The sequence below is a fragment of the Dendrobates tinctorius genome, unplaced genomic scaffold (assembly GCF_039654945.1).
Source record: "Dendrobates tinctorius isolate UK_male_01 unplaced genomic scaffold, ASM3965494v1 ptg000485l, whole genome shotgun sequence".
Taxonomy (NCBI): domain Eukaryota; kingdom Metazoa; phylum Chordata; class Amphibia; order Anura; family Dendrobatidae; genus Dendrobates; species Dendrobates tinctorius.
In genome coordinates, this window is record NW_027362146.1 from 1111950 (window position 1) to 1184038 (window position 72089).

The following is a 72089-nucleotide window of genomic DNA, read 5'->3' on the forward strand; positions in this document are numbered from 1 at the left end:
TTTTCCCTGGGATTCAGAGAGCAGAACGATTTTTCTTTTCTGTTTTCTCTGGTGGCAAAGAGGTCTACCTCTGGCCGACCCCATCTGCGGACAATCTGGTGGTAAATATCCCTGTTCAAAACCCATTCTCCTTGCTTTAGAGCCTTGCGGCTTAGAAAGTCTGCCTTTACGTTGTCTTTCCCTCTGATGTGGAGCGCCGTCAAAGATAGAAAACTTCCCTCTGCTATTTGAAGGAGATGTTCTGTTGTCCGCATCAGGGCGTCGGAGCGGGTTCCACCTTGGTGGTTGATATATGCTACCGCTACCTGGTTGTCCGAGAGTATCCTCACGTGATGGCCCTGTAGGTACATAATGAGTTTTTTGACTGCCTGCTCTATCGCCAATAGCTCTCTTTGGTTGGATGAGATCTCCGCATCCGAATCCCACTGTCCCTGTACCACTATGTCCCCCATATGGGCCCCCCAACCGAAGGGACTAGCGTCTGTGGTTATAACACGGGTTATCTGCGTTATCCAGGGCACCCCTGAGGCTAGGTTCTCATCATCGAGCCACCATCTAAGCGATGTGACAGTCGAGGGGCTTAGCAACAGTTGACCTTGTAAGGAGTGTCTTAAGGCCCTGCTATTAAATAGGACATCCTTCTGAAGGGCTCTAGTATGGAATTGTGCCCACCTAACTGCTGGGATGCATGAGGTTAGAGATCCCAACAGGGACATGGCCTGTCTGAGGGTCATAGAAGGATTATCAACCGCCCGAAGAACCTGCTGCTGTATCTTTTGCATTTTATCCAATGGCAACAGACACTGCTGAGTTTCTGAATTTAATAGTAAGCCTAGAAACTTTTGTATTTTTGAGGGCTGGAGTCGGGATTTCTCGTAGTTTAATATCCATCCGAGGTTTTCTAACCTGGACTTAGCTCTTTCTATCTGGGATGTACAATGGCCCCCTGATTTTCCTACAATTAAAAAATCATCCAAATATGGAACAATCAGGATGTCCACCTCCCGTAAATGCGCCATCACTTCGGCCACTATCTTTGTAAATACCCGGGGCGCTGCTGAGAGACCAAAGGGAAGGGCTCTATATTGATAATGACGGACTGTGCCGTCTATTGAAACCGCCACCCTCAGGAACTGCTGGAAGTCTGCATGGATAGGTACATGATAGTACGCATCTTTCAAATCTATGACTGCCATAAAACACCCTTTAAACAATATTTTTATTGTCGTATTGATGGACTCCATCTTAAAAGTACGGTTCACCAAAAACTTATTAAGGAAACGTAAGTTAATGATCGTTCTAAATGTCTTATCAGGTTTTTGGATCAGGAATAAGGGAGAGTAGAACCCTCTTCCTCTCTCAGCTTCCGGAACCTCTATCAAGACGTTTTTCTGGCATAGGCTCAAGACCTCCGCTTCTAAAGCTGCTTGTTCAAGGGGTGAAGATCTTAAAGGAGTGGATTTAAAGGTATCCCGCGGGACCTGGGTAAACTCCAATCTAAGCCCGGTGGATATTACATTGCGCACCCAGTCACTATTTGTAATCTGTGGCCATGCCGGAAGGAAGGATGATAGTCTACCTCCCACGGGAATTGCTAGTCATTGATTCTGTCTCTTTTGATCTCTAGACGAGCGTTTAAACATGTAGCCCGTACCTCTTCTCCTTCTATCTTCCCATCTGGGACGGTCTCTAATAGGCGAAGAATTGGGCCTTCTCCCCAGACGGAATCTCCTTCTACCAAATGGGCGTTGGTAGGATGTAGGCCAGAGATTTGGGAATTTTTTCTTGTCGTCCCCAGCCTTCTCAAGCAGTTCGTCCAGGACTGCGCCGAACAAATATTCCCCCTCACACGGAATAGTACAAAGCTTCGCCCTGGTCTGAATGTCTCCCTGCCAGCACTTTAGCCACAGGGCTCTACGAGCCGCATTAGAGAGACCTGCTGCTCTGGCTGCCATTCTTACTGCATCCGCCGAGGCATCTGCTAGGAAGGCTGCTCCCTCTTGGATTGTTGGTAGGGCCCCAAGAATTGTTTGTCTTGACGTACCCTGTTTTAATTGTGACTCCAACTGGTCCAACCAGACCATCATGGACCTGGCTGTGCATGTTGACGCCACTGCTGGTCTTAAGGAACCGGCTGCCATCTCCCAAGTATTCTTAAGGAAGGTGTCTGCCTTCCTGTCTAGGGGATCTTTAAGGGATCCCATGTCCTCAAAGGGCAGCGAGGATCTTTTCGATGCCTTTGCAATGGCCGCATCTAATTTGGGGGCCTTGTCCCAAGTATTTACTGCCGGATCGTCGAAGGGATATCTGCGTTTGAGGGCTGGTGGTAGCGACCCTCTTTTATCCGTTTTTTTCCACTCTCTGTGGATTAGATCCTGGATCTTCTGATTTAACGGGAAGACTCTATGCTTCCTCTGCTCCAGCCCCCTGAACATGACATCCTGCATGGATAATTGGGGCTTAGGCTCCTCTACTTCCATTGTCCCTCTGACTGCTTTGACCAGCTTGTCTACCCGGTCAAGAGGCAGACAAAACTGCCCAGAGTCCTCTTCTTCTGAGGAGGACGAGGGAGATGAAGCCTGGGAGTCTCTACTTCTCCTCCATTCTGCCTAGGAATCGGATTCCACCGGGACCCCGCCCTTTATAGTTTCCGGCTGGGACAGCGACTTTAGGGTTTCCTTCATTTCTGCCCTAACAATGTCTCTCAAACTCGCTGCTACCGCGGGCGACTCTTCCGCCACTGTCTGCTGAATACAGGGGGGGCACAATCTTTTGGGGCATGAGTCCGGTAATGGGCATGCACAGAGTGCGCATTCCCTGTGTTTAGTTTTACCTGAAGCCTTCTTCCCCTAGAATAAAGCACAGAAGGGGGGCCCCGTCACTGAGAAGTGAACTTTCACGAAGATCACTTACCAGTGCCACTATCAAGTACCGGAGGATGAGGGGGATTCTTCTCAGACGATGCTCCTGTCTGCTTAGAGGAGCTTTTATGGCTGGACTGGTCATTTCGTCCCGCACGTTCACTGTCACGTGACTCTTTCTTTTTCTGCTTGACCTGCCGAAGGTCATCCAGGGGCGGCAGAGATGTTTGTCGCTGCTGCCGTCGTTGCTGCTGCTGCTGACGCCGCTGCCGCTGCTGCTCCTGCTCGCTCTCCATTACTGCTCGCAATAATGTGGCCAAGGCAAGGCACCCTGCCCGGGTCCTGCCTATATACCCCTCCTCCGGACAGCAGTATGCGTGCCGCGCCCCTCCCCCCCTAATAGGGCTCCCTTCCCCAGCTGGCGCCGCACCGGGCCGGAGAGCCGACGCTCATCGGCGCTTGCGATGGGCGCCGCCATCTTGTTTTTCTCGCGCATGCGCAGTGGCGCCGCCGACCCGGAAGCACCTCCTCCGGCCGCCCCCTGACGTCACCGCGACCCCGCCCGACCGGAAGTCACGCGGGACGCCCGGGAGCTTCGGGATACCGCGTTCCCCGGTCGCAGCGTCCCCCGCAGCGCGCCGGCCACCGCACCAGCGCCGCCGGATCCGGGGGCCCCTGGGGGGAAACATACTCACCGGCGGCGGCCTTTATTCTGGAGTCGGACATCCTCCGGACGCCGCTCCCTGCTGACTACGCCACCGCCGTGCTACCCATCCTGGGCCACCGTGGCGTCTTCCAGGGATCCGCACCAGGCCGAGGTAGGAGACCCCCCCGCTACCTGTATCGGCCGGCCGGCCTGGGATCCTTGTCTTCTGTTGGATCCCGTCCCTTCAGGAACAGGAAACCAACTGATGCGTGGGAGAGGTGCCGCCCTTTTTGTATCTGTAGGTTTCCTGTTCCTAAAGGGCGGATCCCCTCTCTCGTGGTGCTGTCATGGGAGTCCGAATAAAGAGAAGTAAAAGATAAAAACATTAACATGTGTTCAACAAAAAGGGTTTGTTGCCCTAAATTAACCACTTTCATTGTAATAAGTAAAATTACGATTAATACTGTAATACCCATCAGGGAATGCAATAGGTCAAAACATAACAATTTTTCAATTTGTTCCACTTATTAACTTGGTAGTCATTATGGATTAGATTAAAAGATTAATGCATAGAAGGATAGAGGACCAGGGTCTTCCATTCAATCGCTTGAAGATTGCTGCTTTCCTGCTTGTCTTTTCTTGTCTCTCTGCTCTCTAGAACCACCCGCTCTCTTCCAGGGTTCTTGCATTGACAGGTCCGGGATACAGAAATCAGTACGGGCGAAGCGCAGATCGGGCAGCCTGTCGAGTTGAATGTCCAGTTCTGTACATACTTTGGCGATGTCAGAAGATGATTTGACAGTAAATCTTTTGCTGTCCGCTGTGATAAAGAGGCCAAATGGGAAAAACCAACGGAAGGGAAACTGTCTCTGCTTGAGGGCATCCGTAAAAGGTTTCAATAGGTATCTCTTTGACAAGGTTGACAGTACCAGATCCTAGAAAACACGAATGTTAGAGCCTTTGTATTCCAAAGAATTTAGTGCCCTTGTCTTTTTAAGAATTTTCTCTTTCATACGGAAGTCCAGTATTCTGCAAATTATATCCCTCGGGAATTCTGATTGTTTAGGCTTGGGCTTCAGCGCCCTGTGTGCCCTCTCAAGGATTTACATCTTTCTTTCATCTGGGTCCAGCATGGGCAAAAAGAGTTCATGAAGAATGGCTAGTACATCCTCCCGGTCTGCCGCCTCCGGCACCCCCCGGACTCTAAGGTTGTTTCTTCTATTCCTGTTTTCAGCATCCTCCAGTGCTGTATAGAGGGAATTGATATGTTCTTCTTGCTGTTGTAGACCTGATTTTAGTTACCCGGCAAAGGCAGACACCTTTGATTGTGCCTCCTCCAACTCCTCCACTCTGCCCTCTATCTGCTGGATGTCTTTTTTGATTGTAGATAAATCTTTAGCTAGGGGAGCCAAGGCCGAAGACAGGATGTTTTTAACGAAGCTTCTGGAAATAGGCTTATCTGAATCCACAATGTCAGAAGGATCTTCCTGCGACTCATCTAAATCTAGGTCATCACCAGAGTCTTTGTGGTGCGTTGGCACTTGTTTAGGTCCACCTTGTTTTGTGAAAATTTTTTCCATCTTTTTAGTTGTTTGTGTCCCACTATTGACATCTGTGTTATTTCTTCTTCCAATCTTGACCATGTTCAGTTTTTGTTGAAGAAACAAAAAAAAAAACAGGTATTGTAGTGCGATTCAGAGGTCTGGGGTCAGGTATCAGAAATGTAAAATGTGATATCTTGCAGCAGAGTTGGGACAAGAGTGCAAAGAAATTTCTTAGCTAATATATTCCAGAAGTACCACTAGATTGGGATCACGCTCTGTTTTTCTCATAGGCTTTTCTGTGGCCCATGTAGTAGTAAACTTCAGTGCATGAAAAGATAATTATTTACCAGCTACTTGGCATTTTATCCAGCAGATAGCATTATTATGAGAGCATTATTTTATGAGAGTGTAAGCAGCTTCCCCTGACTCATGGGAGCCCCAGTACTCTCATTCTCCATGGAACTTTTTTTTTTCTTTTAATCTTTTAATATATATGCATCCCCTCGGCGGGCATTTTATCCGCTCCTTAAATCATGTCAGGGACGGAGAGAGTGAGCAATTGTTCAGAGAAATATTCTTGATAAAGCGGTGGGAGGTGCCGCGTATAGCGTTGCCTCCAATAGTAATGGAAGATGGTGGTATATACTCAGAATGTCTGAGAGAGTCTACTATATATCTATCCACCCTTTGGGGATGGGGTGAGAGCTTATTGTGGGATGAATAGGCTTTATGCCTATACGATTAGTCCCCAATCTCCAAAATTTTAAGCGTGCCCTGAAAACGCATTTATTCAGACTGGCCTATCGCCTCAACACATTATCCTAATCTATCCCTGGGTGGCACAGCCATAAGCTTTTTACCATAACCAGGTTCCCCGCATCATGTCCCCACATGCTTTATGCATCCATTAGCCCTCTGTGTCTGTACTGTTACACACTTAACATTATGGCTGGTCCATACAATTCAGGGTAACTGTTACCACCCACCTTTCGTGTCTCCCTCTTTCCTCATAGACTGTAAGCTTGCGAGCAGGGCCCTCATTCCTCTTGGTATCTGTTATGATCTATGTGATTATTGTTATGCTGTAATGTCTATTGTCTGTACAAGTCCCCTCTGAAATGTAAAGTGCTGCGGAATATGTCGGCGCTATAAAAATAAAATGTATTATTATTATGCTGTGCTGTATAGGTGTAAGTCGCTTTGAATTTATATCAGGGCCTCCTAGTGGGTCTCAGCAGAGCTTACTTCTTGCCACATTGTTAGGGCAGATTGTCGCTCCCTTATTTCACCTGTCACCCACCTCTTGGAAGCGTTGCTTCTTCAGTCTCTCCAGAGACGAGGGGTTAATGAACCAGTTCAGCTCTTATGCCTGTGAGCTGCGCGTACAGCTGTGGGGGAAGGGGGACGCCAGGCCCTGCGGAGGGGAACTCCAGTCCCGCACCTCCTGCTTCACACCGTCTGCAGCTCGTTTGGACCTCAGTTCTCCGGGGATTCCCCGTTCAGGCATCTGCTTCCACCGCTATCACGATGAGCTTGCTCCACTTCTCTCTCTCCAGCTCTCCTGCAGCATGCGGTCAGCCGTGGGGGGATCCAACCTTCCAGGCCCTGCACCCGCTCCACGCTCTGTTGCTTCTCACGTGTGCCAGATGTAAACTCCTCCGCTGGTGAGCTTTAGACCTAATGAGGCTAGATGGTCTTGGTAGTCCCGGAATCCTTTTGTCGCCGGCTCCGAGGCTGGGTGTGGGGGATTGCTTCAGATGGAGCAGGAGCTCAGTTGAACATGTCCTGCTCCCTCAGCGGCCATCTTGGATCTCCTTATTTAACATCTTTGCCCTGGGACTACAGCCCTACCTGTGGAGGGCTACAACATCTTAGCTGCGCCCAACATCCATCCCAGCGCTGGTCACTTCTGACTAGAATACCACAGGTGACGTCACATATTTCACCATCTATAAACATTATCTTTATTTATTTTCATTTTTTTACCACACAACTTTCCCCTATTTTATTACTGGACGCCTCTGGGCCACGGACCAGGTCGCTGCCTCCGTGACACCGTCCCCCATGGAAGTCGACGGGCTCGGTACCGAGTACCCCCAGGCCCCGCGGGGCGCTCCAACAGCACCAGATGGGAGATATTACTAATATTACCCTGGATGGAGGAAGGAAGATTTACTACAAGACCAATATTTCTAATGATACCTGTTGCCTGCTGGGGTAAGTGACGGAGTCAGCGACTTTGTGCTCCGTCACAACTGGAATCAGTATGGGGGTCTTGAGATCACCAATTCTGATAACAACTTAGCAGACAGGGCAGCCCACAACCAGACAGGCCCTTCTGGCATTTGCCAGAATTGCCAGATAATCAGTCCGGCCCTGAAAAAGGGGATGGGGAACGGGAGAAGTCAGCTCACCATTTGCAGTCTCTTTCTAAGAATGAGTTCCACGCACGGAGCCGCCTCGGCGTGCAAGTTCCAAAGAATGAAGAAAAAAGGTTCTCCAGAGTAGAAAAATATAAAACTTCATCTTTATTAAAAAAAAATTCATGAAAACAGGTACAATGCAGACAACATATAGATCCCAGAGAGCGAGCAACTGACGCGCTTCACCAATCCGGCCTTAATCATGGTTAGTATACGTTGTCAGACTGGAGGCTGAAAAACCTTTCCTGAAGCAAAAGGGTGAGAAAGTCAGAGCGAATTATTAATTAGATCACAAGGTGAGTAGATTTAACTCTTTGTGACAGCACTTCAACAACATGCATGGACCATATGAAATAAAAGCAACACATCATGAAAAGACAATATGCAAACACAAGATAATTACTACCATGGATGAGACGGACTCTTATTACCATGTATAGCCAAACTGATGAGAAATCAGACACGGAAAAGGCAAACGGAGGGGAAACTCTATGCAGACACAAGATAATTACTACCATGGATGAGACGGACTCTTATTACCATGTATAGCCAAACTGATGAGAAATCAGACACGGAAAAGGCAAACGGAGGGAAAACTCTATGCAGACACAAGATAATTACTACCATGGATGAGACAGACTCTTATTACCATGTATAGCCAAACTGATGAGAAATCAGACACTGAAAAGGCAAACGGAGGGGAAACTCTATGCAGACACAAGATAATTACTACCATGGATGAGACGGACTCTTATTACCATGTATAGCCAAACTGATGAGAAATCAGACACGGAAAAGGCAAACGGAGGGGAAACTCTATGCAGACACAGGATAATTACTACCATGGATGAGACAGACTCTTATTACCATGTATAGCCAAACTGATGAGAAATCAGACACTGAAAAGGCAAACGGAGGGGAAACTCTATGCAGACACAAGATAATTACTACCATGGATGAGACGGACTCTTATTACCATGTATAGCCAAACTGATGAGAAATCAGACACGGAAAAGGCAAACGGAGGGGAAACTCTATGCAGACACAAGATAATTACTACCATGGATGAGACAGACTCTTATTACCATGTATAGCCAAACTGATGAGAAATCAGACACTGAAAAGGCAAACGGAGGGGAAACTCTATGCAGACACAAGATAATTACTACCATGGATGAGACAGACTCTTATTACCATGTATAGCCAAACTGATGAGAAATCAGACACGGAAAAGGCAAACGGAGGGGAAACTCTATGCAGACACAGGATAATTACTACCATGGATGAGACAGACTCTTATTACCATGTATAGCCAAACTGATGAGAAATCAGACACGGAAAAGGCAAACGGAGGGGAAACTCTATGCAGACACAAGATAATTACTACCATGGATGAGACAGACTCTTATTACCATGTATAGCCAAACTGATGAGAAATCAGACACGGAAAAGGCAAACGGAGGGGAAACTCTATGCAGACACAAGATAATTACTACCATGGATGAGACGGACTCTTATTACCATGTATAGCCAAACTGATGAGAAATCAGACACTGAAAAGGCAAACGGAGGGGAAACTCTATGCAGACACAAGATAATTACTACCATGGATGAGACAGACTCTTATTACCATGTATAGCCAAACTGATGAGAAATCAGACACTGAAAAGGCAAACGGAGGGGAAACTCTATGCAGACACAAGATAATTACTACCATGGATGAGACAGACTCTTATTACCATGTATAGCCAAACTGATGAGAAATCAGACACGGAAAAGGCAAACGGAGGGGAAACTCTATGCAGACACAAGATAATTACTACCATGGATGAGACAGACTCTTATTACCATGTATAGCCAAACTGATGGGAAATCAGACACTGAAAAGGCAAACGGAGGGGAAACTCTATGCAGACACAAGATAATTACTACCATGGATGAGACAGACTCTTATTACCATGTATAGCCAAACTGATGGGAAATCAGACACGGAAAAGGCAAACGGAGGGGAAACTCTATGCAGACACAAGATAATTACTACCATGGATGAGACAGACTCTTATTACCATGTATAGCCAAACTGATGGGAAATCAGACACGGAAAAGGCAAACGGAGGGGAAACTCTATGCAGACACAAGATAATTACTACCATGGATGAGACAGACTCTTATTACCATGTATAGCCAAACTGATGAGAAATCAGACACGGAAAAGGCAAACGGAGGGGAAACTCTATGCAGACACAGGATAATTACTACCATGGATGAGACAGACTCTTATTACCATATATAGCCAAACTGATGAGAAATCAGACACGGAAAAGGCAAACGGAGGGAAAACTCTATGCAGACACAAGATAATTACTACCATGGATGAGACAGACTCTTATTACCATGTATAGCCAAACTGATGGGAAATCAGACACTGAAAAGGCAAACGGAGGGGAAACTCTATGCAGACACAAGATAATTACTACCATGGATGAGACAGACTCTTATTACCATGTATAGCCAAACTGATGAGAAATCAGACACGGAAAAGGCAAACGGAGGGAAAACTCTATGCAACCACAGGATAATTACTACCATGGATGAGACAGACTCTTATTACCATGTATAGCCAAACTGATGAGAAATCAGACACTGAAAAGGCAAACGGAGGGAAACTCTATGCAGACACAAGATAATTACTACCATGGATGAGACAGACTCTTATTACCATGTATAGCCAAACTGATGGGAAATCAGACACGGAAAAGGCAAACGGAGGGAAACTCTATGCAGACACAAGATAATTACTACCATGGATGAGACAGACTCTTATTACCATGTATAGCCAAACTGATGAGAAATCAGACACGGAAAAGGCAAACGGAGGGGAAACTCTATGCAGACACAAGATAATTACTACCATGGATGAGACGGACTCTTATTACCATGTATAGCCAAACTGATGAGAAATCAGACACGGAAAAGGCAAACGGAGGGGAAACTCTATGCAGACACAGGATAATTACTACCATGGATGAGACAGACTCTTATTACCATGTATAGCCAAACTGATGAGAAATCAGACACGGAAAAGGCAAACGGAGGGGAAACTCTATGCAGACACAGGATAATTACTACCATGGATGAGACAGACTCTTATTACCATGTATAGCCAAACTGATGAGAAATCAGACACTGAAAAGGCAAACGGAGGGAAACTCTATGCAGACACAAGATAATTACTACCATGGATGAGACAGACTCTTATTACCATGTATAGCCAAACTGATGAGAAATCAGACACGGAAAAGGCAAACGGAGGGAAAACTCTATGCAGACACAAGATAATTACTACCATGGATGAGACAGACTCTTATTACCATGTATAGCCAAACTGATGAGAAATCAGACACGGAAAAGGCAAACGGAGGGGAAACTCTATGCAGACACAGGATAATTACTACCATGGATGAGACAGACTCTTATTACCATGTATAGCCAAACTGATGAGAAATCAGACACTGAAAAGGCAAACGGAGGGAAACTCTATGCAGACACAGGATAATTACTACCATGGATGAGACAGACTCTTATTACCATGTATAGCCAAACTGATGAGAAATCAGACACGGAAAAGGCAAACGGAGGGAAAACTCTATGCAGACACAAGATAATTACTACCATGGATGAGACAGACTCTTATTACCATGTATAGCCAAACTGATGAGAAATCAGACACTGAAAAGGCAAACGGAGGGAAACTCTATGCAGACACAGGATAATTACTACCATGGATGAGACAGTATCTTATTACCATGTATAGCCAAACTGATGGGAAATCAGACACGGAAAAGGCAAACGGAGGGGAAACTCTATGCAGACACAAGATAATTACTACCATGGATGAGACAGACTCTTATTACCATGTATAGCCAAACTGATGAGAAATCAGACACGGAAAAGGCAAACGGAGGGGAAACTCTATGCAGACACAAGATAATTACTACCATGGATGAGACAGACTCTTATTACCATGTATAGCCAAACTGATGGGAAATCAGACACGGAAAAGGCAAACGGAGGGGAAACTCTATGCAGACACAAGATAATTACTACCATGGATGAGATAGACTCTTATTACCATGTATAGCCAAACTGATGAGAAATCAGACACGGAAAAGGCAAACGGAGGGGAAACTCTATGCAGACACAAGATAATTACTACCATGGATGAGACAGACTCTTATTACCATGTATAGCCAAACTGATGAGAAATCAGACACGGAAAAGGCAAACGGAGGGGAAACTCTATGCAGACACAAGATAATTACTACCATGGATGAGACAGACTCTTATTACCATGTATAGCCAAACTGATGAGAAATCAGACACGGAAAAGGCAAACGGAGGGGAAACTCTATGCAGACACAGGATAATTACTACCATGGATGAGACAGACTCTTATTACCATGTATAGCCAAACTGATGGGAAATCAGACACGGAAAAGGCAAACGGAGGGAAAACTCTATGCAGACACAAGATAATTACTACCATGGATGAGACAGACTCTTATTACCATGTATAGCCAAACTGATGAGAAATCAGACACGGAAAAGGCAAACGGAGGGAAAACTCTATGCAGACACAGGATAATTACTACCATGGATGAGACAGACTCTTATTACCATGTATAGCCAAACTGATGAGAAATCAGACATGGAAAAGGCAAACGGAGGGAAACTCTATGCAGACACAAGATAATTACTACCATGGATGAGACAGACTCTTATTACCATGTATAGCCAAACTGATGGGAAATCAGACATGGAAAAGGCAAACGGAGGGAAACTCTATGCAGACACAAGATAATTACTACTATGGATGAGACAGACTCTTATTACCATGTATAGCCAAACTGATGGGAAATCAGACACGGAAAAGGCAAACGGAGGGGAAACTCTATGCAGACACAAGATAATTACTACCATGGATGAGACAGACTCTTATTACCATGTATAGCCAAACTGATGAGAAATCAGACACGGAAAAGGCAAACGGAGGGGAAACTCTATGCAGACACAGGATAATTACTACTATGGATGAGACAGACTCTTATTACCATGTATAGCCAAACTGATGAGAAATCAGACACGGAAAAGGCAAACGGAGGGGAAACTCTATGCAGACACAAGATAATTACTACCATGGATGAGACAGTCTCTTATTACCATGTATAGCCAAACTGATGAGAAATCAGACACGGAAAAGGCAAACGGAGGGGAAACTCTATGCAGACACAAGATAATTACTACCATGGATGAGACAGTCTCTTATTACCATGTATAGCCAAACTGATGAGAAATCAGACACGGAAAAGGCAAACGGAGGGGAAACTCTATGCAGACACAAGATAATTACTACCATGGATGAGACAGTCTCTTATTACCATGTATAGCCAAACTGATGAGAAATCAGACATGGAAAAGGCAAACGGAGGGAAACTCTATGCAGACACAAGATAATTACTACCATGGATGAGACAGACTCTTATTACCATGTATAGCCAAACTGATGAGAAATCAGACACGGAAAAGGCAAACGGAGGGGAAACTCTATGCAGACACAGGATAATTACTACTATGGATGAGACAGACTCTTATTACCATGTATAGCCAAACTGATGGGAAATCAGACACGGAAAAGGCAAACGGAGGGGAAACTCTATGCAGACACAAGATAATTACTACCATGGATGAGACAGACTCTTATTACCATGTATAGCCAAACTGATGGGAAATCAGACACGGAAAAGGCAAACGGAGGGGAAACTCTATGCAGACACAAGATAATTACTACCATGGATGAGACAGACTCTTATTACCATGTATAGCCAAACTGATGGGAAATCAGACACGGAAAAGGCAAACGGAGGGGAAACTCTATGCAGACACAAGATAATTACTACCATGGATGAGACAGACTCTTATTACCATGTATAGCCAAACTGATGAGAAATCAGACACTGAAAAGGCAAACGGAGGGGAAACTCTATGCAGACACAAGATAATTACTACTATGGATGAGACAGACTCTTATTACCATGTATAGCCAAACTGATGGGAAATCAGACACGGAAAAGGCAAACGGAGGGGAAACTCTATGCAGACACAAGATAATTACTACCATGGATGAGACAGACTCTTATTACCATGTATAGCCAAACTGATGGGAAATCAGACATGGAAAAGGCAAACGGAGGGAAACTCTATGCAGACACAAGATAATTACTACCATGGATGAGACAGACTCTTATTACCATGTATAGCCAAACTGATGAGAAATCAGACACGGAAAAGGCAAACGGAGGGGAAACTCTATGCAGACACAGGATAATTACTACTATGGATGAGACAGACTCTTATTACCATGTATAGCCAAACTGATGGGAAATCAGACACGGAAAAGGCAAACGGAGGGGAAACTCTATGCAGACACAAGATAATTACTACCATGGATGAGACAGACTCTTATTACCATGTATAGCCAAACTGATGAGAAATCAGACACTGAAAAGGCAAACGGAGGGGAAACTCTATGCAGACACAAGATAATTACTACTATGGATGAGACAGACTCTTATTACCATGTATAGCCAAACTGATGGGAAATCAGACACGGAAAAGGCAAACGGAGGGGAAACTCTATGCAGACACAAGATAATTACTACCATGGATGAGACAGACTCTTATTACCATGTATAGCCAAACTGATGAGAAATCAGACACGGAAAAGGCAAACGGAGGGGAAACTCTATGCAGACACAGGATAATTACTACTATGGATGAGACAGACTCTTATTACCATGTATAGCCAAACTGATGAGAAATCAGACACGGAAAAGGCAAACGGAGGGGAAACTCTATGCAGACACAAGATACTTACTACCATGGATGAGACAGACTCTTATTACCATGTATAGCCAAACTGATGAGAAATCAGACACGGAAAAGGCAAACGGAGGGGAAACTCTATGCAGACACAGGATAATTACTACCATGGATGAGACAGACTCTTATTACCATGTATAGCCAAACTGATGAGAAATCAGACACGGAAAAGGCAAACGGAGGGGAAACTCTATGCAGACACAGGATAATTACTACCATGGATGAGACAGACTCTTATTACCATGTATAGCCAAACTGATGGGAAATCAGACACGGAAAAGGCAAACGGAGGGGAAACTCTATGCAGACACAAGATAATTACTACCATGGATGAGACAGACTCTTATTACCATGTATAGCCAAACTGATGGGAAATCAGACACGGAAAAGGCAAACGGAGGGAAAACTCTATGCAGACACAGGATAATTACTACCATGGATGAGACAGACTCTTATTACCATGTATAGCCAAACTGATGAGAAATCAGACACGGAAAAGGCAAACGGAGGGGAAACTCTATGCAGACACAAGATAATTACTACCATGGATGAGACGGACTCTTATTACCATGTATAGCCAAACTGATGAGAAATCAGACACGGAAAAGGCAAACGGAGGGGAAACTCTATGCAGACACAGGATAATTACTACCATGGATGAGACAGACTCTTATTACCATGTATAGCCAAACTGATGGGAAATCAGACACGGAAAAGGCAAACGGAGGGGAAACTCTATGCAGACACAAGATAATTACTACCATGGATGAGACAGACTCTTATTACCATGTATAGCCAAACTGATGAGAAATCAGACACGGAAAAGGCAAACGGAGGGAAAACTCTATGCAGACACAGGATAATTACTACCATGGATGAGACAGACTCTTATTACCATGTATAGCCAAACTGATGAGAAATCAGACACGGAAAAGGCAAACGGAGGGGAAACTCTATGCAGACACAGGATAATTACTACCATGGATGAGACAGACTCTTATTACCATGTATAGCCAAACTGATGAGAAATCAGACACGGAAAAGGCAAACGGAGGGGAAACTCTATGCAGACACAGGATAATTACTACCATGGATGAGACAGACTCTTATTACCATGTATAGCCAAACTGATGAGAAATCAGACACGGAAAAGGCAAACGGAGGGGAAACTCTATGCAGACACAAGATAATTACTACCATGGATGAGACAGACTCTTATTACCATGTATAGCCAAACTGATGGGAAATCAGACACGGAAAAGGCAAACGGAGGGGAAACTCTATGCAGACACAAGATAATTACTACCATGGATGGGACAGACTCTTATTACCATGTATAGCCAAACTGATGAGAAATCAGACACGGAAAAGGCAAACGGAAGGGAAACTCTATGCACACACAAGATAATTACTACTATGGATGAGACAGACTCTTATTACCATGTATAGCCAAACTGATGGGAAATCAGACACGGAAAAGGCAAACGGAGGGGAAACTCTATGCAGACACAGGATAATTACTACCATGGATGAGACAGACTCTTATTACCATGTATAGCCAAACTGATGAGAAATCAGACACGGAAAAGGCAAACGGAGGGGAAACTCTATGCAGACACAAGATAATTACTACCATGGATGAGACAGACTCTTATTACCATGTATAGCCAAACTGATGGGAAATCAGACACGGAAAAGGCAAACGGAGGGGAAACTCTATGCAGCCACAGGATAATTACTACCATGGATGAGACAGACTCTTATTACCATGTATAGCCAAACTGATGAGAAATCAGACACGGAAAAGGCAAACGGAGGGAAAACTCTATGCAGACACAAGATAATTACTACCATGGATGAGACAGACTCTTATTACCATGTATAGCCAAACTGATGGGAAATCAGACACGGAAAAGGCAAACGGAGGGAAAACTCTATGCAGACACAAGATAATTACTACCATGGATGAGACAGACTCTTATTACCATGTATAGCCAAACTGATGAGAAATCAGACACGGAAAAGGCAAACGGAGGGGAAACTCTATGCAGACACAAGATAATTACTACCATGGATGAGACAGACTCTTATTACCATGTATAGCCAAACTGATGGGAAATCAGACACGGAAAAGGCAAACGGAGGGGAAACTCTATGCAGACACAGGATAATTACTACCATGGATGAGACAGACTCTTATTACCATGTATAGCCAAACTGATGGGAAATCAGACACGGAAAAGGCAAACGGAGGGAAAACTCTATGCAGACACAGGATAATTACTACCATGGATGAGACAGACTCTTATTACCATGTATAGCCAAACTGATGGGAAATCAGACACGGAAAAGGCAAACGGAGGGAAAACTCTATGCAGACACAAGATAATTACTACCATGGATGAGACAGACTCTTATTACCATGTATAGCCAAACTGATGGGAAATCAGACACGGAAAAGGCAAACGGATGGAAAACTCTATGCAGACACAAGATAATTACTACCATGGATGAGACAGACTCTTATTACCATGTATAGCCAAACTGATGGGAAATCAGACACGGAAAAGGCAAACGGAGGGAAAACTCTATGCAGACACAAGATAATTACTACCATGGATGAGACAGACTCTTATTACCATGTATAGCCAAACTGATGAGAAATCAGACACGGAAAAGGCAAACGGATGGAAAACTCTATGCAGACACAAGATAATTACTACCATGGATGAGACAGACTCTTATTACCATGTATAGCCAAACTGATGGGAAATCAGACACGGAAAAGGCAAACGGAGGGGAAACTCTATGCACACACAGGATAATTACTACTATGGATGAGACAGACTCTTATTACCATGTATAGCCAAACTGATGAGAAATCAGACACGGAAAAGGCAAACGGAGGGGAAACTCTATGCAGACACAGGATAATTACTACCATGGATGAGACGGACTCTTATTACCATGTATAGCCAAACTGATGAGAAATCAGACACGGAAAAGGCAAACGGAGGGGAAACTCTATGCAGACACAAGATAATTACTACCATGGATGAGACAGACTCTTATTACCATGTATAGCCAAACTGATGAGAAATCAGACACGGAAAAGGCAAACGGAGGGGAAACTCTATGCAGACACAGGATAATTACTACTATGGATGAGACAGACTCTTATTACCATGTATAGCCAAACTGATGAGAAATCAGACACGGAAAAGGCAAACGGAGGGGAAACTCTATGCAGACACAAGATAATTACTACCATGGATGAGACAGACTCTTATTACCATGTATAGCCAAACTGATGAGAAATCAGACACGGAAAAGGCAAACGGAGGGGAAACTCTATGCAGACACAGGATAATTACTACCATGGATGAGACAGACTCTTATTACCATGTATAGCCAAACTGATGAGAAATCAGACACGGAAAAGGCAAACGGAGGGGAAACTCTATGCAGACACAGGATAATTACTACCATGGATGAGACAGACTCTTATTACCATGTATAGCCAAACTGATGGGAAATCAGACACGGAAAAGGCAAACGGAGGGGAAACTCTATGCAGACACAAGATAATTACTACCATGGATGAGACAGACTCTTATTACCATGTATAGCCAAACTGATGAGAAATCAGACACGGAAAAGGCAAACGGAGGGGAAACTCTATGCAGCCACAGGATAATTACTACCATGGATGAGACAGACTCTTATTACCATGTATAGCCAAACTGATGGGAAATCAGACACGGAAAAGGCAAACGGAGGGGAAACTCTATGCAGACACAAGATAATTACTACCATGGATGAGACAGACTCTTATTACCATGTATAGCCAAACTGATGGGAAATCAGACACGGAAAAGGCAAACGGAGGGAAAACTCTATGCAGACACAGGATAATTACTACCATGGATGAGACAGACTCTTATTACCATGTATAGCCAAACTGATGAGAAATCAGACACGGAAAAGGCAAACGGAGGGAAAACTCTATGCAGACACAAGATAATTACTACCATGGATGAGACAGACTCTTATTACCATGTATAGCCAAACTGATGGGAAATCAGACACGGAAAAGGCAAACGGAGGGGAAACTCTATGCAGACACAAGATAATTACTACCATGGATGAGACAGACTCTTATTACCATGTATAGCCAAACTGATGGGAAATCAGACACGGAAAAGGCAAACGGAGGGAAAACTCTATGCAGACACAAGATAATTACTACCATGGATGAGACAGACTCTTATTACCATGTATAGCCAAACTGATTGGAAATCAGACACGGAAAAGGCAAACGGATGGAAAACTCTATGCAGACACAAGATAATTACTACCATGGATGAGACAGACTCTTATTACCATGTATAGCCAAACTGATGAGAAATCAGACACGGAAAAGGCAAACGGAGGGGAAACTCTATGCAGACACAAGATAATTACTACTATGGATGAGACAGACTCTTATTACCATGTATAGCCAAACTGATGGGAAATCAGACACGGAAAAGGCAAACGGAGGGAAACTCTATGCAGACACAAGATAATTACTACTATGGATGAGACAGACTCTTATTACCATGTATAGCCAAACTGATGGGAAATCAGACACGGAAAAGGCAAACGGAGGGGAAACTCTATGCAGACACAAGATAATTACTACCATGGATGAGACAGACTCTTATTACCATGTATAGCCAAACTGATGAGAAATCAGACACGGAAAAGGCAAACGGAGGGGAAACTCTATGCAGACACAGGATAATTACTACTATGGATGAGACAGACTCTTATTACCATGTATAGCCAAACTGATGAGAAATCAGACACGGAAAAGGCAAACGGAGGGGAAACTCTATGCAGACACAAGATAATTACTACCATGGATGAGACGGACTCTTATTACCATGTATAGCCAAACTGATGGGAAATCAGACACGGAAAAGGCAAACGGATGGAAAACTCTATGCAGACACAAGATAATTACTACCATGGATGAGACAGACTCTTATTACCATGTATAGCCAAACTGATGGGAAATCAGACACGGAAAAGGCAAACGGAGGGGAAACTCTATGCAGACACAGGATAATTACTACCATGGATGAGACGGACTCTTATTACCATGTATAGCCAAACTGATGAGAAATCAGACACGGAAAAGGCAAACGGAGGGGAAACTCTATGCAGACACAAGATAATTACTACCATGGATGAGACAGACTCTTATTACCATGTATAGCCAAACTGATGAGAAATCAGACACGGAAAAGGCAAACGGAGGGAAACTCTATGCAGACACAAGATAATTACTACTATGGATGAGACAGACTCTTATTACCATGTATAGCCAAACTGATGGGAAATCAGACACGGAAAAGGCAAACGGAGGGAAACTCTATGCAGACACAAGATAATTACTACTATGGATGAGACAGACTCTTATTACCATGTATAGCCAAACTGATGGGAAATCAGACACGGAAAAGGCAAACGGAGGGGAAACTCTATGCAGACACAAGATAATTACTACCATGGATGAGACAGACTCTTATTACCATGTATAGCCAAACTGATGAGAAATCAGACACGGAAAAGGCAAACGGAGGGGAAACTCTATGCAGACACAGGATAATTACTACTATGGATGAGACAGACTCTTATTACCATGTATAGCCAAACTGATGAGAAATCAGACACGGAAAAGGCAAACGGAGGGGAAACTCTATGCAGACACAGGATAATTACTACCATGGATGAGACGGACTCTTATTACCATGTATAGCCAAACTGATGAGAAATCAGACACGGAAAAGGCAAACGGAGGGGAAACTCTATGCAGCCACAGGATAATTACTACCATGGATGAGACAGACTCTTATTACCATGTATAGCCAAACTGATGAGAAATCAGACACGGAAAAGGCAAACGGAGGGGAAACTCTATGCAGCCACAGGATAATTACTACCATGGATGAGACAGACTCTTATTACCATGTATAGCCAAACTGATGGGAAATCAGACACGGAAAAGGCAAACGGAGGGAAAACTCTATGCAGACACAAGATAATTACTACCATGGATGAGACAGACTCTTATTACCATGTATAGCCAAACTGATGGGAAATCAGACACGGAAAAGGCAAACGGAGGGAAACTCTATGCAGACACAAGATAATTACTACTATGGATGAGACAGACTCTTATTACCATGTATAGCCAAACTGATGGGAAATCAGACACGGAAAAGGCAAACGGAGGGAAACTCTATGCAGACACAAGATAATTACTACTATGGATGAGACAGACTCTTATTACCATGTATAGCCAAACTGATGGGAAATCAGACACGGAAAAGGCAAACGGAGGGGAAACTCTATGCAGACACAAGATAATTACTACCATGGATGAGACAGACTCTTATTACCATGTATAGCCAAACTGATGAGAAATCAGACACGGAAAAGGCAAACGGAGGGGAAACTCTATGCAGACACAGGATAATTACTACTATGGATGAGACAGACTCTTATTACCATGTATAGCCAAACTGATGAGAAATCAGACACGGAAAAGGCAAACGGAGGGGAAACTCTATGCAGCCACAGGATAATTACTACCATGGATGAGACAGACTCTTATTACCATGTATAGCCAAACTGATGAGAAATCAGACACTGAAAAGGCAAACGGAGGGGAAACTCTATGCAGCCACAGGATAATTACTACCATGGATGAGACAGACTCTTATTACCATGTATAGCCAAACTGATGAGAAATCAGACACTGAAAAGGCAAACGGAGGGGAAACTCTATGCAGCCACAGGATAATTACTACCATGGATGAGACAGACTCTTATTACCATGTATAGCCAAACTGATGAGAAATCAGACACGGAAAAGGCAAACGGAGGGGAAACTCTATGCAGACACAAGATAATTACTACCATGGATGAGACAGACTCTTATTACCATGTATAGCCAAACTGATGGGAAATCAGACACGGAAAAGGCAAACGGAGGGAAAACTCTATGCAGACACAAGATAATTACTACCATGGATGAGACAGACTCTTATTACCATGTATAGCCAAACTGATGGGAAATCAGACACGGAAAAGGCAAACGGAGGGAAAACTCTATGCAGACACAGGATAATTACTACCATGGATGAGACAGACTCTTATTACCATGTATAGCCAAACTGATGAGAAATCAGACACTGAAAAGGCAAACGGAGGGGAAACTCTATGCAGCCACAGGATAATTACTACCATGGATGAGACAGACTCTTATTACCATGTATAGCCAAACTGATGGGAAATCAGACACGGAAAAGGCAAACGGAGGGAAAACTCTATGCAGACACAAGATAATTACTACCATGGATGAGACAGACTCTTATTACCATGTATAGCCAAACTGATGAGAAATCAGACACGGAAAAGGCAAACGGAGGGGAAACTCTATGCAGACACAAGATAATTACTACCATGGATGAGACAGACTCTTATTACCATGTATAGCCAAACTGATGGGAAATCAGACACTGAAAAGGCAAACGGAGGGGAAACTCTATGCAGACACAAGATAATTACTACCATGGATGAGACAGACTCTTATTACCATGTATAGCCAAACTGATGAGAAATCAGACACGGAAAAGGCAAACGGAAGGGAAACTCTATGCAGACACAAGATAATTACTACCATGGATGAGACAGACTCTTATTACCATGTATAGCCAAACTGATGAGAAATCAGACACGGAAAAGGCAAACGGAGGGAAAACTCTATGCAGACACAAGATAATTACTACCATGGATGAGACAGACTCTTATTACCATGTATAGCCAAACTGATGGGAAATCAGACACGGAAAAGGCAAACGGAGGGAAAACTCTATGCAGACACAGGATAATTACTACCATGGATGAGACAGACTCTTATTACCATGTATAGCCAAACTGATGAGAAATCAGACACGGAAAAGGCAAACGGAAGGGAAACTCTATGCAGACACAAGATAATTACTACCATGGATGAGACAGACTCTTATTACCATGTATAGCCAAACTGATGGGAAATCAGACACGGAAAAGGCAAACGGAGGGGAAACTCTATGCAGACACAGGATAATTACTACCATGGATGAGACAGACTCTTATTACCATGTATAGCCAAACTGATGGGAAATCAGACACGGAAAAGGCAAACGGAGGGAAAACTCTATGCAGACACAAGATAATTACTACCATGGATGAGACAGACTCTTATTACCATGTATAGCCAAACTGATGGGAAATCAGACACGGAAAAGGCAAACGGAGGGAAACTCTATGCAGACACAGGATAATTACTACCATGGATGAGACAGACTCTTATTACCATGTATAGCCAAACTGATGGGAAATCAGACACGGAAAAGGCAAACGGAGGGAAAACTCTATGCAGACACAAGATAATTACTACCATGGATGAGACAGACTCTTATTACCATGTATAGCCAAACTGATGGGAAATCAGACACGGAAAAGGCAAACGGAGGGAAACTCTATGCAGACACAGGATAATTACTACCATGGATGAGACAGACTCTTATTACCATGTATAGCCAAACTGATGGGAAATCAGACACGGAAAAGGCAAACGGAGGGAAAACTCTATGCAGACACAAGATAATTACTACCATGGATGAGACAGACTCTTATTACCATGTATAGCCAAACTGATGGGAAATCAGACACGGAAAAGGCAAACGGAGGGGAAACTCTATGCAGACACAAGATAATTACTACCATGGATGAGACAGACTCTTATTACCATGTATAGCCAAACTGATGGGAAATCAGACACGGAAAAGGCAAACGGAGGGAAAACTCTATGCAGACACAAGATAATTACTACCATGGATGAGACAGACTCTTATTACCATGTATAGCCAAACTGATGGGAAATCAGACACGGAAAAGGCAAACGGAGGGAAACTCTATGCAGACACAGGATAATTACTACCATGGATGAGACAGACTCTTATTACCATGTATAGCCAAACTGATGAGAAATCAGACACGGAAAAGGCAAACGGAGGGAAAACTCTATGCAGACACAGGATAATTACTACCATGGATGAGACAGACTCTTATTACCATGTATAGCCAAACTGATGGGAAATCAGACACGGAAAAGGCAAACGGAGGGAAAACTCTATGCAGACACAAGATAATTACTACCATGGATGAGACAGACTCTTATTACCATGTATAGCCAAACTGATGGGAAATCAGACACGGAAAAGGCAAACGGAGGGGAAACTCTATGCAGACACAGGATAATTACTACCATGGATGAGACAGACTCTTATTACCATGTATAGCCAAACTGATGGGAAATCAGACACGGAAAAGGCAAACGGAGGGAAAACTCTATGCAGACACAAGATAATTACTACCATGGATGAGACAGACTCTTATTACCATGTATAGCCAAACTGATGGGAAATCAGACACGGAAAAGGCAAACGGAGGGAAACTCTATGCAGACACAGGATAATTACTACCATGGATGAGACAGACTCTTATTACCATGTATAGCCAAACTGATGGGAAATCAGACACGGAAAAGGCAAACGGAGGGAAAACTCTATGCAGACACAAGATAATTACTACCATGGATGAGACAGACTCTTATTACCATGTATAGCCAAACTGATGGGAAATCAGACACGGAAAAGGCAAACGGAGGGAAACTCTATGCAGACACAGGATAATTACTACCATGGATGAGACAGACTCTTATTACCATGTATAGCCAAACTGATGGGAAATCAGACACGGAAAAGGCAAACGGAGGGAAAACTCTATGCAGACACAAGATAATTACTACCATGGATGAGACAGACTCTTATTACCATGTATAGCCAAACTGATGGGAAATCAGACACGGAAAAGGCAAACGGAGGGGAAACTCTATGCAGACACAAGATAATTACTACCATGGATGAGACAGACTCTTATTACCATGTATAGCCAAACTGATGGGAAATCAGACACGGAAAAGGCAAACGGAGGGAAAACTCTATGCAGACACAAGATAATTACTACCATGGATGAGACAGACTCTTATTACCATGTATAGCCAAACTGATGGGAAATCAGACACGGAAAAGGCAAACGGAGGGAAACTCTATGCAGACACAGGATAATTACTACCATGGATGAGACAGACTCTTATTACCATGTATAGCCAAACTGATGAGAAATCAGACACGGAAAAGGCAAACGGAGGGAAAACTCTATGCAGACACAGGATAATTACTACCATGGATGAGACAGACTCTTATTACCATGTATAGCCAAACTGATGGGAAATCAGACACGGAAAAGGCAAACGGAGGGAAAACTCTATGCAGACACAAGATAATTACTACCATGGATGAGACAGACTCTTATTACCATGTATTGATGAGAAATCAGACACGGAAAAGGCAAACGGAAGGGAAACTCTATGCAGACACAAGATAATTACTACCATGGAAGAGATAGACTCTTATTACCATGTATAGCCAAACTGATGAGAAATCAGACACTGAAAAGGCAAACGGAGGGGAAACTCTATGCAGACACAAGATAATTACTACCATGGATGAGACAGACTCTTATTACCATGTATAGCCAAACTGATGGGAAATCAGACACGGAAAAGGCAAACGGAAGGGAAACTCTATGCAGACACAGGATAATTACTACCATGGATGAGACAGACTCTTATTACCATGTATAGCCAAACTGATGAGAAATCAGACACTGAAAAGGCAAACGGAAGGGAAACTCTATGCAGACACAGGATAATTACTACCATGGATGAGACAGACTCTTATTACCATGTATAGCCAAACTGATGAGAAATCAGACACGGAAAAGGCAAACGGAGGGAAAACTCTATGCAGACACAAGATAATTACTACCATGGATGAGACGGACTCTTATTACCATGTATAGCCAAACTGATGAGAAATCAGACACTGAAAAGGCAAACGGAGGGGAAACTCTATGCAGACACAAGATAATTACTACCATGGATGAGACAGACTCTTATTACCATGTATAGCCAAACTGATGAGAAATCAGACACGGAAAAGGCAAACGGAGGGAAAACTCTATGCAGACACAAGATAATTACTACCATGGATGAGACAGACTCTTATTACCATGTATAGCCAAACTGATGAGAAATCAGACACGGAAAAGGCAAACGGAAGGGAAACTCTATGCAGACACAGGATAATTACTACCATGGATGAGACAGACTCTTATTACCATGTATAGCCAAACTGATGAGAAATCAGATACGGAAAAGGCAAACGGAGGGAAAACTCTATGCAGACACAAGATAATTACTACCATGGATGAGACGGACTCTTATTACCATGTATAGCCAAACTGATGAGAAATCAGACACGGAAAAGGCAAACGGAGGGAAACTCTATGCAGACACAAGATAATTACTACCATGGATGAGATAGACTCTTATTACCATGTATAGCCAAACTGATGAGAAATCAAACAAGGAAAAGGCAAACGGAGGGGAAACTCTATGCAGACACAAGATAATTACTACCATGGATGAGACAGACTCTTATTACCATGTATAGCCAAACTGATGAGAAATCAGACACGGAAAAGGCAAACGGAGGGGAAACTCTATGCAGACACAGGATAATTACTACCATGGATGAGACAGACTCTTATTACCATGTATAGCCAAACTGATGGGAAATCAGACACGGAAAAGGCAAACGGAAGGGAAACTCTATGCAGACACAAGATAATTACTACCATGGATGAGACAGACTCTTATTACCATGTATAGCCAAACTGATGAGAAATCAGACACTGAAAAGGCAAACGGAAGGGAAACTCTATGCAGACACAGGATAATTACTACCATGGATGAGATAGACTCTTATTACCATGTATAGCCAAACTGATGAGAAATCAGACACGGAAAAGGCAAACGGAAGGGAAACTCTATGCAGACACAGGATAATTACTACCATGGATGAGACAGACTCTTATTACCATGTATAGCCAAACTGATGAGAAATCAGACACTGAAAAGGCAAACGGAGGGAAAACTCTATGCAGACACAAGATAATTACTACCATGGATGAGACAGACTCTTATTACCATGTATAGCCAAACTGATGAGAAATCAGACACGGAAAAGGCAAACAGAGGGGAAACTCTATGCAGACACAAGATAATTACTACCATGGATGAGACGGACTCTTATTACCATGTATAGCCAAACTGATGAGAAATCAGACACGGAAAAGGCAAACGGAGGGAAAACTCTATGCAGACACAAGATAATTACTACCATGGATGAGACAGACTCTTATTACCATGTATAGCCAAACTGATGAGAAATCAGACACGGAAAAGGCAAACGGAAGGGAAACTCTATGCAGACACAAGATAATTACTACCATGGATGAGACAGACTCTTATTACTATGTATAGCCAAACTGATGAGAAATCAGACACGGAAAAGGCAAACGGAAGGGAAACTCTATGCAAACACAAGATAATTACTACCATGGATGAGACAGACTCTTATTACCATGTATAGCCAAACTGATGAGAAATCAGACACTGAAAAGGCAAACGGAGGGGAAACTCTATGCAGACACAAGATAATTACTACCATGGATGAGACAGACTCTTATTACTATGTATAGCCAAACTGATGAGAAATCAGACACGGAAAAGGCAAACGGAAGGGAAACTCTATGCAGACACAAGATAATTACTACCATGGATGAGATAGACTCTTATTACCATGTATAGCCAAACTGATGAGAAATCAGACATGGAAAAGGCAAACGGAAGGGAAACTCTATGCAGACACAGGATAATTACTACCATGGATGAGACAGACTCTTATTACCATGTATAGCCAAACTGATGAGAAATCATTCACGGAAAAGGCAAACGGAGGGGAAACTCTATGCAGACACAAGATAATTACTACCATGGATCAGACAGACTCTTATTACCATGTATAGCCAAACTGATGAGAAATCAGACATGGAAAAGGCAAACGGAAGGGAAACTCTATGCAGACACAAGATAATTACTACCATGGAAGAGACAGACTCTTATTACCATGTATAGCCAAACTGATGAGAAATCAGACACGGAAAAGGCAAACGGAGGGAAAACTCTATGCAGACACAGGATAATTACTACCATGGATGAGACAGACTCTTATTACCATGTATAGCCAAACTGATGAGAAATCAGACACTGAAAAGGCAAACGGAGGGAAAACTCTATGCAGACACAAGATAATTACTACCATGGATGAGACAGACTCTTATTACCATGTATAGCCAAACTGATGAGAAATCAGACACTGAAAAGGCAAACGGAGGGGAAACTCTATGCAGACACAAGATAATTACTACCATGGATGAGACAGACTCTTATTACCATGTATAGCCAAACTGATGAGAAATCAGACACGGAAAAGGCAAACGGAGGGGAAACTCTATGCAGACACAAGATAATTACTACCATGGATGAGATAGACTCTTATTACCATGTATAGCCAAACTGATGAGAAATCAGACACGGAAAAGGCAAACGGAAGGGAAACTCTATGCAGACACAAGATAATTACTACCATGGAAGAGATAGACTCTTATTACCATGTATAGCCAAACTGATGAGAAATCAGACACTGAAAAGGCAAACGGAGGGGAAACTCTATGCAGACACAAGATAATTACTACCATGGATGAGACAGACTCTTATTACCATGTATAGCCAAACTGATGAGAAATCAGACACTGAAAAGGCAAACGGAAGGGAAACTCTATGCAGACACAGGATAATTACTACCATGGATGAGACAGACTCTTATTACCATGTATAGCCAAACTGATGAGAAATCAGACACTGAAAAGGCAAACGGAAGGGAAACTCTATGCAGACACAGGATAATTACTACCATGGATGAGACAGACTCTTATTACCATGTATAGCCAAACTGATGGGAAATCAGACACTGAAAAGGCAAACGGAAGGGAAACTCTATGCAGACACAGGATAATTACTACCATGGATGAGACAGACTCTTATTACCATGTATAGCCAAACTGATGAGAAATCAGACACTGAAAAGGCAAACGGAAGGGAAACTCTATGCAGACACAAGATAATTACTACCATGGATGAGACAGACTCTTATTACCATGTATAGCCAAACTGATGAGAAATCAGACACGGAAAAGGCAAACGGAGGGGAAACTCTATGCAGACACAAGATAATTACTACCATGGATGAGACAGACTCTTATTACCATGTATAGCCAAACTGATGAGAAATCAGACATGGAAAAGGCAAACGGAGGGGAAACTCTATGCAGACACAAGATAATTACTACCATGGATGAGACAGACTCTTATTACCATGTATAGCCAAACTGATGGGAAATCAGACACGGAAAAGGCAAACGGAAGGGAAACTCTATGCAGACACAGGATAATTACTACCATGGATGAGACAGACTCTTATTACCATGTATAGCCAAACTGATGAGAAATCAGACACTGAAAAGGCAAACGGAAGGGAAACTCTATGCAGACACAGGATAATTACTACCATGGATGAGACAGACTCTTATTACCATGTATAGCCAAACTGATGAGAAATCAGACACGGAAAAGGCAAACGGAGGGGAAACTCTATGCAGACACAAGATAATTACTACCATGGATGAGATAGACTCTTATTACCATGTATAGCCAAACTGATGAGAAATCAGACACGGAAAAGGCAAACGGAGGGAAAACTCTATGCACACACAAGATAATTACTACCATGGATGAGACAGACTCTTATTACCATGTATAGCCAAACTGATGAGAAATCAGACACGGAAAAGGCAAACGGAGGGGAAACTCTATGCAGACACAAGATAATTACTACCATGGAAGAGATAGACTCTTATTACCATGTATAGCCAAACTGATGAGAAATCAGACACTGAAAAGGCAAACGGAGGGGAAACTCTATGCAGACACAAGATAATTACTACCATGGATGAGACAGACTCTTATTACCATGTATAGCCAAACTGATGAGAAATCAGACACGGAAAAGGCAAACAGAGGGGAAACTCTATGCAGACACAAGATAATTACTACCATGGATGAGATAGACTCTTATTACCATGTATAGCCAAACTGATGAGAAATCAGACACGGAAAAGGCAAACGGAGGGGAAACTCTATGCAGACACAAGATAATTACTACCATGGAAGAGATAGACTCTTATTACCATGTATAGCCAAACTGATGAGAAATCAGACACGGAAAAGGCAAACGGAAGGGAAACTCTATGCAGACACAAGATAATTACTACCATGGATGAGACAGACTCTTATTACCATGTATAGCCAAACTGATGAGAAATCAGACACGGAAAAGGCAAACGGAAGGGAAACTCTATGCAGACACAAGATAATTACTACCATGGAAGAGATAGACTCTTATTACCATGTATAGCCAAACTGATGAGAAATCAGACACTGAAAAGGCAAACGGAGGGGAAACTCTATGCAGACACAAGATAATTACTACCATGGATGAGACAGACTCTTATTACCATGTATAGCCAAACTGATGGGAAATCAGACACGGAAAAGGCAAACGGAAGGGAAACTCTATGCAGACACAGGATAATTACTACCATGGATGAGACAGACTCTTATTACCATGTATAGCCAAACTGATGAGAAATCAGACACTGAAAAGGCAAACGGAAGGGAAACTCTATGCAGACACAGGATAATTACTACCATGGATGAGACAGACTCTTATTACCATGTATAGCCAAACTGATGAGAAATCAGACACGGAAAAGGCAAACGGAGGGAAAACTCTATGCAGACACAAGATAATTACTACCATGGATGAGACGGACTCTTATTACCATGTATAGCCAAACTGATGAGAAATCAGACACTGAAAAGGCAAACGGAGGGGAAACTCTATGCAGACACAAGATAATTACTACCATGGATGAGACAGACTCTTATTACCATGTATAGCCAAACTGATGAGAAATCAGACACGGAAAAGGCAAACGGAAGGGAAACTCTATGCAGACACAGGATAATTACTACCATGGATGAGACAGACTCTTATTACCATGTATAGCCAAACTGATGAGAAATCAGACACGGAAAAGGCAAACGGAGGGAAAACTCTATGCAGACACAAGATAATTACTACCATGGATGAGACGGACTCTTATTACCATGTATAGCCAAACTGATGAGAAATCAGACACTGAAAAGGCAAACGGAAGGGAAACTCTATGCAGACACAGGATAATTACTACCATGGATGAGATAGACTCTTATTACCATGTATAGCCAAACTGATGAGAAATCAGACACTGAAAAGGCAAACGGAAGGGAAACTCTATGCAGACACAGGATAATTACTACCATGGATGAGACAGACTCTTATTACCATGTATAGCCAAACTGATGAGAAATCAGACACGGAAAAGGCAAACGGAGGGGAAACTCTATGCAGACACAGGATAATTACTACCATGGATGAGACAGACTCTTATTACCATGTATAGCCAAACTGATGAGAAATCAGACACTGAAAAGGCAAACGGAAGGGAAACTCTATGCAGACACAGGATAATTACTACCATGGATGAGACAGACTCTTATTACCATGTATAGCCAAACTGATGAGAAATCAGACACGGAAAAGGCAAACGGAGGGAAAACTCTATGCAGACACAAGATAATTACTACCATGGATGAGACGGACTCTTATTACCATGTATAGCCAAACTGATGAGAAATCAGACACTGAAAAGGCAAACGGAGGGGAAACTCTATGCAGACACAAGATAATTACTACCATGGATGAGACAGACTCTTATTACCATGTATAGCCAAACTGATGAGAAATCAGACACGGAAAAGGCAAACGGAAGGGAAACTCTATGCAGACACAGGATAATTACTACCATGGATGAGACAGACTCTTATTACCATGTATAGCCAAACTGATGAGAAATCAGACACGGAAAAGGCAAACGGAGGGAAAACTCTATGCAGACACAAGATAATTACTACCATGGATGAGACGGACTCTTATTACCATGTATAGCCAAACTGATGAGAAATCAGACACTGAAAAGGCAAACGGAAGGGAAACTCTATGCAGACACAGGATAATTACTACCATGGATGAGACAGACTCTTATTACCATGTATAGCCAAACTGATGAGAAATCAGACACGGAAAAGGCAAACGGAGGGGAAACTCTATGCAGACACAGGATAATTACTACCATGGATGAGACAGACTCTTATTACCATGTATAGCCAAACTGATGAGAAATCAGACACTGAAAAGGCAAACGGAAGGGAAACTCTATGCAGACACAGGATAATTACTACCATGGATGAGACAGACTCTTATTACCATGTATAGCCAAACTGATGAGAAATCAGACACGGAAAAGGCAAACGGAGGGAAAACTCTATGCAGACACAAGATAATTACTACCATGGATGAGACGGACTCTTATTACCATGTATAGCCAAACTGATGAGAAATCAGACACTGAAAAGGCAAACGGAGGGGAAACTCTATGCAGACACAAGATAATTACTACCATGGATGAGACAGACTCTTATTACCATGTATAGCCAAACTGATGAGAAATCAGACACGGAAAAGGCAAACGGAAGGGAAACTCTATGCAGACACAGGATAATTACTACCATGGATGAGACAGACTCTTATTACCATGTATAGCCAAACTGATGAGAAATCAGACACGGAAAAGGCAAACGGAGGGAAAACTCTATGCAGACACAAGATAATTACTACCATGGATGAGACGGACTCTTATTACCATGTATAGCCAAACTGATGAGAAATCAGACACTGAAAAGGCAAACGGAAGGGAAACTCTATGCAGACACAGGATAATTACTACCATGGATGAGATAGACTCTTATTACCATGTATAGCCAAACTGATGAGAAATCAGACACTGAAAAGGCAAACGGAAGGGAAACTCTATGCAGACACAGGATAATTACTACCATGGATGAGACAGACTCTTATTACCATGTATAGCCAAACTGATGAGAAATCAGACACGGAAAAGGCAAACGGAGGGGAAACTCTATGCAGACACAAGATAATTACTACCATGGATGAGACGGACTCTTATTACCATGTATAGCCAAACTGATGGGAAATCAGACACGGAAAAGACAAACGGAGGGAAAACTCTATGCAGACACAGGATAATTACTACCATGGATGAGACAGACTCTTATTACCATGTATAGCCAAACTGATGAGAAATCAGACACGGAAAAGGCAAACGGAGGGAAAACTCTATGCAGACACAAGATAATTACTACCATGGATGAGACAGACTCTTATTACCATGTATAGCCAAACTGATGAGAAATCAGACACTGAAAAGGCAAACGGAGGGGAAACTCTATGCAGACACAAGATAATTACTACCATGGATGAGACAGACTCTTATTACCATGTATAGCCAAACTGATGAGAAATCAGACACTGAAAAGGCAAACGGAGGGAAAACTCTATGCAGACACAAGATAATTACTACCATGGATGAGACAGACTCTTATTACCATGTATAGCCAAACTGATGAGAAATCAGACACGGAAAAGACAAACGGAGGGAAAACTCTATGCAGACACAGGATAATTACTACCATGGATGAGACAGACTCTTATTACCATGTATAGCCAAACTGATGAGAAATCAGACACTGAAAAGGCAAACGGAGGGAAAACTCTATGCAGACACAAGATAATTACTACCATGGATGAGACGGACTCTTATTACCATGTATAGCCAAACTGATGAGAAATCAGACACGGAAAAGGCAAACGGAGGGGAAACTCTATGCAGACACAGGATAATTACTACCATGGATCAGACAGACTCTTATTACCATGTATAGCCAAACTGATGAGAAATCAGACACGGAAAAGGCAAACGGAGGGGAAACTCTATGCAGACACAAGATAATTACTACCATGGATGAGACAGACTCTTATTACCATGTATAGCCAAACTGATGGGAAATCAGTCACGGAAAAGGCAAACGGAGGGGAAACTCTATGCAGACACAAGATAATTACTACCATGGATCAGACAGACTCTTATTACCATGTATAGCCAAACTGATGAGAAATCAGACACGGAAAAGGCAAACGGAGGGGAAACTCTATGCAGACACAAGATAATTACTACCATGGATGAGACAGACTCTTATTACCATGTATAGCCAAACTGATGAGAAATCAGTCACGGAAAAGGCAAACGGAGGGGAAACTCTATGCAGACACAAGATAATTACTACCATGGATGAGACAGACTCTTATTACCATGTATAGCCAAACTGATGAGAAATCAGTCACGGAAAAGGCAAACGGAGGGGAAACTCTATGCAGACACAAGATAATTACTACCATGGATCAGACAGACTCTTATTACCATGTATAGCCAAACTGATGAGAAATCAGACACGGAAAAGGCAAACGGAAGGGAAACTCTATGCAGACACAAGATAATTACTACCATGGAAGAGATAGACTCTTATTACCATGTATAGCCAAACTGATGAGAAATCAGACACTGAAAAGGCAAACGGAGGGGAAACTCTATGCAGACACAAGATAATTACTACCATGGATGAGACAGACTCTTATTACCATGTATAGCCAAACTGATGGGAAATCAGACACGGAAAAGGCAAACGGAAGGGAAACTCTATGCAGACACAGGATAATTACTACCATGGATGAGACAGACTCTTATTACCATGTATAGCCAAACTGATGAGAAATCAGACACTGAAAAGGCAAACGGAAGGGAAACTCTATGCAGACACAGGATAATTACTACCATGGATGAGACAGACTCTTATTACCATGTATAGCCAAACTGATGAGAAATCAGACACTGAAAAGGCAAACGGAGGGGAAACTCTATGCAGACACAAGATAATTACTACCATGGATGAGACAGACTCTTATTACCATGTATAGCCAAACTGATGAGAAATCAGACACTGAAAAGGCAAACGGAAGGGAAACTCTATGCAGACACAAGATAATTACTACCATGGATGAGACAGACTCTTATTACCATGTATAGCCAAACTGATGAGAAATCAGACACTGAAAAGGCAAACGGAGGGGAAACTCTATGCAGACACAAGATAATTACTACCATGGATGAGACAGACTCTTATTACCATGTATAGCCAAACTGATGAGAAATCAGACACGGAAAAGGCAAACGGAGGGAAAACTCTATGCAGACACAGGATAATTACTACCATGGATGGGACAGACTCTTATTCCAATGCAGATTCAGACTGATAAAAATCAAACACGAAAAAAACACATTAAACAGAAAAAAAATTATAGATCTTACTGAAGTATGAGATCTTGTCGCACGTTCAGACCCTGCGGAATCCTTGTCTGTAATTTGAATATCCACTACGACTCCCTATTTACCGTATTTTTTGGACTATAAGACGCACTTTTTCCCAAAAAAATTTGGGAGGAAAATGGGGGGGTGTCTTATAGTGCAAACACAGTTTTACTGGGGGGTTGCAACAGTGGTCTAGCAGCGGAACCAGTGGTGGCAGAGGTGTGGTGATACTGTGGCGGTGCAGAGAGCACCTGAGCAGGGTTCCTTCCTCAGGATGCCAACGGCAGAATTGTGTCCACGTCACAGCCCGGTGTCCACGGTGAGCAGAGTGCATCACCGGTTTCCCTGCGGCCATCTTCCTGAAGTCGTGGGCCACTGGAGGCTTCAGGACAATGGCTGCCGGAGGCCGCGTGTGCGTAAATTGAGATTTTGGTGGCACTTGGCTTCAGAAAAATGGTTGCCGAGATCTTAATCTGTGCACGCGTGGCCTACGGCAGCCATTTTCCTGAAGCTTCCAGTGGACCATGGCTTCAGGAAGATGGCCACAGGAAAATCGGTGATGCACTCTGCTCTGGAGTTCCGGACAGCCTGGAAGCAATTTAGGGTCCCCTAAGCCAGATGGAGTTGGAGGCCTCCTTGCTGCGCTGTTCTCTGAGGTCCTTGCTGCTTAAAGCTATGCTCGAGCCTCTGTTCCTTATGGTCCCCTTTCTTGCCCGTATGGCAGGCAGCTCGAGCCTATAGCTGGTGTCGCTCCTTTGTGGCGGCTCCGGACTCTGATATGCTTCTGTGCCCCAAGTGTCTGATGGGCCAGGGGACCTGCAGTTCCCTGCCCTCCAGATTTAGCTGCTGGGACTGTTGTACCCGTGCAGCCATGAACTCCGGCGTACGGTTCTAGCGCTCTGTTCTGGGGTGAGCTTGGTCACAGCTCCACTCCCCAGCTTTTCCTACACTTCTCTCATCCTCTATAAACAGAGTGATAAAGGTGGTATGATTGTTGTCTTGAATTTGGAAGACTACAAAAATCAAATGTTGGAATTGTTATCAGATACTTCCACATATGAAAAACTCAAAAATAATCCAACTGAAAAGTTCAATGAAGAAATTAGTAAAATTATTTTTGAAGGACTAAGTTTGGGTGTTCTTAGTAAAAAAAACAAGCTGACTTATTGTTTGTACCGAATCCTGTCCTCGCGATCTTATATGGTTTACCGAAAGTCCATAAAAGCACTGGACTCCCTCCAATGAAACCCATTGTCTCTGGAATTGGATCAATAAATGAACATTTTTGTGAATGGGCCAATTCCTTATTACAATCTTTGGTACAAAAACTACCAGGCTACTTAAAAGATTCTAAAGACGTTCTGAGAGGTTTTTTTTTTAAAAAAAAGGGCTCAATAATTTTTCATGGCTATGTTGTGACGTTGTGTCACTGTACACTTGTATCCCTCATGAACTAGCTGTACGAGCTCTTCATTTTCATCTGAAAAACTCCAGTAACTACTCAGAAGATCTTATTGATTTTTTATTACAGGTTCTTTTTTGCTAATGTATAATTTGTTATCTTTTAACAGTGATGTGTACTTACAAAAACAGGCGTTTCTATGGGAGCAAAATAAATTAAATGAAAACCTTGCACATCTGAGCATATTAGAGACATAAGTAACACTAGGATCAGGAATCGTAATGTCTCTATGGCGTCAAAACATTCTATAATGGATCATGCATGTAACACATCCTCCCTCAAGATACCGGGCACAGAACGGGTCAGGAATCCCCGCCGTGGGGGAGAGGTCAAAAGACGTCTCCTCAGGCGCGAGGCTTTTTGGATCTATAACTTAGCAACTAGATTTCCTACTGGCCTAAATAGAAGAAGCAAAATCAGGTTTCATTATTAATGGTGAACTATTAACACTTGTTTTATTTTATTCTGCATGCATTAGTCTAGTTTTATATTTCATGTTCACAGCATTTTGTTACAATGTTTCAGGCTGTTTGCTTAATTATCAGTTTTAACCTATCAGGACCTTAGTATTCTGTCACCTGACATTTGTAATAGATTTGATTGGTCTGAAAACACTATATGTATCTTTTGCTGTGTTACATGGTTTAGCTGTGAAAAAGATCTATTTACAGATCGAAACGCGTCGCTAGACCCTTCCCCCCTTGACATATGTCCACTTAATTTGAGAATTGCTGCCAACTACATTTATTTTAATGGATTAATAAAGTTTTCAATTTTAAGGAGCTGGAACGCCCTTTTCTTTTTCTTGGATACTCCACGTCCTGTCAAGACAAAGTTCCGTGCACCTGTGGCTGTCGGTGAGCGGGCTGAGGATTTCAGCCTATTTTTCTATACATGATTCATTTCCACTTCAGTCTCTGTAAAAACAAACTCCTTGAACCCCTTTCTGACATCAGACGTAAATGTACGCCGATGTCGGACTCTCTCCCTTTGATGTGGGCTCCGGCGGTGAGAACACATCTCTTCCGGCACGTCAGTTGTTTTGAACAGCTGACATGTGCCCCTAACAGCCTTTGACAGCAGCATTTAACTCACACTTCCGGACAGCACCGGAAATCAAGCCCATCAATGACCCTGTCACATGATCGTGGGTCACCGATGGGTTGGTATGAAAATCAGAGGTCTCTAGCAGACCTCTATAGTTGTCATTGCTGGATTGCTATGAGCGCTGCCCGCTAGCTGAAATCACATGAACCAGGGATCATCCCGCCAAACTCCCACTCTCCTTTTAACATGGGCAAAATGCTACTCAGAAAACACAGGGTGATGGAAAAACAGTGTGGCAATGCTTTACTGTACCACAAAACAGGCAGGTAGCACACAGAACAGTCCCAGCACAGTACCCAAATGGTGCATATTACAGTCTCACCCTTCTGCTGTGACTTCAAATCTTCCAGGGTCGCTACCCCACCTGTGGCACACACACAGAAAGGAGGTAACGACAAGCGTAGGAAAATGACAGTCCATTGAGTCCATACAAGGTACAAGGCCAGTTGATCTGAGGATAGCAACCTGGCTTCATCTTCCAGGGTTGACTACGTCACCTGTGGCACGCACACAGAGAGGAGGTAACGACAAGCGTAGGAAAACAACAGTCCATTGAGTCCATACAAGGTACAAGGCCAATTGATCCGAGAATCATAACTTAGCTTCTCCAAACGTATCCATGTTTCAGTGATGGTCAATGGAGCAGATCTGTATTCTTCCAACCGAGGCTGAAAACCCCTAGGTTGTTTCCTGTAGAATGATAGATCCGTGTCCCTCGTGATGGAGCCATGATGTGAAATAGCTTCTGTCCTGTGTCTGGTCCTTTTGGGATGTATAGATGTCTTGGCAGAATCTCTCTGACTGTTTCTCTCTGTCTCTTTACTCTTTATACAGAGGCATGTAACCTATTTTTATACTAAACAAGTGTCCCTCATTCAGTATTTACACAAAGGGTAAGAATGAAGATGAGATTATTATAGCATTACTTGATTATTTAAACTATTTGCATAGTTTTTCCCTCTATGCTTTAGAAGTCAACAAATGGGCTCCATAATACAACGCATAATTAGCATATCAGCAAACATCACCAGTGATCAAGGATAAGTGCACAATAAAAGTCAATATTACCGGCTTACACAAACAAAAGTCTGTTTTCTTGACCAATTAGAAATCAACACTTACATTTGTAAGCCAACATACAGATAACATTCTATTATTCTTTGTCTGCTAAAAATAGTCGTCTGGTTAATTAAGATACAATGCTGTATGTCTTTACAATGCCAAAAGTAGAAAAAAAAAGGTTTCTAAAACTATTAAAAATATATATAAAAATTCAAATCACCCCATTCAAAATAAATTAAAAAAAATCAAACATACACTTATTTGGTATCGCCGCGTTCAGAATCGCCCGATTTATCAATATAAAAAAAGAATTAACCCGATCGCTAAATGGCGTAACGAGAAACAAGTCAAAACGCCAGAATTATGTTTTTTGGTCGCTGCAATGTTGCGTTAAAATGCAATAACGGGCGATCAGAAGATCGTATCTGCACCAAAATGGTATCCATTAAAAACGTCAGCTCGGCACACAAAAAATAAGCCTTCACCCAACCCAAGATCATGAAAAATGGGGATGCGACGGGTATCGGAAAATGGCGCAATTTTTTTTATACTTTACCTAATAAAGAGGAGTTATTTTTACTGATAAATGTTTGTTTTGGGTCATTTATTTTCTGTTGGTATTTGGTTTATTCTATAAAACTCCCATAAAACGATTTAGATGAAGGAATTGAGGGTAAACTGATTAAATTTGCTGATGACACAAAGCTAGGAGGGATAGCTAATACTAGAGAAGAGAAAGAGAGAGGATTCAAAAAGATATAAATAAACTGGAGAAGTGGGCAGCAACTAACAGAATGGTTTTTAACAGGGAAAAATGCAAAGTACTACATCTGGGCAATAAAAATGAAAAAAGCATATACAGAATGGGAGGAATAGGGCTAAGCAACAGCACATGTGAAAAAGACTTGGGTATACTAATAGATCACAGACTGAATATGAGTCAACAGTGTGATGCAGCAGCAAAAAAGGCAAATGCAATTCTAGGATGTATTAACAGAAGCATACAGTCTAGATCACGTGAAGTCATTATTTCCCTCTACTCCTCTTTGGTCAGACCTCATCTGGAATATTGTGTCCAGTTTTGGGCACCACATTTTAAAAAAGACATCAACAAACTGGAGCAAGTTCAGAAAAGAACGACCAGAATGGTGACCGGTCTGCAAACCCTGTCTTATGAGGAAAGGTTGCAGGATTTGGGAATGTTTAGTTTGCAAAAGAGAAGACTGAGGAGACTTAATAGCTGTCTACAAATATCTAAAGGGCTGTCACATTGTAGAAGGATCAACTTTATCCTCATTTGCACAAGGAAAGACTAGACACAATGGGATGAAATTGAATGGGAGGAGACACAGATTAGATATTAGAAAAAACTTTTTGACAGAGTGATCAATGAGTGGAAGAAGCTGCCACGAGAAGTGGTGAGTTCTCCTTCAATGGAAGTCTTCAAACAGAGGCTGGACAGACATCTGACTGGGATGATTTAGCGAATCCTGCTTTGAGCAGGAGGTTGGACCAGATGGCCCAGGAGGTCCCTTCCAACTCTACGATTCTATGATTCTCACCTTGAATTTATCCTATAAAACTCCCATATAATATTCTGACCTTGAATTTATTCTATAAAACTCCCATATAATATTCTCACCTTGAATTTATCCTATAAAACTCCCATATAATATTCTGACCTTGAATTTATCCTATAAAACTCCCATATAATATTCTCACCTTGAATTTATCCTATAAAACTCCCATATAATATTCTCACCTTGAATTTATTCTATAAAACTCCCATATAATATTCCATCCTTGAACGCACACCGCGCGCATCGTGTTTTTGTACAATTTGTGAATAATATATATAGGTTCTTCCCGTCTGAGTTCTTTTTGAAGGTCAACAAAAAACGATTTTCCTGTAATTCATTTCTCACACTCTCGGTATAATAATGACTTTTCCCTGTGTGGGATTTTTGATAAAAAGGTTGACAACCTGGTTGGACAACCCCTTCTTATTCCTCATGTTTGGTCCTGTTACAATAAAAACACTTATACAAACCTCCCATGCTGGCACCGTTTCAGTGGTGTCGGCACTTGTGTTCTTGGGGTTCTTTTGAGGTTTTTACGTCATGTGAGTCCTGTGCCCAATCAGCGCTGATGTCACTGTCCCCACCTTCGGACAAATCAGGCATCATGAGGCCGTCAGAGAGCAGCCGCAGCCCTGGCTTCATGTTGATGTTCAATACGTCCGAAGGAAGGAACAGTGAAGCTGCTGCTGATTGGGTGCAGGGCTCGTGTGATGTGAGAACCTCACATAAGCCCCGGGACAGTGAGTCTCAGCACCGCTGAAGTGGAACCGGCACGCCAGCGGAGTATGAGTGTTTTTATTTTAATGAGGCCAAACATGAGGAATGAGTTCAGAGAAAATGTATATATAGGAAGAAGCCGAGCGGTGAAACACGTGTCGGGGTGTCAGGAAGAGTGTCACAACTCTGCATCAGGTGAATCGCTCTCCCTTTACTACTTATAACTTTTATTATTGACATTTGGGATTATTTAGCGTTCAGTCAGCTGATTATAGTATACATACTGTTTAGAATTAGTGACATTTTGGTCTATTACCTTACATGGCATGGTATAATCAGTGAATTAGATGCACTGCTTTCCCTTTACTATTCACACCTCTTGCTATTGACTGTTGGGATTACTTAGCAGTCATCTATTCAGCTGTTCATTGTATTGAATACTGTCTATGCTAAGTGGCTGTTTGGTCTTTTGACCTTATATGATGTGGCACAATTAATGGAAAATAATGCCTTAATTTCGTTTTAGTCGAAGAATAATATATTTTTTCATATATCTGGCACTGTGCACTTTATGATAAATAATTATTTGCATATTTTTTGGCATTAAATTTTGGATATATGAGCATTCATTACCTTTGTATTTTCCACTGATTTTTGCACGAGTTGTTCCGTCCTGATTTTTGAGGCATTCTGCTTAATTTTACATAAATTGTTGTTTTTAATATTTGAAACAAAAATGTTATTTTTATGGATCTCTTCTTTTGTCCTTACGTTATCATAAGGAAGGATTGGAGTTAAATATTTATGCTGAAGTGCCATATATCTTTATTGTCTCTTCTGGACATTTACTTGATGGTATATATATACACACACACACTACCGTTCAAAAGTTTAGGGTCACTGAGAAATTTCCATGTTTTTTACAATGACGCTAACATTAAATGATTCAGAAATACACTCTATACATTGTTAATGTGTTAAATGACTTTTCTAGCTGCAAACGTCTGGTTTGTAATGCAATATCGTCATAGGTGTATAGAGGCCCATTTCCAACAACCATCACTCCAGTGTTCTTATGGCACTTTGTGTTTGCTAACTGTGTAAAGAAGGCGAAGGCTAATGGATGGTTAGAATACCCTTGAAAACCCTTGTGCAAGTATGTTAGCACAGCTGAAAACAGTTTGGCTAATTAGAGAAGCTATAAACCTGACCTTCCTTTGAGCTAGTTGAGAATCTGGAGCAATACATTTGTTGGTTCCATTAAACTCTCAAAATGGCCAGAAAAAAAAAGAACTTTCATGTGAAACTCTACAGTTTATTCTTGTTCTTAGAAAGGAAGACTATTCCATGCGAGAAATTGACAAGAAACTGAAGATTTCCTACAACGGTGTGTACTACTCCCTTCAGAGGAGAGCACAAACAGGCTCTAACCAGAGTAGAAAGAGAAGTGGGAGGCCCCGCTGCACAACTGAGCAACAAGACAAGTACATTAGAGTCTGTAGTTTGAGAAATTGTCGCCTCACAGGTCCTCAACTGGCAGCTTCATTAAATAGTACACACAAAACGCCAGTGTCAACGTCTACAGTGAAGAGGCGACTCCGGGATGCTGGCCTTCAGGGCAGAGTGGCAAAGAAAAAGCCATATCTGAGACTGGCTAATAAAAGGAAAAGATTAATATGGGCCAAAGAACACAGATATAGGACAGAGGAAGATTGGAAAAAAGTGTTATGAACAGACGAATCCAAGTTTGAGGTGTTTGGATCACACAGAAGAACATTTGTGAGACGCAGAACAACTGAAAAGATGCTGGAAGAGTGCCTGACGCCATCTGTCAAGCATGGTGGAGGTAATGTGATGTCTGGGGTTGCTTTGGTGCTGCTAAAGTGGGAGATTTGTACAAGGTAAAAGGGATTTTGAATAAGGAAGGCTATCACTCCATTTTGCAACGCCATGCCATACCCTGTGGACAGCGCCTGATTGGAGCCAATTTCATCCTACAACAGGACAATGACCCAAATTATGCAAGAACTATTTAGGGAAGAAGCAGGCAGCTGGTATTCTGTCTGTAATGGAGTGGCCAGCGCAGTCACCAGATCTTAACCCCACTGAGCTGTTGTGGGAGCAGCTTGACCGTATGGTGCGCATGCCAAAGGTCTGCAATGCTGGAATTGCTGCAAAGGGGGCATTCTGTGATGAAAGCAAAGTCTGAAGGAGAAAATTATTATTTCAAATAAAAATCTTTTTTTCTAGCCTTCTCAATGTCTGGACGAGATTTTAAATTCATTTGGCAACTCATTTGATTAATAAAAGTATGAGTGTTCATGGAAAACACAAAATTGTCTGGGTGACACCAAACTTTTGAGCGGTAGTGTATATACATTTTATATATATATATATATATATATATATATATATATATATATATATATATATATATATATATATACACACACACGTAACTATTCCTTGATTAGAAGATTCACTGACAAAACGATAAAACTAAACTTTATTAATTCCAAATGTAAAACTATACTCATAATTCACCCCCTGAAGGTTAGTCAGTAGGTGACTAATAGAAAAAACATGTACCCCACAGTTCAGTGTATAGGGTGAGGTGATGTATACACACTCACTCTCCAAGCCTCTCATTTCTACGGGTTTCATCATCCTCACCAAAGGCGTCATCAGGAGACTATTCAATATTGACCTGTATTCAAGCTGGACTAGATGAAGAAAACCCTAAAATCATGTATCATGTTATCCAAAACAGTCAGAAAACTAGCCCCATATTGGCAGATCCCAGACCTCAAACTATATACTTCAGAAGTTTATAAGCCCCTCCAGTGTCAGGATTAGATAGTATGTGATAATACCGTATATACCGCTCAGGGAACACTTACCTGTCAGAGATCATTTCCATATTCATACTAAATAATGGCACAGATCTCCCAGACATTATGACTGCACATATCCCTAGTCTCTATAACGATATTGTTAACTTACACAGTATATAGTTTGCGGTCTGGGGTCTGCCAATATGGGGCTAGTTTTCTGACTGTTTCGGATAACATGATACATGATTTGTTGTTTTTTTCATTTAGTCCCGCTTGAATATAGGTCAATATTAAATAGTCTCCTGATGAGTCGCCTTTGGTGAGGACGATGAAACCCGTAGAAATGAGAGGCTTGGAAATGTGGGATACATGTTTTTTCTATTAAGCTATGTGCACACGGTGCGTATTCTGCTTTGGAATTTTCCACGCAAAATGTACTAAATCCGCAGGTCAAATGACCTGCATTTTTCCTGCAGATTTAGTGCATTTTTTGTGCGATTTTACTGCATATTTTGTGCGCTTTTCCCCTTCAGTTTTCCACCTGCAGATTTCTAGAATGGAGCAGGTGGAAAACTGCAGCAAACCCGCACAAAAGAAGTGACATGCTGCATTTTTCATTCCATACCAAATCTGCACGGAAAAAAACGCAGCATGTGCACTGCGGATTTTGTTTTACATAGCCTTTAATGCTACTGTACATCACATGCAGTTCTGCTGCGATTCCGCAGGGCCAAATGCGCTGCGGATCTGCTGCAGAATTCGCACCATGTGCACATAGCCTCAGTCACCTACTGACTAACCTTCAGGGGGTGAATTATTTGTATAATTTTACATTTGAAATTAATAAAGTTTAGTTTTATCCTTTTGTCAGCAAACATGAGGAATGACAAGAGACAACTCATTTAAGAAGATTAAGTTTTGGTTAAAACTATTCCAACATTATGAATATAAAAAAAGGCTTCTCCCCTATGTGACGTCTCTGATGTTTATTAACAGTTGATTTCCAAGTAAAATATTTCCCACATTAAGAAAATGAAAAAGGCTTCTCCTCTGTGTGACTGCTCTGATGCTTAACAAAATATGATTTGTGCGCAAAACATTTCCCACATTCTGAACAGAAAAAAGGTTTCTCCCCTGTGTGGATTCTCTGGTGCATAAATAAATCTGATTTCTTGTTAAAACATTTCCCACATTCTGTACAAGAAAAAGGCTTCTCCCCTGTGTGGGTTCTATAGTGAATAACAAAATTTGATTTCTCGTTAAAGCATTACCCACATTCTGAACAGGAAAAAAAGCTTCTCCCCTGTGTGGTTTCTTTGATGGCGATCAAGATGGGTTTTCCGTTTAAAACATTTCCCACATTCTGAACATGAAAAAGGCTTCTCCCCTGTGTGAGTTCTCTGGTGAGAAACAAGCAGTGATTAAACTGCAAAACATTCCCCACATTCTGAACATGAATATTGCTTCTCTCCTGTGTGAGTTCTTTGGTGCTTAACAAGATTCCCTTTCAGGTTAAAACATTTCCCACATTCTGAACATGAAAAAGGCTTCTCCCCTGTGTGAGTTCTCTGGTGATTAACCAATTTTGATTTCTTGTTAAAACATTTCCCACATTCTGAACATGAATATGACTTCTTTGCTGTAGGAGCAGTTTGTTTTTTAATGCCTCTTTTTTGACTTTGATTTTCCTTAGTAGTCAGTAATGAATCAGAAGATGTGACCTGTTTCATAGGATCAGATGACAGATCTTTGCTGTGAAGGGATGATGGTATATCTGGAGTAATGGCATTCACTTCAGTTGTATCTTGTAGGATCTCAAGATCATCAGATTTAAAAATTGTAGATGTCAGCTGTCCCTCTGATCTCCTGGTACATTCATCTGCTAAGAAAAAAACAATTAGTTTTTAATAAAATATCCTTGAGTTTTATATTTTTGAACATTTCTACTTAAACTGTCCATAAAAATGGCAAGATATGTAAAAGCTTTAATTATTTACCAAGACAATGACAGTGCAGAGTCTAATAGAAAACCTTGTTGGATGAGCCAGTAGTGTGCGGTGTTCAACTGTTTGTTCATTCTGCCTCCCAAATATCAAATAAAAAGAAACCAGTCAATGTTATGTAGGTGAAAATAATACCAATTCTCATCTCACAAAAACAAGTCCCCACTCAGGTCCATCATCTGTCAATGGAAAAACAGATAAGGCAGATTACAGTTAATGCTATAGTTAGGGTTCGTGTTGGGGCTAAAGTTAGGGTTAGGGTTTATTCTAAAGTTAGGGTTAGGCTAAAGAATTTCACTTTGGTGGTGGGTATTTTCTGTCATATTTACCCCCCAAACTCACTTCAAATGTGAAGTGGTCCCTAAAAAAATGGTTTTGTAAATTTTGTTGCAAAAATGAGAAATCGCTGGTCAACTTTTAACTCTTATAATTTCCTAATGAAAAAATATTTCCAAAATTGTGCTCATGTGAAGTAGACATGTGGGAAATGTTACTTATTAACTATTTTGTGCGATATGACTCTTTGATAAGGGCATAAAAATTAAAATTTTAAAATTTTTTGCCAAATTTCCATTTTTTAACAAATAAATGAAAGTCATAAAATAAATGTTACCACTATCATAAAGTACAATATGTCACAAGAAAACAGAGTCACCAGGATTCCTTGAAGCGTTTTAGAGTTATGACCTCATAAAGTGACACTGGTCAGTGTTGAAAAAATTGGCCCGATCACGAAGGCAAAAACTGACTTCTGGCGCTAAAGTGTTAATATTTTGCTGCACAACCTTTTGAGGCAATCACTGCAATCAAACGATTCCTGCAACTGTCACTGAGACTTCTGCACCTCTCGACAGGTATTTTGGCCACTCAAGAGCAAACTGCTCCAGTTGTCTCATGTTTGAAGGTCGCCTTTTCCAGACGGCATGTTTCAGCTCTTTCCAAAGTTGCTCAATAGGATTTAGGTCAGGGCTCATAGACGACCACTTCAGCATAGTCCAATGTCTTACTCTTAGCCATTCTTGGGTGTTTTTAGCTGTGTATTTGGGTCATTATCCTGTTGCAAGACCCACGACCTGCGACTGAGACCAAGCTTTCTGACATTGGGCAGCACATTTCTCTCTAGAATCCCTTGAGAGTCTTGAGATTTCATTGTACCGTGCACAGATTCTAGACACCCTGTGCCAGATGCATCAAAGCAGCCCCAGAACATAACAGAGCCTCCTCCATGTTTCACATGAGCAAGGCAATCCTTGGGATATGGAAAGCAGAGAAGATAGTGCCAAGCATGCTCATGGTGGACATCTTTTGAGCTGCCAGGTGACCATGAACAGTGCTCCCAATACATTGTGTCTGCAAACTATTCCAGCAAGATCTGCATTCAAATAGCTAAATGGCGCTCCTTCCCTTCTGAACACTGCCATGTGCCCAGACAGTAGTGTACAACCGTATATAGGGTATAGTGTGAAGCTGGAAAATAATCTGTAAGATCCATTTGTTTTCTATTATCCTTTGTGAAGAATTCCAAACTTACCACCACATAAAGTGACACACGTCAGATATTAATAATGGGGCCTGATTAGGAACTACTGAAATGATCAAACTCCACAGTCTCCATCAGTAATAAATGAGCAGCTAGTGGTGAAACCTCTCTGGGTAATTAGAGTATGGGGCTCGGTGACGTCACAATCTAAACTATTGTAAGGTCCAATATTTTCTGTCAGATGAGTTTCAAGAAGAAATATTACACATTTATAGAGAACTGTGTATAATAGTGCAGAGCTGAGATGTCTTAAAGTGCCCCTGTCAGCAGGATTGTGCTTAGTAACCTACAGACACTGTCAGGTCAGCGCCATTATACTGATTACAGTGATACCTGGTGATGAAATCCGTCTTGTGGTTGTTTAATCTGTATTAGTAGTTTTCAGTTAATGAGATTCTCGTGCTCTGGGGTGGGGCTGTGGGTGGGGCTGTGGGCGGGGCTTTATGTGGTGCTCTGATTACATATTCATCTGTATTGGCTTATGACAGGTCGCTGATCCCTCACTGACCTGCCCCCCATTATTACATAATGCATATAATAGCATTGATATTATTGGTGATAATGCCTATAATATTGTGGCTATTGTGAGGCTTAGAAAAAAAATTACATCCAGCAAAATGTCACCGGCGATGGCGGCGCCTGTGTGGCGCCCCTGAGGGTTCAGTCGCCACCGAGGTACTGCAGCTCCTCCTGAGGTGTGGTACCCCACCATCCAGGTAAGGTGGAAGCTCCTGACCACACTCCAACACTTGCACCCCTCACCACACAGTAGTGTAGCAAAGCCACATTGCGGCTCCCTGCTTGGAACACGAAAGGTGCTAGGAGGCGGGTGGAGTTAGAATACATAAAAGAGCAGGAAGGTTAAGAATTTCAGTTCAGTGAGTTCAGTGAGCTGAGTGAGTGCAGTGAGGCATTCAGTCGGAGAGTGTGAGAGAGAGAAGATCCCTGAGAGGGATGGAGGAAGGAGGTGCTGCAGCAGACCTCAGTGATCTGAGCCTGCTGGCACGGGAAAGGAAAGAAAAAGACATTGAACGGAAACCTGACTTTTCATAAGAAGGAAAGACTAGCACGGAACGTGAGGAGTAAAAGAGAACAGAGGACGTGGGTCAGAGGAGAACCCTTCCTAGAAGTTCTAAGCGCAAGGCCGAGGCCCGGTCTCCGAGGTTGTTCGGATACTAATGGTCCTGCAACAGACACCGGAGGAGTAGTGGGCTGTAAATGCGCTACTCCCATCTCAGACTTGGGGGCACAACAACAACATTGATAGTGAGCCGGGACTAGGAAGCAAGGAGTCCCCGAAGCAGGCTACAGCTGTCTGCCGTACGAGGAAAGTTCATAAGAACATCGGACAGGAGGAACTCCAGTGTAACTCAGTACTGGGAGTACTTCACTTACAGGCGCTATAAGAGGAGACGTTCAGAAAGGCACATGATGGCGGAGTGTTGGAAGGGAGCATCCTATATTGCCTGGAGGTTGACTGAGTCCCTGACCTGGAGGACACGGCACGGAGGCAGGCACCTGTTTGCACAACAGACTGTGAGTAAAGCTTTGGAACTACATACCCCAGTGTCCTACATTTATTCCTGCGCCAACACACCCCACACCGCTACATCTGGGTACCAGCTTCTACACTGCCTGCGCCTCTCCTCTACCCCTACATCTACACTGCCCTGGGACTACAGCTCCACCTGTGGGGAGCTTCACCATCTTGGCTGCAACACACCACCAGTCCCAGAGGATCTGCATGCAGCGTCGGCTTAACATCTCACTTGCCGAACACCACAGGTGGCGTCACGAACTATTCATCTACTCAACTACATTTCACCATTCATCCCCCCTTCTACTTGGGTGCCCAGGGCCACGGACCTGATCACCGCTGCTGTGACACATCCTGCTGATACCAGCCCTGTACCGAGTACCCCACAGCCCTGGGAGGGCGACCCACCGGCGCAGTAGCATCTATAAGTAAGAAATAGAGGCTACTGGTCAGGGGCCGCCGGTGACATTTTGCTGGATGTAATTTTCTTTCTAAGCCTCACAATAGCCACAATATTATAGGCATTATCTATATATATATATATATATATATATATATATATATATATATATATACACATATATATATTTACCTTAAATTGTCTGTCATCCACTTCCGTCTGGATGTCCTCGAATCCCACAATCCACCGCGCCGCACCGCAAAGTACGCCAACTGCCATATTGGAATACCAAAGTGATGGGTATTCCAATATGGCACCCGCTGGTGATACCAGGCCCTTCCACAGTACCACCAGCAGGATACCGCCGGGACCCTCCCGCCACCACCGGACCCGCCGCTGCCTGTCCACTCACCTCTGTCCCAGCCGGCAGGAAAGACTGGCCGCTGCTAGAATCCCCCCCGCCGCTGCCTGCCCACCATGTACATACACAAACACGTACTCACACACATCTCCAGCACAGGCCGCAAACCACCCGCTTCCCTGCCGGCTGTGACTGCACGGAGGTGGGTGCGCAGGCAGCTGCGTGACACACACCCACATGTACACACACACACACTTCCCTCTCGATGCGATAACATCGGGCACACCTCTAGTCAACAATAATATCAATGCTATTATATGCATTATGTAATAATGGGGGGCAGGTCAGTGAGGGGTCAGCGACCTGTCATAAGCCAATACAGAGGAATATGGAATCAGAGCACCACATAAAGCCCCGCCCACAGCCCCGCCCCAGAGCACGAGAATCTCATTAACTGAAAACTACAAATACAGATTACACAACAGTAAACCAGAGTTGCCCTCACTTATGGTGGACCATTGGAGCTACTATGGATCCTGAGCAGAAGATTAGAGAAAATAATATTGCTCCCCATTTCAGGAGAGATTGTGCAGTAATCTGAATTCCTGAGGATCAAAAACAATGTAATTTATGACGTGGAGTGAATCCATGACACCAGGGCTGGAGCCAACACATCTCCTGCAGGCGGGAATAAAAGTATATTACAGCCCTCAGCCACGCACAGCTTAGAGATCTATCAGGGCACAGGTGGAATGTTTGTCCTGTAGATTATCACAATCCTCCTTGAAGTTAGTTGGTTTTAATACAAATTGAAAAGTCAGGATAAAGGGAAACTCTGCTGTTATTGGACAGAAATTCACACTCGGCCTCACTGCACATTTACTGTTGTCGCTCATAAAAGGGAAGTTTGGTCAGAAAGACTGGACCTGGTCTTGTAGGGACCATGAGACATTCAGCAGCACAGAAGGGAGAGAAGATTCATCCGATAAGATCTCAGGGATCTAGGAAGCCAACAGCATCATTACCCTCCGCTTTCTCTTACAGGCCCAGCATAAGATTTTTCTCCAAGTGATTTTCTATCTTGTCAGCACATTCTACGTACGCTGTCATTTGGCTTTATAGTTACAGATCTGGGCAGGTAACGGTCAGCGCCTCCTAATGTGAAGGAGAGAATGGCTAGTTACTATCTCTTTGTCTTGAGAATAAACTTCAGTTGTGTGCAAACCTTTACTGAGAAAAGATTAGACATCTAAGGTCGGGATCACACCACTGGGTGTGATGTGAGAAACTCGCACGAGTCTGTCGCATCAACAACCATGTATTTCTATGCAGCCGCAGCTCCGGTCCTGAGTACCGGCGGCAGCGCCGGATGTTGATGCGAGAGACTCATGCGTTTCTTGCATCACACACGGTAGTTTGATTCCGGCCTAACTCTGTGTTCGGTGTGACTCTTTAAGAGCAAACTCGGCCTATATTGGGTCAGGTACAAGTAATCATATAGATCTCGCTTTAAGGGATCACCCTCACACTAATCCCAGGGGGTATGAGGATCCTCCAGGTCGTAAGTTCTATAGAAAAGGGCTTTCAATGCCAAAAGTCATTTGAACAGTTTTGGGTGAAGGAGAATGTTGTGGTCTAGAGGCAAAATGGTGATCATGGTAATACGGCCGGACTACACCACCGATAAAGCAGCCACAGCCGGTGACTGAGAGGAATCTGTGACTTCTCTGCATTCAGTGGTTACTACTCACCTGGGTAGTCATATGTGGGAATCTCCTCTTTACACCACTCATCACCCCTCACATATGTCTCTGTAGTATTAATATGGGTCAGATCTTCACCCTGAAACAAATACTGTAAAAGTCACCGACAGATGGAGAAGTCCCATCTATGATCAGCTCTAATCCTGCCATCTCCACCGTTCTCATTACACAAGTATAAAACATATAATACTGGTGGATAAAACAAGACTGAGCACAAGACCTTCACAGCCGTCTACACATCATAGGGGAGATCTCCTGACACCTTCTCTCCATCTACCTGATGATCCTGAGGAGCACTGGGATCTTGTTTACAGTCCTGTGGAAGAAGAGGACGGGGACATCTCTCTGGTGTTGTCCTCTTACTGGATAGATCTGGAGGAAACACATACAGGGACTGAATTCATTCTCTACATACAGATAATTATAGGCCGTGTGTATTTAGTCCTGTCTATTACCTGGAGATGTGAGGGGCTGGGGAACCTCCATTATGATGTTCTTGTACAGATCTCTGTGTCCTTCTAAATACTCCCACGCCTCCATGGAGAAATAGACAGCGACATCCTGACACCTTATAGGAACCTGACACACACAATGATACCGTCATCCCCCGATCCCTTCATAGTGTTACTGTATAATGTCCCAGCATTCCCAGCAGTGTCACCTCTCCAGTCAGCAGCTCAATCATCTTGTAGATGAGTTCTAGGATCTTCTGGTCATTGATGTCCTCATGGATCAGGGGGTGAGGTGGAGGCCCCGTGATTGGGCTCAGGGGTCTTCCCCATCCCTCAGACACAGGGTCCTGACAGAGATCACTAGAGGTCTTCTTCACCACTGTGTAATCCTGGTTATGGAGAGACACATTAATAAATCTCACTACAGACATTTCCAGAGTCCTCACCTCTCCAGTTTTGTCCATCTGTTATTCCCATAGATAAGAATGATGTAATGTGACGTCATCAGAATCTCTCACCTCTCCAGTGAGACGGAAGAGGATCTCTAGGGTGAGGTGTAACATCCTCCCTGCCATCTTGTCTCTGCCCATATCCATCCTTGACGGGTAAATCAGGAAAATTCTCTTTTGTAGAAGATCTTCACTGAGAGGATCTGATATTGTAGAGACCTGAATGAGAAGAAGATGATCCGATGTAACATCATAAGAATCCTGTGTAATAATACATTGACAGCAGCAATCTCCAGAGTAGGGAGATATGATTGACAAATATTTATATACATACACATATCTATATATATAATTTCACCAAAGAAAGTAAGGACTGCAGCAATCACCGATCCATATTGAAAGTCCGTAGTTTATTTGTAGCAAAAGTGTAAAACTTCATGGCCGGGAGGCTGAAGAGAGGAGTGAGCAAACTCTGACGACGGCCTAACAGCACTTTCATGGGTCAGATATATATATATATATATAATCGTCTAATTCTGTCTGTCTGTAACGGAAATCCAGCGTCGCTGACTGGTCGCGCCTGGGGACATCACTGAAGGTGGAGGAAGATGGCGCCCGCAGCAGTCCTCCACAGAAACTTCAACGATGTGCCCTGCCTTAACTTGAGCAGAGGAGGGCAAAACCCCCCGGTCAGCAAGGGGCAAGCCTTAGGCAGGACGCAGATGCTGTTCAGAAGGAAATCTCCACACGGGCCTGTTCCCAGGAGCTACAGTCTGAGGAAAGGGCTAAAAAGCCTTCACTAGACCCCTGTACAGCTGTATAATGAGGCCCAGGCTTTATAGTGAAGGGACAGGAGTGAGGGCCTGTTTCCAGGAGCTACAGTCTGTGGAAATGGCTAAAAAGCCTTCACTAGACCCCTGTACAGCTGTATAATGAGGCCCAGGCTTTATAGTGAAGGGACAGGAGGGAGAGCCTGTTCCCAGGAGCTACAGTCTGAGGAAAGGGCTAAAAAGCCTTCACTAGACCCCTGTTCAGCTGTATAATGAGGCCCAGGCTTTATAGTGAAGGGACAGGAGTGAGGGCCTGTTCCCAGGAGCTAAAGACTGAGGAAAGGGCTAAAAAGCCTTCACTAGACCCCTGTACAGCTATATAATGAGGTCCAGGCTTTATAGTGAAGGGACAGGAGTGAGGGCCTGTGCCCAGGAGCTACAGTCTGAGGAAAGGGCTAAAAAGCCTTCACTAGACCCCTGTACAGCTGTATAATGAGGCCCAGGCTTTATAGTGAAGGGACAGAAGTGAGGGTCTGTTCCCAGGAGCTACAGTTTGAGGAAAGGGCTAAAAAGCCTTCACTAGACCCCTGTACAGCTGTATAATGAGGCCCAGGCTTTATAGTGAAGGGACAGGAGTGAGGGCCTGTTCCCAGGAGCTACAGTCTGAGGAAAGGGCTAAAAAGCCTTCACTAGACCCCTGTACAGCTGTATAATGAGGCCCAGGCTTTATAGTGAAGGGACAGGAGTGAGGGCCTGTTTCCAGGAGCTACAGTCTGTGGAAATGGCTAAAAAGCCTTCACTAGACCCCTGTACAGCTGTATAATGAGGCCCAGGCTTTATAGTGAAGGGACAGGAGTGAGAGCCTGTTCCCAGGAGCTACAGTCTGAGGAAAGGGCTAAGAAGCCTTCACTAGACCCCTGTACAGCTGTATAATGAGGCCCAGGCTTTATAGTGAAGGGACAGGAGTGAGGGCCTGTTCCCAGGAGCTACAGTCTGAGGAAAGGGCTAAAAAGCCTTCACTAGACCCCTGTACAGCTATATAATGAGGTCCAGGCTTTATAGTGAAGGGACAGGAGTGAGGGCCTGTGCCCAGGAGCTACAGTCTGAGGAAAGGGCTAAAAAGCCTTCACTAGACCCCTGTACAGCTGTATAATGAGGCCCAGGCTTTATAGTGAAGGGACAGAAGTGAGGGTCTGTTCCCAGGAGCTACAGTCTGAGGAAAGGGCTAAAAAGCCTTCACTAGACCCCTGTACAGCTGTATAATGAGGCCCAGGCTTTATAGTGAAGGGACAGGAGTGAGGGCCTGTGCCCAGGAGCTACAGTCTGAGGAAAGGGCTAAAAAGCCTTCACTAGACCCCTGTACAGCTGTATAATGAGGCCCAGGCTTTATAGTGAAGGGACAGGAGTGAGGGCCTGTTTCCAGGAGCTACAGTCTGTGGAAATGGCTAAAAAGCCTTCACTAGACCCCTGTACAGCTGTATAATGAGGCCCAGGCTTTATAGTGAAGGGACAGGAGTGAGAGCCTGTTCCCAGGAGCTACAGTCTGAGGAAAGGGCTAAAAAGCCTTCACTAGACCCCTGTTCAGCTGTATAATGAGGCCCAGGCTTTATAGTGAAGGGACAGGAGTGAGGGCCTGTTCCCAGGAGCTAAAGACTGAGGAAAGGGCTAAAAAGCCTTCACTAGACCCCTGTACAGCTATATGAGGTCCAGGCTTTATAGTGAAGGGACAGGAGTGAGGGCCTGTGCCCAGGAGCTACAGTCTGAGGAAAGGGCTAAAAAGCCTTCACTAGACCCCTGTACAGCTGTATAATGAGGCCCAGGCTTTATAGTGAAGGGACAGAAGTGAGGGTCTGTTCCCAGGAGCTACAGTTTGAGGAAAGGGCTAAAAAGCCTTCACTAGACCCCTGTACAGCTGTATAATGAGGCCCAGGCTTTATAGTGAAGGGACAGGAGTGAGGGCCTGTTCCCAGGAGCTACAGTCTGAGGAAAGGGCTAAAAAGCCTTCACTAGACCCCTGTACAGCTGTATAATGAGGCCCAGGCTTTATAGTGAAGGGACAGGAGTGAGGGCCTGTTTCCAGGAGCTACAGTCTGTGGAAATGGCTAAAAAGCCTTCACTAGACCCCTGTACAGCTGTATAATGAGGCCCAGGCTTTATAGTGAAGGGACAGGAGTGAGAGCCTGTTCCCAGGAGCTACAGTCTGAGGAAAGGGCTAAGAAGCCTTCACTAGACCCCTGTACAGCTGTATAATGAGGCCCAGGCTTTATAGTGAAGGGACAGGAGTGAGGGCCTGTTCCCAGGAGCTACAGTCTGAGGAAAGGGCTAAAAAGCCTTCACTAGACCCCTGTACAGCTATATAATGAGGTCCAGGCTTTATAGTGAAGGGACAGGAGTGAGGGCCTGTGCCCAGGAGCTACAGTCTGAGGAAAGGGCTAAAAAGCCTTCACTAGACCCCTGTACAGCTGTATAATGAGGCCCAGGCTTTATAGTGAAGGGACAGAAGTGAGGGTCTGTTCCCAGGAGCTACAGTTTGAGGAAAGGGCTAAAAAGCCTTCACTAGACCCCTGTACAGCTGTATAATGAGGCCCAGGCTTTATAGTGAAGGGACAGAAGTGAGGGTCTGTTCCCAGGAGCTACAGTCTGAGGAAAGGGCTAAAAAGCCTTCACTAGACCCCTGTACAGCTGTATAATGAGGCCCAGGCTTTATAGTGAAGGGACAGAAGTGAGGGTCTGTTCCCAGGAGCTACAGTCTGAGGAAAGGGCTAAAAAGCCTTCACTAGACCCCTGTACAGCTGTATAATGAGGCCCAGGCTTTATAGTGAAGGGACAGGAGTGAGGGCCTGTGCCCAGGAGCTACAGTCTGAGGAAAGGGCTAAAAAGCCTTCACTAGACCCCTGTACAGCTGTATAATGAGGCCCAGGCTTTATAGTGAAGGGACAGAAGTGAGGGTCTGTTCCCAGGAGCTACAGTCTGAGGAAAGGGCTAAAAAGCCTTCACTAGACCCCTGTACAGCTGTATAATGAGGCCCAGGCTTTATAGTGAAGGGACAGGAGTGAGGGCCTGTTTCCAGGAGCTACAGTCTGTGGAAATGGCTAAAAAGCCTTCACTAGACCCCTGTACAGCTGTATAATGAGGCCCAGGCTTTATAGTGAAGGGACAGGAGTGAGAGCCTGTTCCCAGGAGCTACAGTCTGAGGAAAGGGCTAAGAAGCCTTCACTAGACCCCTGTACAGCTGTATAATGAGGCCCAGGCTTTATAGTGAAGGGACAGGAGTGAGGGCCTGTTTCCAGGAGCTACAGTCTGTGGAAATGGCTAAAAAGCCTTCACTAGACCCCTGTACAGCTGTATAATGAGGCCCAGGCTTTATAGTGAAGGGACAGGAGTGAGGGCCTGTTTCCAGGAGCTACAGTCTGTGGAAATGGCTAAAAAGCCTTCACTAGACCCCTGTACAGCTGTATAATGAGGCCCAGGCTTTATAGTGAAGGGACAGGAGTGAGGGCCTGTTCCCAGGAGCTACAGTCTGAGGAAAGGGCTAAAAAGCCTTCACTAGACCCCTGTACAGCTGTATAATGAGGCCCAGGCTTTATAGTGAAGGGACAGGAGTGAGGGCCTGTTTCCAGGAGCTACAGTCTGTGGAAATGGCTAAAAAGCCTTCACTAGACCCCTGTACAGCTGTATAATGAGGCCCAGGCTTTATAGTGAAGGGACAGGAGTGAGGGCCTGTGCCCAGGAGCTACAGTCTGAGGAAAGGGCTAAAAAGCCTTCACTAGACCCCTGTACAGCTGTATAATGAGGCCCAGGCTTTATAGTGAAGGGACAGAAGTGAGGGTCTGTTCCCAGGAGCTACAGTTTGAGGAAAGGGCTAAAAAGCCTTCACTAGACCCCTGTACAGCTGTATAATGAGGCCCAGGCTTTATAGTGAAGGGACAGGAGGGAGAAAAGTGGAGAAAGGAGCCAGAAGAGCCGGACTGCCCATCACTAACCTGCAGAGCCGCACTCCACATATATGACTGCTCTGTGCGCACAGGACCTGTGATGAGGTCACAGGAGGGGAGGAGTCAGGGGTCACATGATCAAGGGCCTCAGTGTGGGCAGGACTCTGCTGTGCTGGTTGTCATGGTGCTGGATGAGGGGAAGTTTCTGTGTGGGGTCAGGAGGGGTTTACAGGGTGGATGTAGCAGAGCCCTGTGTGTATGAGGTGTACGGAGCGCAGCTGTGTGTGTACGAGGTGTATGGAGCGGAGCCGCGTGTGTACGAGGTGTACGGTGCGGAGCCGCGTGTGTACGAGGTGCACAAAGCGGAGCCGCGTGTGTACGAGGTGTACGGAGCGGAGCCGTGTGTGTACGAGGTGTATGGAGCGGAGCCGCGTGTGTACGAGGTGTACGGTGCGGAGCCGCGTGTGTACGAGGTGCACAAAGCGGAGCCGCGTGTGTACGAGGTGCACGGAGCGGAGCCGCGTGTGTACGAGGTGCACGGAGCGGAGCCGCGTGTGTACGAGGTGCACGGAGCGGAGCCGCGTGTGTACGAGGTGCACGGAGCGGAGTCGCGTGTGTACGAGGTGTACGGAGCGGAGCCGTGTGTGTACGAGGTGTACGGAGCGGAGCCGTGTGTGTACGAGGTGTGCGGTGCGGAGCCCTTTGTGTACGAGGTGTACGGAGCGGAGCCGTGTGTGTACGAGGTGTACGGAGCGGAGCCGTGTGTGTACGAGGTGTACGGAGCGGAGCCGTGTGTGTACGAGGTGCACGGTGCGGAGCCCTTTGTGTACGAGGTGTACGGAGCGGAGCCGTGTGTGTACGAGGTGTGCGGTGCGGAGCCCTTTGTGTACGAGGTGTACGGAGCGGAGCCGTGTGTGTACGAGGTGTACGGAGCGGAGCCGTGTGTGTACGAGGTGTACGGAGCGGAGCCGCGTGTGTACGAGGTGCACGGTGCGGAGCCCTTTGTGTACGAGGTGTACGGAGCGGAGCCGTGTGTTTACGAGGTGTACGGAGCGGAGCCGTGTGTGTACGAGGTGTGCGGTGCGGAGCCCTTTGTGTACGAGGTGTACGGAGCGGAGCCGTGTGTGTACGAGGTGTACGGAGCGGAGCCGTGTGTGTACGAGGTGTACGGAGCGGAGCCGCGTGTGTACGAGGTGCACGGAGCGGAGCCGCGTGTGTACGAGGTGCACGGAGCGGAGTCGCGTGTGTACGAGGTGCAAGGAGCGGAGCCGCGTGTGTACGAGGTGCACGGTGCGGAGCCCTTTGTGTACGAGGTGTACGGAGCGGAGCCGTGTGTGTACGAGGTGTACGGAGCGGAGCCGTGTGTGTACGAGGTGTGCGGTGCGGAGCCCTTTGTGTACGAGGTGTACGGAGCGGAGCCGTGTGTGTACGAGGTGTACGGAGCGGAGCCGTGTGTGTACGAGGTGTACGGAGCGGAGCCGTGTGTGTACGAGGTGTGCGGTGCGGAGCCCTTTGTGTACTAGGTGTACGGAGCGGAGCCGTGAGTGTACGAGATGTACGGAGCGGAGTCATGTATGAGGTGTACGGTGCGGAGCCCTGTGTGTACGAGGTGTAAGGAGCACAGCCGTGTGTGTACGAGGTGTACAGAGCGGACACGTGTGTGTACGAGGTGTACGGAGCGGAGCCGTGTGTGTACGAGGTGTACGGAGCGGAGCCGTGTGTGTACGAGGTGTACGGAGCGGAGCCGTGTGTGTACGAGGTGCACGGAGCGGAGCCGTGTGTGTACGAGGTGCACGGAGCGGAGCCGTGTGTGTACGAGGTGTACGGAGCGGAGCCGTGTGTGTACGAGGTGTACGGAGCGGAGCCGTGTGTGTACGAGGTGTACCGAGCGGAGCCGTGTGTGTACGAGGTGTACGGAGCGGAGCCGTGTGTGTACGAGGTGTACGGAGCGGAGCCGTGTGTGTACAAGGTGTGCGGTGTGGAGCCCTTTGTGTACGAGGTGTACAGAGCGGAGCCGTGTGTGTACGAGGTGTACGGAGCGGAGCCGTGTGTGTACGAGTTGTACGGAGCGGAGCCGTGTGTGTACGAGGTGTACGGAGCGGAGCCGTGTGTGTACGAGGTGTACAGAGCGGAGCTGTGTGTGTACGAGGTGTACGGAGCGGAGCCGTGTGTGTACGAGGTGTGCGGTGCGGAGCCCTTTGTGTACGAGGTGTACAGAGCGGAGCCGCGTGTGTACGAGGTGTAAGGAGCGCAGCCCTGTGTGTACTAGGTGTACGGAGCGGAGCCGTGTGTGTACGAGATGTACGGAGCGGAGTCATGTATGAGGTGTACGGTGCGGAGCCCTGTGTGTACGAGGTGTAAGGAGCACAGCTGTGTGTGTACGAGGTGTACGGAGCGGAGCCGTGTTTGTACGAGGTGTACGGAGCGGAGCCGTGTGTGTACGAGGTGTACGGAGCGGAGCCGTGTGTGTACGAGGTGTACGGAGCGGAGCCGTGTGTGTACGAGGTGCACGGAGCGGAGCCGCTTGTGTACGAGGTGTACAGAGCGGAGCCGTGTGTGTACGAGGTGTACGGAGCGGAGCCGTGTGTGTACGAGGTGTACGAGGTGTATGGAGCGGAGCCGTGTGTGTACGAGGTGTACGGAGCGGAGCCGTGTGTGTACGAGGTGTACGGAGCGGAGCCGTGTGTGTACGAGGTGTATGGGGCGGAGCCGTGTGTGTATAAGGTGTGCGGTGCGGAGCCCTTTGTGTACGAGGTGTACAGAGCGGAGCCTTGTGTGTACGAGGTGTACGGAGCAGAGCCGTGTGTGTACGAGGTGTACTGAGCGGAGCCGTGTGTGTACGAGTTGTACGGAGCGGAGCCGTGTGTGTACGAGGTGCACGGAGCGGAGCCGCTTGTGTACGAGGTGTACAGAGCGGAGCCGTGTGTGTACGAGGTGTACGGAGCGGAGCCGTGTGTGTACGAGGTGTACGGAGCGGAGCCGTGTGTGTACGAGGTGCACGGAGCGGAGCCGCTTGTGTACGAGGTGTACAGAGCGGAGCCGTGTGTGTACGAGGTGTACGGAGCGGAGCCATGTGTGTACGAGGTGTACGAGGTGTACGGAGCGGAGCCGTGTGTGTACGAGGTGTACGGAGCGGAGCCGTGTGTGTACGAGGTGTACGGAGCGGAGCTGTGTGTGTACGAGGTGTACGGAGCGGAGCCGTGTGTGTATAAGGTGTGCGGTGCGGAGCCCTTTGTGTACGAGGTGTACAGAGCGGAGCCGTGTGTGTACGAGGTGTACGGAGCGGAGCTGTGTGTGTACGAGGTGTACGGAGCGGAGCCGTGTGTGTACGAGGTGTGCGGTGCGGAGCCCTTTGTGTACGAGGTGTACAGAGCGGAGCCGCGTGTGTACGAGGTGTAAGGAGCGCAGCCCTGTGTGTACTAGGTGTACGGAGCGGAGCCGTGTGTGTACGAGATGTACGGAGCGGAGTCATGTATGAGGTGTACGGTGCGGAGCCCTGTGTGTACGAGGTGTAAGGAGCACAGCTGTGTGTGTATGAGGTGTACGGAGCGGAGCCGTATTTGTACGAGGTGTACGGAGCGGAGCCGTGTGTGTACGAGGTGTACGGAGCGGAGCCGTGTGTGTACGAGGTGTACGGAGCGGAGCCGTGTGTGTACGAGGTGCACGGAGCGGAGCCGCTTGTGTACGAGGTGTACAGAGCGGAGCCGTGTGTGTACGAGGTGTACGGAGCGGAGCCGTGTGTGTACGAGGTGTACGAGGTGTACGGAGCGGAGCCGTGTGTGTACGAGGTGTACGGAGCGGAGCCGTGTGTGTACGAGGTGTACGGAGCGGAGCCGTGTGTGTACGAGGTGTACGGAGCGGAGCCGTGTGTGTATAAGGTGTGCGGTGCGGAGCCCTTTGTGTACGAGGTGTACAGAGCGGAGCCTTGTGTGTACGAGGTGTACGGAGCGGAGCCGTGTGTGTACGAGGTGTACTGAGCGGAGCCGTGTGTGTACAAGGTGTACGGAGTGGAGCCGTGTGTGTACAAGGTGTGCGGTGCGGAGCCCTTTGTGTACGAGGTGTACAGAGCGGAGCCGTGTGTGTACGAGGTGTACGGAGCGGAGCCGTGTGTGTACGAGGTGTACGGAGCGGAGCCGTGTGTGTAGAAGGTGTGCGGTGTGGAGGCCTTTGTGTACGAGGTGTACAGAGCGGAGCCGCATGTGTACGAGGTGTAAGGAGCACAGCCCTGTGTGAACTAGGTGTACGGAGCGGAGCCGTGTGTGTACGAGATGTACGGAGCGGAGTCATGTATGAGGTGTACGTTGCGGAGCCCTGTGTGTACGAGGTGTAAGGAGCACAGCCCTGTGTGTACAAGGTGTACGGAGCGGAGACGTGTGTGTACGAGGTGTACAGAGCAGAGACGTGTGTGTACGAGGTGTACGGAGCGGAGACGTGTGTGTACGAGGTGTATGGAGCGGAGCCGTGTGTGTACGAGGTGTACGGAGCGGAGCCGTGTGTGTACGAGGTGAAATGTTTTAGACTCAAATTTTTCTATTTCACAGAGAGTAAAATGGAGCCATAATTTACACGGAAATTTCTCCATAAACCTGAGGTCAGGAATGACTGCACACGGCCGGGTTCCAATGGGGAGAGTCACTGTTTTGCTTTTGGAGCACTAATTTGGCAGTCCTAGCTTGTGGGGGCCAATTGTAAAGCCCCCGATGTTTGTGGACAACATACGACCCCCTAAGGTTACCCCATTTCAGACCCTGTACCCATCAGGGAAGTCATCTATGAGTGTAATGGGCATTTTTATCTTACAGGTGTCACTGATTTCTTTACTACTTGCTGTGAAGATAATATTACATGTGTTCCGAGGTGCAGCGAGGGGTTCAGCCCAAGGACATCTGAGTGGACTCCTAACCAGATGTTATGATGGTGCCTCACATGCCTTGTCAGTGCCTCTCTTCTCACTATGGTCACTGCAGCTTCTCAGTGGGTCGACCTCCCAGGGCTATGGGGTACTCGGAACCAGGCCCTGTGAGCTTCAATGGGAGATGTCACGGCAGCTGGGACCCGGCCCGTGGCCCTGGGTGCCCATTGTAAAAGGAGTTGTTGCAGTGTGCTTAGAGTGATGAAAGTTTATGAGTGATTCGTGATGCCACCTGTGGTGTTCGGCAATACAGATTTAAGCCGACGCTGCAGACAGATCCTGTGGGACAGATGGTGTGGTGCAGCAGTGATGTTATAGCCCTCCACAGGCAGGGCTGTAGTCCCAGGGCAGTGTAGAGACGCGTTGCAGGAATGGTGCAGTGTAGGCACAGGGATGCAGCGGTGCCAGGTGTGTGTGACGCGGGAATGAGTGGAGGACACCAGGGCATGTCGTTCCAAAGCTTTACTCACAGTCTGTTGTACAAACAGGTGCCTGCCTCCATGCCGTGTCCTCCAGGTCAGGGACTCAGTCAACCTCCAGGCCAGATGGAACACTCCTTTCCAACACTCGTACCTTTCTGAACGTCTCCTCTTATAGCGCCTTTAAATGAAGTACTCTTAGTAATGAGTTACACTGGAGTTCCTCCTGTCCAATGTTCTTATGAACTCTACTTGTACGGCAGACAGCTGTAGCCTGCTTCGGGGACTCCTTGCTACTAAGTCCCGGCTCACTATCCAGTTGCTGTTGTGCCCCCAAGTCTTGTGTGGGAATAAAGCGGTCACTCCTTCTATTCCTCCGGTGTCTGCTGCAGGACCATTAGTGTTGTGAGTTCATTCTACCCTTCACCTTTGATGTCTGATGAACTCCCTCTGCTGGTGAAGAGAGGTAGTGAAATTGATTGGGATGGGAATAACCTGTCATCTGAACAGGCGAAGTGTGATTGGACATATGGAATTTCTGAGTGGATATAAGGTAGCCGACGCCCTGCAGGGCTGCTGGTGATCCTTTCTGCTCTGAGCTCTTGCATCCAGTTTAGTTCCTGTCTACTAAAAGCTAAGTTTTTGCCCTGCTATTATTCCATGAGATTTTGTCTGGTTTCCTTAGTGTTTATATTCAGCCAGTCCTGGTTGGGACTGGCTGAATTCCATTTTTGTCTCTGATCAGTTTATCTCTTTGCTCTGTTTTCAGAATATACCTGAGTGCTGATATAGTGATTTTGAAGTCTAGCGACTTCAGGGCCTTTTTCCCTATCAGACGGTTGGGACATTTTTGGTAGGGTTTTTTGCGGATTGCAGCCAGCATCTTTTCTGTCCTGTCCTATCTAGTTAGTTGAGGCCCATCGTTTGCTCAGCCTGTCTTTCTGTCTGTGTTTGTGTTTTCATCTGTATTTCACCGACAATACATGTTGGGGGCTATCTATTGCTTTGGGGTCTGCTCTGGGGCAGTTTAGATTTCCCCTTTCCTTCTTTAGGCTTATGTAGTTCTCCAGCTGTGACGAGGGGTCTAGGGCACCGTAGGCACCCCCCACGGCTACTGTTAGTTGTGGTGTATAGGATCAGGGGTCTGCAATCCGATAGCTACCAACCTCTCCGGTTTTCTGGACTTAGCTTGTATTTTTGTTTTCTCCTCCTCCGGTGACTCATTCATAACAGAATCACCAGCCATACCGCAGATTCTAGGGTACTCAATAGCAGGAAAGAATTGTAAAAAAAAAAAAGTGTCAGAATTTTTTTTTTGTGTATATTTTTTCCTCTATTTCTCTGAGGCCGTAGGGGGAATTTTTTCTCAATGGAAATTAAGCAATTGTCTGATTGTGTGGAGCAGCTTACTGCTGAAGTGTGGGGAATTTCCGCCTATCTTGCTCATTCACATGCTGCTGAACCACAGATCCCTACTCCTGATGTGTTTTTTGGGGATCGGTCAAAATTTCTGAATTTTAAGAATAATTGTAAATTATTTTTTGCCTTGAAGCCTAACTTATCGGGGAGCTCCGCGCAGCAGGTTAAAATTGTCATCTCTTTGCTGCGCGGCGATCCCCAGGATTGGGCGTTTTCTTTGAAACCTGATGATCTTATTCTGACTGATGTGAACGCATTTTTTCAGGCCTTGGGGTTGTTGTATGATGAACCTAATGCTATTGATCAGGCTGAAAAGGCCCTGTTGGCATTGAGCCAGGGTCAGGATTCTGCAGAGTTGTACTGTCAAACATTCCGAAAGTGGGCGGTCCTTACTACCTGTAATGATGGTGCCTTGGCAGCTCTCTTTCGGAAGGGTTTGTCAGAAACCGTAAAAGATACTATGGTGGGATTTCCTGTTCCCTCTGGTCTTGACGATTCTATGTCATTAGCCATTCAGGTTGATCAGCGTTTGCGTGAACGCAAAACTGCACGAGAGGTGTTGCCACCTGTTGAACAAAGGTCTGAACCTATGCAATGTGATAGAGTTTTGTCTAGGGCGCAACGTCAGGAGTTCAGAAGGCGTAATAAGCTGTGTTTTTTCTGTGGAGATGCCTCATATTATTTCTGTCTGCCCTAAACGAGAGAAACGTTTTGCACACACATTTGCTGTGGGTGGTGTTCAACCTAAGTTTCTTCTGGCAATTACTCTGATCTGCTCCCTGTCCACATTTTCCGCTAAGGCTTTTGTGGATTCGGGAGCAGCTCTGAACCTGATGGACTTGGATTTTGCTAAACGTTGTGGGTTTCCTATGACACCTCTGCGGACGCCTATCCCTTTGAGGGGTATTGATGCTACTCCTTTGGCGAAGAATAAACCTCAGTTTTGGACCCAGGTGGTAATGCGGGTCGCCCCAGACCATCAAGAAAATTGCAGATATTTGGTGTTGCATAATTTGCATGATACCATCGTTCTGGGGTTTCCCTGGTTGCAAATCCATAATCCAGTTTTGGATTGGAAATCTTTGTCTGTGGTGAGTTGGGGTTGTCGGTGTGCCCTTAGTGACGCTCCTGTTTTCTCCACCTCTCCCCAGTCGCATGATGTTCCTGACTATTTGGCTGATTTTTATGATGTATTTAGTGAGAATGAGTCTGCGTCTTTGCCTCCTCATAGGCGTTATGACTGTGCAATTGAGCTGAGCCCTGGGTGTAAATTTCCCAAGGGTCGACTTTTCAATTTATCTGTGCCCGAGCACGAGGCTATGCGATCCTATATTAAGGAGTCGTTGGAGAAGGGTCATATTAGACCATCCTCTTCACCCTTAGGTGCTGGGTTTTTTTTTGTGGCCAAGAAAGATGTTTCATTAAGGCCTTGTATTGACTATCGTTCCCTCAACAAAATTACTGTTAAATATCAGTATCCGTTACCCCTGATTTCTGATCTATTCTCCAGAGTTAAAGGTGCTTGCTGGTTTATCAAGCTTGACCTCAGGGGGCGTATAATCTTATTCGCATTAAGCAGGGGGATAAATGGAAGACGGCATTTAATACTCCGGAGGGACAATTTGAGAACCTGGTGATGCCTTTTGTGCTCACTAATGTCCCTTCTGTCTTCCAGTGCTTCATGAATGATATTTTCCGAGACTTTGTGGATAAATTTTTGATCATCTATCTGGATGATATTTTGATCTTTTCCAAGGATTGGGACTCTCATGTGGAACATGTTCGGACTGTGTTCCGGATTTTGAGGGAGAATTCCCTGTATGTCAAGGAATCAAAATGCCTTTTTGGTGTACAGAGGATTTCATTTTTGGGATTTATTTTGTCTCCGTCAACTATTGAAATGGACCCGGCCAAGGTACAGGCCATTTATGATTGGGTTCAGCCCACTTCTTTGAAGGCCCTCCAGAAGTTTTTGGGTTTTGCTAATTTTTATCGTAAATTTATAGCTAATTTTTCTGGTATTGCCAAACCATTGACTGATTTGACTAAGAAGGGGGCTGATGTGCTGAATTGGTCTCCGGAGGCTGTTTCTTCTTTTCAGGAGCTGAAGCGAAGGTTCACTTCTGCTCCGGTTTTGCGGCAATCTGATGTCTCACTCCCGTTTCAGGTAGAGGTGGACGCTTTTGAGATTGGTGCAGGAGCTGTTTTGTCCCAAAAAGATCCTGTAACATCTAAAATGAATCCTTGTGCTTTCTTTCCCCGAAAGTTCTCCCCATCCGAACGTAACTATGATGTGGGGAATCGGGAACTGTTAGCCATGAAATGGGCATTTGAGGAGTGGAGACATTGGTTGGAGGGAGCTAAACATCAAGTCGTGGTCCTTACTGACCACAAGAATTTGATTTACCTGGAGTCGGCCAAACGCTTGAATCCTAGACAGGCTAGGTGGGCCTTATTTTTCACACGTTTTGATTTTGTGGTCTCTTTTCTTCCGGGCACTAAGAATGTCAAGGCAGACGCTCTCTCTAGGAGTTTCTTTGCTGATTCTCCTATTGTGACCAAGCCTGCTACCATCTTAGGTGAGGGGGTAGTTCTTTCTGCCATCTCGCCCGATTTGAGACGTGTTCTGGAAGAGTTTCAGGAGGACAAACCTGAGCGTTGTCCCATTGGAAAATTGTATGTTCCTGACCAGTGGAGGAAGAGAGTGATGTCTGAGGTTCATTGCTCCGCATTGGCTGGTCATCCAGGTATTTTTGGTACTAGAGATTTGGTGAGTCGGTCTTTTTGGTGGCCCACCTTGTCTCGTGATGTCAGGAATTTTGTGTAGTCCTGTGGGACTTGCTCCCAGTCTAAACCTTGTTCTCGCTCTAGTGGGTTGTTGATGCCTTTGCCGGTCCCCAGGAGGCCATGGACCCATATTTCAATGGATTTTATCTCAGATATGCCTGTTTCTCAGAGAATGACTGTTATTTGGGTGATTTGTGATAGATTCTCTAAGATGGTCCATCTTGTACCACTCCCTAGTTGCCATCTTCCTCAGAGTTGGTGCCCTTGTTTTTGCAACAGGTGGTTCGCTTGCACGGGATTCCTGAGAACATTGTATCTGACAGAGGAGTTCAGTTTGTTTCTAGATTTTGGAGGACTTTCTGTTCCAAGCTGGGAATTCAGTTGTCCTTCTCCTCTGCGTTTCACCCTCAGACCAATGGGCAGACGGAGAGAACAAACCAGACTTTGGAGTCGTATTTGAGATGTTTTATTTCTGCTGATCAGGATGATTGGGTTTCATTTTTGCCCTTGGCCGAATTTGCTTTAAATAATAGAGCTAGTTCTGCCACTTTGATGTCACCTTTTTTTGTAACTTTGGGTTTCATCCTCGATTCTCTTCAGGGCAGGTGGAGTCTTCTGCCTGCCCAGGTGTTGACACTGTGGTGGAGAGAATGCACCAGATCTGGGACCAAATGGTGGATAAGTTGTCTCTCTCCCAGGAAAAGGCCCAGCGGTTTTCCAACTGGCATAGGACCATTTGTCCCCGGTTTAAGGTGGGTGATATGGTTTGGTTGTTATCAAAGAATATCTCTATGAAGGTGGCTTCTCCAAAATTTAAACCTAGATTTATTGGACCTTACAAGATTTTGGAGATTCTTAATCTGGTCTCTTTTTGATTGGCTCTTCCTGTTACATTCAAGATCCATAACGTGATTCATAAGTCTCTGTTAAAGAGGTTTGTTGAGCCAGTAGTTCCTGTGGTGGCACCTCCTGACCCTGTATTGGTTGAAGGTAATGTGGAATATGAGGTTGAGAAGATACTGGATTCTCGTCTGGCTAGACGGAGACTCCAGTATTTGGTTAAATGGAAGGGTTATGGCCAGGAGGATAATTCTTGGGTCCCTGCATCCGATATTCATGCCAAAAGATTGGTTCGTGCTTTTCATCGGGCCCATCCTGATCACCCTGGTGGCGTGGATGAGGGTTCGGTGACCCCTCCTCAAGGGGGAGGTACTGTTGTGAGTTCATTCTCCCCTTCACCTTTGATGTCTGATGAACTCCCTCTGCTGGTGAAGAGAGGTAGTGAAATTGATTGGGATGGGAAGAACCTGTCATCTGAATAGGCGGAGTGTGATTGGACATCTGGAATTTCTGAGTGGATATAAGGCAGCCGACGCCCTGCAGGGCTTCTGGTGATCCTTTTTGCTCTGAGCTCTTGCATCCAGTTTAGTTCCTGTCTACTAAAAGCTAAGTTTTTGCCCTGCTATTATTCCATGAGATTTTGTCTGGTTTCCTTAGTGTTTATATTCAGCCAGTCCTGGTTGGGACTGGCTGAATTCCATTTTTGTCTCTGATCAGTTTATCTCTTTGCTCTGTTTTCAGAATATACCTGAGTGCTGATATAGTGATTTTGAAGTCTAGCGACTTCAGGGCCTTTTTCCCTATCAGATGGTTGGGACATTTTTGGTAGGGTTTTTTGCGGATTGCAGCCAGCATCTTTTCTGTCCTGTCCTATCTAGTTAGTTGGGCCCCATCGTTTGCTCAGCCTGTCTTTCTGTCTGTGTTTGTGTTTTCATCTGTATTTCACCGACAATACATGTTGGGGGCTATCTATTGCTTTGGGGTCTGCTCTGGGGCAGTTTAGATTTCCCCTTTCCTTCTTTAGGCTGTGACGAGGGGTCTAGGGCACCGTAGGAACCCCCCATGGCTACTGTTAGTTGTAGTGTATAGGATCTGGGGTCTGCAATCTGATAGCTACCAACCTCTCCGGTTTTCTGGACTTAGCTTGTATTTTTGTTTTCTCCTCCTCCGGTGACTCATTCATAACACATTAGTATCCATACAACCTCGGGGATCGGGCTCCGGCCTTGCGCTTAGAGCTTCTAGGAAGGGTTCTCTTTTAACCCACGTCCTCTGTTCTCTTTTACTGCTCACGTTCCTTACTAATCTTTCTTTCTTTGGAAAATCAGGCTTTCAGTCTATGTTGCTCTCTCTCTCTCTTCCTTTCCCGTGCCAGCAGACCCAGGTCACTGGGATCTGCTGCAGCACTTCCATCCATCTAACCCCCTCTCTCCGGGGATCTTCTTCTCTTTCCTTACTCAACAACGGACTCCTCTCCCAAACTCTCCCCGCTCTCTTTAATGTAAACTAAACTCCACCCACCACCCAGCACGTTTCGTGTTCCAAGCAGGGAGCCACCAATGGGTGCTTTGCTGCACTCCAAGCAGGGAGCCGCCGAAGGTGCTTTTCTACACTACATTGTGGTGTGGGGTGCAGGTGTTGGAGTGTGGTCAGGAGTCTCCAAGTTACCTAAATGGTGGGGTACCACACCTCAGGAGGAGGTGCAGTACCTCTGTGGCAGCTGAGCCTCAGGGGTGCCACATACCCCCCCGTTAAACACAGCACGTCCGCAGGCTGCAAGGGAAACAAAGTTGACAATACAGGAACATACAAATTTTTATATTGCATAATGAACATGTCTTATACGAAACTTCCCAATGTGGGAGGCGCTGTTTCTTGAACGTTACAAACAGTTCAACTGTCTATCAATATTTAAAGTTATGCTACCTAATTTAAAGTGCCATGGAAGCAAATAGTAACACATTTTCTAGCAATACATTGCTTTCTGTCATTCTTCACATTTTCTACTTTTCTTCTTCTTACTCTTAATTGACAACTGCTGGTGTCTGGTTCATCATCTGCATATTTTTGTTCAATTCTCCCACCAGCTACTAACCTCCCTAAATCAGACATTTCCCTCTCTGTGGGTGGTACCACAATAACACCCCGGCAGCAGGCACGCTGTCTAGGCGTTATGTTTGACACCAATCTCTCCTTCACATCCCATATACAATCTCTTTCCCACTCTTGCCGCTTACACCTAAAGAACATCTCTAGAATCCACCCTTTTCTCACCATGGAAACAACAAAAACCCTCACTGTAGCATTGATCCACTCCCGCCTGGATTACTGCAATGCTCTATTAATTGGCCTCCCCGTCACTCGACTCTATCCCCTCTCCAGTCCATACTTAATGCAGCAGCCAGGGTTGTCCATCTGTCTAATCGGTACTCGGACGTGTCCTCTCTTCGTCAGTCATTACACTGGCTGCCCATTCATTATAGGATCCAATTCAAAGTACTTGTTCTCACCCACAAAGCTCTCCACGGTGCGGCACCCCCCTACATCTTTTCCCTCATTTCTGTCTATCGGCCTAGCCGATCGCTGCGCTCTGCAAATGACTTTTGACTAACCTCTGCACTAATCCGTACCTCCCACTCCCGACTCCAAGACTTCTCCCGTGCTGCTCCTATCCTCTGGAATGCTCTACCCCAAGAAATTAGGACTAACCTCAATTTGCATAGTTTTAGGCGCTCCCTCAAAACACATTTGTTCAGAGTGGCTTATCACGTTCACTAATCAAAGTCATTCTATGTGTAAGTGTGCGTGTGTTGCCCATTCACTATCTCCATCCATCCTTCACTCCCTCAAGATGGCTGGACCTTCATTGTAAATATACAATTGTAAATACACACCTGTACTTTGTATCTCCCTCACCTCATTGTAGATTGTAAGCTCTCACGAGCAGGGTCATCTTATTTCGTCTTATTTTGCTTTAATTATTGTATTGTTAACGTTGTTACTTATGGCTTGTGTTTTGAAACTGTTAAACTGTAAAGCGCTGCGGAATATGTTGGCGCTATATAAATAAAGATTATTATTATTATTAATAATTCTCACATCTTTATTCAAACATTGTAAAACATTCACTATATTTCTTTCTCAATTAAACCCTATGAAATATGTCATTAATACTTTCACTACACACTATCACTTTCTAGTTTCTTGTTCAAAAATACTAAGCATTATTTCTAAGTGCAAAGAGTAGACATTGGACCGGCCATCATGTCTGGAAATGTTCTTATAACGAGGTAGTCCTTGTTCCAAGGGAAGGTTCCTATGTAAAACCAAGAGAGAGCACCTAAAGAGGTGCAAACTATTTACATTAGCAGTTCTGGATCACTCAGCGTCCATGATCTCCACAGTTCAAGTGTAACGGCTACCAATCAAACTGGGCAACAACTGGATCCAATGGGAAACAAGAAAACAAAAACATGATAACCAAAATAGAAAAACAAGCACTACGGTGGAAATACCCTCCTGGGTAACAAAAGTTAGTTTAAATCAACATTATGGCTGGTTATCCCCTCCTGGGGTTCTGGAAGCTGGTTGCTTGGGCTGCTTCCAGGGGAGATGCTCTGGGTATCCAGATGGGTTGATGAATCGCTGATCCTCGGTAGGAATTCTGGAGACAGCTGCTGCCTGAGGTACAGCAGGGGTAGGCATATCAGCTGTTGCTGGTGATGTCTCTGCCATCAGTAAGTCGGTAGGAGTGGCAGCTGGTATCAATGGATAATGTTCTTCATCCTCTGGGGGCACTGCTGCTCTGGTCCTTGGTCTAACATCTAGGGATGCCGTGGCCTGTTGTTGACGTAGGTAGGAGGCTACACGGGGGTTTTTCAGCTGCGGCCAAGAGAACCCATGATGCGTTTCAATGTCCCGAAGCAGCCTAGACTCGTCCAAGCCCTGAAGATGTCGTGTGGTGCGCGCCTATTCCAACCGCACCCTCCTCAGCAGGGATTTCTTCCACCTTCGCTTCTCCGTCAGCCTAATGCCCCTGGACAACTCGTCCAATACCCCCATTTCAAGCTCCAGCAGGCCAGCCTCCGACAATGAGAATTCGGGGGGTAGCACGTTAGGAGGGCCAGCATCTATACCTAGTGCCTCCCGGCGGTGCAGTCTCGGCTCCGGTGCAGGCACGGTGCGGGTCCTGGTGGCAACGGTGGTAGTCAGGGCTGCCCGGGTAGATATGAGTGACGGCGGTCGAACAGATGGCGGCTCCCGGTCCGCGGGGGCCTCCGGTGGGACCTGCGCGGCCGTGTCAGGTCCAGACGGGAGCTCCTCTTCCTCCGCTTCAACTCCCAAAGCCTCACACAGCGGCGATGGTAATGGAGAGATTGCAAAGGATGCTGCAGGTGGTATTGCAGCAGTCGCAGGCTCTACAGGGTTTGCCTGGGGGAGATCCGGTGCAGCGATGGCGGGTACCGGTGACTGGGGTACCGCGGGTGTAGGCCCCTCCTGGGCACGCTGCAGATTCAAGGTCCATAAGGCTTCCTGTCTCAGTCGTAAACGGTGCGTCAGCTGGGCAATCTCGTCTTCCAGCTGCTGGCGGTTCATCCTGGAAGCCGGGTCAGAGCCTTCAGCCATTGCGCCGGGGAGATTCAGCTCAATCTCCTCGCGCTCCGCAGGCCTCCTCCCTTCTCCTTCCAATATGGCGTTCTCGCATTCTTCCTGCCTGGGCTCTTTTCCCGCCACTGGCTCTCGACCCTCCTTCTAAGGG

The 72089-nt window shown here is 45.0% G+C and overlaps 1 protein-coding gene across 4 annotated transcripts; it reads right to left on the minus strand.

Annotated features, from left to right (window-relative positions):
* Positions 1-50629: 50629 nt before the first annotated feature.
* LOC141077976 (uncharacterized) lies at positions 50630-57125 on the minus strand. Of its 4 annotated transcripts, none has more exons than XM_073564761.1 (7): positions 57002-57125; positions 52318-52467; positions 52009-52188; positions 51803-51926; positions 51625-51719; positions 51336-51426; positions 50630-50739 (listed from the first exon to the last, which is right to left on the minus strand). In XM_073564761.1, the coding sequence occupies exons 1-7, from the start codon at positions 57020-57022 to the stop codon at positions 50669-50671; spliced, it is 732 nt and encodes a 243-aa protein (XP_073420862.1). In that variant the 5' UTR covers positions 57023-57125; the 3' UTR covers positions 50630-50668. The 4 variants fall into 4 exon arrangements, with proteins under 4 accessions (XP_073420862.1, XP_073420865.1, XP_073420866.1 ...); XM_073564764.1 differs by lacking the exon at positions 57002-57125 and adding an exon at positions 52635-54026; XM_073564765.1 differs by lacking the exon at positions 57002-57125 and adding an exon at positions 52607-54026.
* Between the last annotated feature and the right edge of the window lie 14964 nt (positions 57126-72089).

Bases quoted from the DNA above. Each gene is read 5' to 3' on its own strand.
- LOC141077976 (XM_073564761.1), bottom strand. From the start codon at position 57,022: ATGTGGAGTGCGGCTCTGCAG. The intron at 52,468-57,001 runs GTTAGTGATGGG...CTTCTCATTCAG, and splicing joins TGTGGAGTGCGGCTCTGCAG to GTCTCTACAATATCAGATCC. The intron at 50,740-51,335 runs GTGAGTAGTAAC...CCTTCACATTAG, and splicing joins TCCCACATATGACTACCCAG to GAGGCGCTGACCGTTACCTG.